The following is a 72,089-nucleotide window of genomic DNA, read 5'->3' on the forward strand; positions in this document are numbered from 1 at the left end:
TGAGAAACTTGGGAACCATGTGTACTTCTTTCTTCCTAATATCCCATACAAATTCCATTTATCACCAAATCCTGTTGACTTTACCTCATAAAGATTGCCCACTGTTTTTGTTGTGATCTTCACCCCAACCCTTAGCATATCCTAATAAAACTTTTAGGAGTGCCTTGTTGTATGTAGGCCTTCCTACCTTTAGTAAACCTTTCCCTCAAATTTATTTTCCTCATTCCAGCCAGGCTGAGGCTTTACTCTTTCTAAAGCACAAACACGAGAACCTCTCTTTACTGTTTAAATCTCTTTAATTTTGGTCTCTGATTGAACTTTGAGAAGGGCAGTGGTTCTCAAAGTTGGTTGCCATTTCAGTCAACTAGGAAGCTTTGAAATACTGATGCCTGAGATCCAATCCCAAGGCTGACTTAATTAGACTGGGGAACTAGGCATTGTAATATTGTTTACTGTGTACATCCAGAATTGAAAATCTACAAAAAGATATACAGCATACAGCTTAAGAGAGTAATTTCCAGAAGCAGGTAAAATGAGGTCCTACTCTTTGCTTTACCACTTACTTTCTTTGTGATTTGAGGCATGTTATTTTGAGCTATAGGTTTCATCATCTGTGAAATGAGAATAAAATAGTAGGTCTCTCATCAAGGTTTTTTGAGGGTAAATGTAACCATGCCTATCTAGTGCTTTGCAGAGGGTCTCAGACGCAGAAAAGGTTATACTGTTATGGCTGTTATCACCATTATAGTCATTATCATTACCAAAGTTATTATAAACATTAGTCCCTCATTTTCTCATGCAGTTTTTCAACATGGGTACTATTGGCATTTTGGGTAGAATAATTATTTATTGTATGTCACTGTGCCTTACACAGATGGATGTTTAGCATCTTTTTTTTTTTTTAAAAGATTTTATTTATTTATTTGTTTGTCAGAGAGAGAGGGAGAGAGAGCGAGCACAAGCAGGCAGAGAGGCAGGCAGAGGCAGAGGGAGAAGCAGGCTCCCTGCCGAGCAAGGAGCCCGATGTGGGACTCGATCCCAGGATGCTGGGATCATGACCTGAGCCGAAGGCAGCTGCTTAACCAACTGAGCCACCCAGGCGTCCCGATGTTTAGCATCTTGATCCCCTGTCTACTATCTGCCATCAGTAATCACCTTCCAAAATGTCCATCCCCTGTGGAGTAGAACGCTCCTTGTTCTACTGAGGCCTGGCTACTCTATCTCCCCTACTGTCTCCATTCCCTCTCCCTTCTTTTCAGCAAAACCGAACTATATGCAGGCTTAGTCATAGTTGCCATGCTGTTGCCCCTGCCGGAAATACCCAAGGGCCCTTTCCATCTGGCCACTTGGTGTTTGTTTACTCCTCTTTGGAACACTTTCTCATACTTTATTTTACTAACCAGTATTTACTAGTCACTCATTTCACTTGTGAACTTTGCACATTCCTTTACTGAGACATATGTACTCTGAATTTTATTTTTATTCTCTATAAAAGATTCTTTACATGTTTTTGCCTAATAATAAAACATCTCAAACCAGTAGAAGGAAGGAAATAATAAAGACCAGAGCAGAAATAAATAGAAACTAAAAAACAATTGGGCATATCAGTGAAATCAGGAGCTGATTCTTTGAAAGGATCAACAAAATTGATAAACCTTTAGCCATACACACACACACACACACACACACCACAGAAGTTAAGTAAAATCAGAGAGGGAGAGATAAAACCAACATGACAGAAATACAAAGGATTATAATACTATGAAAAATTATATGTGAACATTGATCAACGTAGAAGAAATGGATATACTCCTAAAAACATATACCCTCCCAAAACTAAACCAGGAATAAACAGAATATTTGAACAGACCAATTACTAACAGTAATACTGACTCAGTTATCAAAAAATTTCCAACAAATAGAAGTTCAGGATCAGTAACAAAAAGTCCAAATGGCTTAAAGGTGAATTCTACCAAAAATACTTAAAGAGTTAGTACTTATTCCTGTCAAACTATTTCAAAAAATAGAAGAGGAGGAATGCTTCCAAATCCATTCTGAAGTCAGTGTAACCTTGATACCAAGATCAGATAAGAGCACTACAAAAACAAAAAGTACTGGCCAAATTCTCTTATGAATATAGTCATAAAAATCCCCAATAAAATGTTAATAAATGGAATGCAACTATACATCAAAAAGATTTTTTTCTAGGAACGGTATGGTGGTTTAAAACTCATAAATCAATATGATACATCACATCAAGAGAAAGAATAAAAACCATATAACCTCAAAAAATGCATTAATTAAATGCCATTCCGATCAAAATTCCACCGGTATTCTTCAAAGAGCTGGAGCAAATAATCCAAAAATTTGTATGGAATCAGAAGAGACCCCGAATCGCTAAGGAAACGTTGAAAAACAAAAATAAAACTGGGGGCATCATGTTACCTGATTTCAAGCTTTACTACAAAGCTGTGATCACCAAGACAGCATGGTACTGGCATAAAAACAGACACATAGACCAGTGGAACAGAGTAGAGAGCCCAGATATGGACCCTCAACTCTATGGTCAAATAATCTTCGACAAAACAGGAAAAAATAAACAGTGGAAAAAAGACAGTCTCTTCAATAAATGGTGCTGGGAAAACTGGACAGCTATAAGTAGAAGAATGAAACTCAGCCATTCTCTTACACCGTACATAAAGATAAACTCAAAATGGATAAAAGAACTCAACATGAGACAGGAATCCATCAGAATCCTAGAGGAGAACATAGGCAGTAATCTCTTCGATATCAGCCACAGCAACTTCTTTCAAGATATGTCTCCAAAGGCAAAGGAAACAAAAGCGAAAATAAACTTTTGGGACTTCATCAAAATCAAAAGCTTCTGCACAGCAAAGGAAATAGTCAAAAAAACAAAGAGGCAACCCACGGAATGGGAGAAGATATTTGCAAATGACAGTACAGACAAAAGGTTGATATCCAGGATCTATAAAGAACTCCTCAAACTCAACACACACGAAACAGGCAAACATATCAAAAAATGGGCAGAAGATATGAACAGACACTTCTCCAATGAAGACATACAAATGGCTCTCAGACACATGAAAAAATGTTCATCATCACTAGCCATCAGGGAGATTCAAATTAAAACCACTTTGAGATATCACCTTACACCAGTTAGAATGGCCAAAATGAACAAAACAGGAAACAACATGTGTTGGAGAGGATGTGGAGAAAGGGGAACCCTCTTCTACTGTTGGTGGGAATGCAAGTTGGTGCAGCCTCTTTGGAGAACAGTGTGGAGATTCCTCAAGAAATTAAAAATAGAACTTCCTTATGACCCTGCAATTGCACTCCTGGGTATTTACCGCAAAGATACAGATGTCGTGAAAAGAAGGGCCATCTGTACCCCAATGTTTATAGCAGCAATGGCCACGGTTGCCAAACTATGGAAAGAACCAAGATGCCCTTTTAACGGACAAATGGATAAGGAAGATGTGGTCCATATACACTATGGAGTATTATGCTTCCATCAGAAAGGATGAATACCCAACTTTTGTAGCAACATGGAAGGGACTGGAAGAGATTATGCTGAGTGAAATAAGTCAAGCAGAGAGATTCAACTATCATATGGTTTCACTTATTTGTGGAGCATAACAAATAGCATGGAGGACAAGGGGTGTTAGAGAGGAGAAGGGAGTTGGGGTAAATTGGAAGGGGAGGTGAATCACGAGAGACTATGGACTCTGAAAAACAATCTAAGGGGTTTGAAGTGGCAGGGGGGTGGGAGGTTGGGGTACCAGGTGGTGGGTATTATAGAGGGCACAGATTGCATGGAGCACTGGGTGTAGTGAAAAAAAAATAATACTGTTTTTCTGAAAATAAATAAATTAATTTAATTAAAAAAAAGAAAAAAAAAAGCATTTGACAAAATACAACATCCATTCATGATAAAAGCCCTCAACAAAGTAGGTTTAGAGGGAACATACTTCAACATTGTAAGGACCATATATGAAAAACCCATAGCTAACATTTTTCTCAATGGTGAAAAAGAGAGCTTTTCTCTTAAGACCAGGAACAAAACAAAAATGTCTACACTTTTATTCAACATAGTACTTATAAGAACCAGTAATCAGACAAGAAAAAGAAATAAAAGTCATCCAAATTAGTAAGGAAGAAGTAAAATTTTCACTATTTGCTGATAAAATGATACTATATATAGAAAACTCTGGAGATTCTACAAAAAAAAAAACTACTAGAAATGACAAAGGAATTCAGTGAAGTCACAGTATTCAAAACTAAAATGCAGAAATCTGTTGTATTTCCATGCACTAATAATGAAGTAGGATAAAGAGAAATTAAGAAAATAATCCCATTTACTTCTGCACCAAAAATAATAAGATACCTAGATATAAACTGAACTAAGGAGGTGAAAGACCTATACTATGAAAACTGCAGGACACTGATGAAAGAGACTGAAGATGACACAAATGGAAGGATAGTCAATGCTCATGGATTGGGAAAATATTGTTAATATGTTCATATTATCCAAAGTAATCTAAAGATTTAAAGCAATTCCTATCAAAATACCAACAACCTTTTTTTTTTTTTTTTAAAGATTTTATTTATTTGACAGAGATCACAAGTAGGCAGAGAGGCAGTCAGAGAGAGGAGGAAGCAGGCTCCCTGCTGAGCAGAGAGTCCAATGCGGGGCTCGATCCCAGGACCCTGGGATCATGACCTGAGCTAAAGGCAGAGGCTTTAACCCACTGAACCACCCAGGTGCCCCACCAACAACAGTTTTCACAGAACAAGATATGAAAGCAACCCAACTATCCACTGATAGTTGAATGGATAAAAGTTGTGATGTGTATATACAATGCAGTATTACTCAACCACAGAAAGGAATGAAATCTTGCTATCTGCAAGAAAATGGTTACGTCTAGAGGGAATAATGCATAGTGAAATGAGTCAGTTAGAGAAGGATAAATACCATAGGATTTCACTCATGTGTGGAATTTAAGAAACAAACCAAAAAAAAAAAAAGATGAAAAGAGCAGGCTCTTAAATACAGAGAACTTGTGGTTGCCAGAGGAGGGGGAGTGGGGTGACAGGTGAAACAGACAAAGGGGAGTAAGAGTATAAACCCATGAAGATCACTGAGTCATGTATAGAATTGTTGAATCATTATAGAGTATACCCCAAACTAATTTAACGTTGTGTTAATTATACTTGAATAAAAAATACTCTTGCACAAATTGTCTTCTTTGAGGTAGACTGATATTTTCATTTTAGAGAAAGTAAGAATCAGTCAGTTTAGGTATCTTGCCTAAGATCATTCAAATGCAAGCTTTAGGATTTGAATCTGAACACAGAATTCTTTATACTTCCAGAAATACTACCAACTCTTTCTGTAGACAGTCACAATTAAAACAGACATACTAGCATAGATTATTAGTTCTTCATGGAGAGTTTTCTTTAGTTCTCCCAGGAGAGGGATGGACTGTAAAGTAGGAAGAGGCTGGACAGGGCTGCAAGGATGCTGGTGAATGGACGAGGGGACAACTCTGAAGATCATCTTTGCTTACCTCACTACTGGGCTTCCCTCTTGAGCACCAATTCTGGAACCCAGAACATTTACAAGGGTTAAAAATGAAGTACCATGCTGCCTTTAGACTCCCAGGAAGGAGTTAGAACTAACAGGTTTAGAGAAAATCTCTGCAATATGTTAGGCACATTGGACCATGTAGCTGGCCAAGGAATTCTGGAGTTCTTTAAGATAAAATTCCAGGGCCATTTTTGGGCCCCTTGGAAGAATACATGCATTCCTCCGCATCAGGCTTCCAGCTGACTGTATCACATGCAATGTATTTTCATGTAAATGCTTTGTAAATATTTGTTGACTGATTTACAAAGTCTTCCCCCTCCCTTTTTTTTTTTTAAGATTTTATTTATTTATTTGAAAGAGAATGAGAGAGAGAGAGAGAAGGGGGAGGGTCAGAGGGAGAAGCTGACTCCCCACTGAGCTGGGAGCCTGGTGTGGGACTTGATCCCAGGATTTCAGGATCATAACCTGAGTGGAACGTAGTTGCTAACAAACTGAAGTACCCAGATCCCTTGCTAAGTCTTCTTTAATCTAAGCTGAATACTAAGTAGAAGTCAGGCGAGAATCTTTATTTATTATGTCACTATTTCTACATATTTCCCCTTAAGATCTAGGGCTGGTTTTCCCCATGGAGTCAGATTGTACAACACAGAAGGCTGTTTTTTTCCATCAGAATACATCTTATCTCTGGATTCTCAGATTCAGCACAATGAATCTTCAGTTTTGTAATTGTTTGACAATTGATGTAAATTCTGAGTAGTGAGGAACAGAGAAGAAAACGTTCTTGTGATTTCCTTTTCTTTGAGCATGAAACACTGGGTAATGTCCAACATATGTAAACATAGAATGTGATCACCTGCCCCACCATCCCCATACATACACATGCACATTACCTATACTATGAATGACTTAGGTGGAATAAACTTGCCCTTGAGCAGGAGTGCTATAAAAATTCTACAGTATAGAGAAAAAGTACAATTTGCTTTAGTTAGTCACTAAGACTTGCTAAGCAATGTTCGTGTTAGTGACTAAACAATTATGTGTGATTGCATATACTGAGAGCTTGAGTTTGCTTTTTAAGCCAAGGATGCTGACCAGAGTCATCCTGACACTAGCCCACACAGGCACAGTGGATGGGCACTGATAGAAGAAATAAAAAGGATGCACTAACTTACAGTTATGTGCAAGAGAACCTTCTGGAAATTCCAGAAAGGAAACCTAAACTTTGCTGATATCTTCATAACATTTAAAGAGTTCATTGTTCCGTTCATTTGGGAGAAAAAATTGTAAGTGCTTGCAGGATGATATGAATCTACAGCAGCTAAAGAGAATTTTTTTTTCCCTGTCTCAAATCTTTTCAATTTGGAGGTAATGGGGAAGACCCCACCTGCACTGAAGGGAAAGCAGGTAAAAATCAGCGCAGGTGCAGGCAACACTGTTTTGGGCTGAACCCCGGAGAGCTGCAGTTTTTTGCTTTCTGAAAGAAAGGCTAAATGCAACTTTATTTATCTTACTTAATAGGAAATTGGATGAGATAAAAACCTGAGGCTTTGCAGAGTCCCAGGGTGGGATTTCCCCAAACACTGCTTAACAAAGTCTATAGCAAAGCAAAGACTCTTATTCCAGCCAGGCACGGCCTGAGGGTCCATGAGCAAAACTCAAGCACGAAGAACAGCATGGATTTGGAAACCCTACAAATTTGCTAGCCTGCCATAAAGTCTCTTAACTGAAGAAAATTTATTTTACCTTAATTTACCTTTTAAAAAATGCGTGTTCTTTCTTTGCAGAAAAACATCCAACATTTTTACATTTTAGACTTGGTCTTCTTCAACACAATGTGCTATTTCTCTCTCTTATATAAATGACAGTAGGTTTCAACAGGACTACTTTCTTCTTAATCACATTATTTCTAATGCCAGTATTTAAGACGAATATCCATCTCCCTTAGACAAATAATTCAACTGTTTTTGTTCTGAATAAATTATGAGGTTTTGGTTTCTGATGTTTTCTGTCTTCAAAAGGTTGTAATCCACAGATTCTCATCTATTTCAAGATGAAGTAGCTAACATGACAATGTGTTAAACAGTGAAGGGAAATCATCTTAAGATTTAAAATTTAATGCAAATAAATCTTACAGGATACCCCTTGGTCTAATCAAATGCTGACACGGGATAAGGATACTTGATAACTAGTGCACCCAACTACTATCCTTGCTATCCTTATGTGAATAATCTATAAATGTCTGTAAGATATGTCAAATCTCTTTTAGTTATAAGGATTAGAAAACCGACTTTTGTTTGTTTAGCCATTATTCCACTGGACTTTGGAGATAAAAATATTAAGAATTTCAAGATGGTGCCCTTAGAGAGTTAAACCACAAAGGCAGGTTTACAATTTACAATTTGTAAATTGACGAGTAATGGGTGGTAATGTGGTTGAGGAGAAAATGTCTTGATCTGAGAGGTAGAAACCTAGGGTCCCATTTCCATTCTGATATCAATTACTAGCATGGTATTGGGGAAGCCTCTTTAATTGCTTTCTCACTGAGAAACCAGGCCTTTTGCATCAGACCAACTTTTCACATAATGCAACAAGGGACTGCCTCTGAAGTAATTTAAGACTTTGCTCTTAAAGAGACAGAAGACTCGGGGCGCTTGGGTGGCTCTGTTGGTTAAGCATCTGCCTTTGTCTCAGGTCATGATGTCGGGGTCCTAGGATTGAATTACGCATTGGGCTCCCTGCTCAGCAGGGAGTCTGCTTCTCCCTCTGCCTATTGCTCTCCCTGCGTGTGTGCACACTCTATGACAAATAAATAAAATCTTTAAAAAAAGAGGCAGAAGACTTGATGCAACTTAAAAGCAATAGTTTTCAATCTCATCAAATGGCATAAAAAATTCTTAGTCTTTAGTCTCACCCACCATGTTAAAGTCAAACACACACATACACAGACATATGTGCACACAAACACACACAATTGTAACGTATTCAAAGAAATTCTAAATTAAACACGTTCAGATGATTCATGGACTCTGAAGCTCACGCAAGTCTACCCAAATTCAATATAATACTTAACCCCCTATTTATCAGATTTGAGACCAGAAATTTTGATAGATCATCTACAAGCTTTAACTCTTTCTTTTCAGAAACGTAAACATGTCTGAAGAGTGAGCAACAAAGAAGGCTCAATGCAAGAAGGCAAGAAGTGACACAATGTCAAGCATAATGAACTCTCTGCACTGTGGAAAACATGCCCTTGCAAGGGATCGTGGATCTCACTCTCCTGCTTCTACCCAGGAGGCCATCACCTCCCTCCTGACTTTGGATTAGCCTCTGGAAAGCAATGAGGGTATGACACCAACTTCAGAGGCAGTGAGGTGGTAAGGAGGAAAACAGAAGAGGAGTTCCCAGCAGTCAAGGAAGAGTAGGCAGAGGGACAAGTACTAGGTGATGTTCTTCAAGGGCCTCCTTGCCTGCTGATGGGATTATCTGGGGGTCCCCTGCAAGGTAGAAACTAAAGCAAAGACTTGGAGCCAGTTAGAGCCAAAGAACACCAGCTTATCTCCTGAGTCAGGAAGGACTCCAGAAGAAACACATGCCAGTGCAGGATGGTTTGAAAACTAATTTTTAGTCTACATCTCTATGTGGAAGTTTATTGACCTTTTTCATTTGAATTCATTAACCTTGGATATACCTAGGTGTCTGCCTGAAACATCTAGTCACAAAAAGGGTTTATATTCACAGGTTAAATTCTCATCTCAAAATAATTTCTATAATTTCTTTCTGGTTTTAGGTAGTATTCCAAAGACCATCATGGTTTGTGTCAGCTTGAATTTATTTTTCTTGCTTCATAAATCTGTAACCTTATTAAGCATGGTGAGGTTTTTTTCCCTTCTCACTCACTTTATGAATCTCAGACCCCAAACTCCAGATATTATCTTCAAATATGTAACAGAAATAATATTGGGCTTCTTAGTTTCTTATTTTTCCTCCCTGTCAGATTTGTGGGCAATTGTCCAGTTACCTAAACAAACAAAGAAGAAAATAAAACTGTCATCACCAACAGAAAACCTTTCATAAGAAACTAACTCGCAAACATTGAAGGATAGTGTGGGATTTAAAGAATCTTTTTTCTTTTAAAAAATGTAACACAGGGGCGCCTGGGTGGCTCAGTGGGTTAAGCTGCTGCCTTTGGCTCAGGTCATGATCTCAGGGTCCTGGGATCAAGCCCCACATCGGACTCTCTGCTCAGCAGGGAGCCTGCTTCCTCCCCTCTCTCTCTCTGCCTGCCTCTCAGCCTTCTTGTGATCTCTGTCAAATAAATAAATAAAATCTTAAAAAAAATGTAACACAAAAGACGTTTTCATTTTAATATAGACAATTCAAAAACACATCAAAACAAAGATGCTCCAAGAAAATTACAGACCAATATCCCTGATAAACATAGATGCAAAAAATCCTCAACAAACTATTATCAAACAACTTAATAATATATTAACAAGACCATACACCACAATCAAATGGTATTTATTCCAGCGATGCAAGGATGGTTCAATATTCACAAATTCATCAATGCTATACTACATTAACAAAATGAAGGGTAAAAATCATTGATCATCTCAATAAATGCAGAAAAGATATTTGACAAAATTCAACATCCATTTAGGATAAAGACTCTCAACAAAGTCGGTATAAAGGGAACATAGCTCAACATAGTAAAGACCCTGTATGACAACAGCTAACATCATACTTTATGATGAAAGGCTGAAAACTTTTAAGATCAGAAACAAGATAAGGGTGCTTAACTCTAGTCAGTTTTATTCAACATAGTACTAGAAGTCCTAGACAGAACACTCAAGAAAAAAAAAAAAAAAAAAAAAAAAGAAGTTATGGGGCATCCAAATTGAAAGGAAGAAGTAAAACTGTCACTATTTATAGATGAAATTATATATAGAAAACCCTAAAGGCTCCACAAAAAACCTATTAGAAATAATAGGGGAACAAATCAGACCACCCTGCCCTAGGCCTCTGGGGTGAATGTCTTTATGATGATAACCTGTGACCAACAAAGAATAACCACCCTAAAAAGGAAGTAAGCCATTGAAGGTGTTATCAATAGAGATATTAAAAGGATTTGAGTTCCCTGGTTAGCTTTCCATAAAAGACTAACCCTAAAGGCCCTCATTGGTGACACTGTCAGGACCCCTCTCACTCTTAATAGCTTTTTCTGTATCTTCACTCAATAAACTTCTATCACTTTACTCACAAAAAAGAAAAAAGGAAAAAAAAAAAAACCCCTAATAAGCAAATTCAGTAAAGTTGCGGGAAACAAAATCAATATATAAAAATCTCTTTGGGACGCCTGCATGGCTCAGTTGGTTAAGCAGCTGCCTTCGGCTCAGGTCATGATCCCAGCGTCCTGGGATCGAGTCCCACATCGGGCTCCTTGCTCCGCGGGGAGCCTGCTTCTCCCTCTGACTCTGCCTGCCACTCTGTCTGCCTGTGCTCGCTCTTGCTCTCTCTCTCTCTGACAAATAAATAAATAAAATCTTAAAAAAAAAATCTCTTACACTATACAGTAACAATAAACTATTAGGAAGGGAAATTAAGAAAACAACCCCAGTTACAACTGCAATGGAAAGAATAAAATACCTAGGAATAAATTTAACCAAGGGAGTGAAAGACCTATATACTAAAAACTATAGCATGTTAATAAAGTAAACTGAAAACACAAATAAATGGAAGATATTCTGTGTTCATATATTGGAATAATTAATACTGTTGAAATTTCCATATTCCCCAAAGCAATCCATAGTTTCAGTGCAATTTCTATCAAAACTCCAAAGACATTTTTTTAATAGAAAAAGAACAAACAATTTAAAAAATTTTATGGAGCCGCCTCAGACCCCAAACAGCCAAAGCAATCGAGAATGAACAGAATTGGAGACATCACATTTCCTGATTTCAAACTATATTAGTTACAGTAACCAAAACTGTATGATTTTGGCATAAAAAATAAACACATGCATCGACAGAACAAAACAGAGTCCAGAAATAAACCAATGACTAGATGGTCAATTAATTTAGAGCAAAAAAGACACAAATATATAATGGAGAATGAACGGTCTTTTCAGTAAATGGTGTTGGGAAAACTGGACAGCCATATGCAAAAGAATGAAATTGAACACTATCTTACACCATACACAAAAATTAACTCGAAATTCATTAACGACTTGAATTTAAGACCTGAAACCATAAAACTCCTAGAAGAAACTATAGGTGGTAAGCTCTTTAACATAGGTCTTGGCTATATTTAGGATCAAAAGCAAAAATAGCAAAACAAACCAATGGGACTACATCAAACTGGACACCCTTGGCATAGCAGAGGAAACAATGAACAAAACAAAAAAGGCAACTTACTGAACGGGAGAAAATATGTGCTAATCATGTATCTGATAAGGGGTTAATATCCAAAATAAAGAACTCCTGGTGGCCTACATCATAATTCAAAGCACTCTAGAGGGGGTGTGTGTGTGTGTGTGTGGGTATGTGTGTGTTGCTCCATTTCCTCCCCAGCTTCCTTTGTAAAAGCTGCTTGTAGGAAGTATGACTGACTGACAAGTTACACTTTTTTCATTCTTCATCTCATTTTTCACTGGGCCTGTACCATAGATACGATACTGAGCTTCAGCAGTCACCTGTTATCATGAGTGGCCTTAAAGAGTTCGTACTTCAGAGATACAGGGAATCTGTGATCATGCGAGTTTGGAATCAGCAGTATCTGTATCAGACTGCCTATCTCTGCTGTTATTCTGGGTTTTTGTGTTTGTTTGTTTGTTTTTTAATGCATTTATCCAATGATTAACTCACTTTCAGGTTTTCCGTCATATGAAGCCAAACTTAATCCAAATATACCATGCTGTCTTTTATTTCTTTTCCTTTTCCTTTTTTCTTTGTTGGATTAAGGCTGTTATTTTAATTGTGGAGTGATGCATTTTCTTCTCCATAATTATTTTGATGTTATATATCCTATATCTATCCCTTTTTTTTAAAAAAAGATTTTATTATTTATATGACACAGAGAGAGAAAGCACAAGTAGGCAGAGAGGCAGGCGCGGAGTGGGGTGGGGAGCAGACTCCCCGCTGAGCAGAGAGCCTAGGATTTGATCCTAAGACTGAGATCAGGACCTGAGCCAAAGGCAGAGGCCTAACTCACTGAGACACCCAGGTGCCCAACACTTTATCTAAACTTAAGGGCCCACCACTAATATTTTGAAGCACATGTTGAAGCTATGTTTTTAATCTTCCTGTTGAGAATGAATTCTTGTCCTTATCTTTTCACTGAACCAGTCAAGAACCTAAACATTTGCTTGTTCCCCACCTCATGGAGTTTGTACCCCATATTAACATCATTTATCACTTTTAATTGTTTTACACCTCTTTACTGAGGTATGATTGGCTTGTAAAATCCTGGACATATATAATGCACACAACTCAGTCTGGGGATACATGTATATATGCTCATATTTTAAGTTCTTGAATATTATTCAGATTCTCCCAGTGTAACTAAGAGGTATGATTTTAAACATATACTTTATCATCTTCTAAGGAGTATATAATAGGAAGATTGGTAAATACACATGCTCAGCCTACCTGCTTGATCTAATCTATAATCACATAATAAAATATTAAGAATGTATTACTCATATGTGGAATTTAAGAAACAAACAGGCAAAGAAAAAATAAGAGGGAAACCAAGAAATGGACTTGTAACTACAGAGAACAAACTGATGGTTACCAGAGGAGAGGGGGTAGGGAGCTAAGGGAAACAAGTGATAAGCTCAGGGTGTTGTATTTAAGTGTTGAATCACTAAATTCTACTGAAACTGAAACTAATATAACACTGTATGTTAACTAACTGCAATTGAAATAAAAACTAAAAAAAAGGGATGCCTGGGTGGCTCAGTCAGTTACACATCTGCTCTCGGCTCAGCTCATGATCCCAGAGTCCTGGGATTAAGCCCCGCATCGGTCTCCCTGCTCGTGGGGGAGTCTGCTTCTCCCTCTGCCCCTCCCACTCTCTTGTTAAATAAAAACAATAAAATCCTAAAAACACACACACACACACACAAAAACCCTTTAAAAAATGCATTAAGTAAGGGAGAGGGATCAGACCATATCTCAAAAAAGAAAAAGAAGTTGCTCCCAATCTTTTCTTATTCAACTCATCAAAACTTCTTCGGCGGTTGTGCACATGTATGAACCTTCAACTGTTCATCACTGTAAAAGCTCCATGGCCAAGAGATCCATGTGAAGACTTCTTCCACCTCAGAAAATATGCAGGAGGTTATTGTGATTGCCTAAGACTTAAAGTATTTTAAGGTCACACATACTATAAACACAGTGAACAAAAGAAACCATTGCTTAATAGTGGTATATAATCAATTCCCATTAAAGAATTCAATTCCAATTGAAGAATTAAATCCCAATTTTTCTCTTTGTTATAAATCTCTATTTTATGATTTGTTTTTCCTTTAATATACCTATATTAGGGGCGCCTGGGTGTACCTCAGTGGGCACGTCCTACTCTTGATTTCAACTCAGGTCATGATCTTCAGGGCTGTGAGATGGAGCCCCATGTTGGGCTCTGTGCTCAGCGGGGGGTCTGCTTGAGATTTTCTCCCTCTGCTGCCTTCCCCTGCTCCTGTACTCTAAAATAACTAAATCAATCTTAAAAAAAAATAATATTCCTGTATCCAATAAATTATTAAAATAAAGGGCAGTTTGCAGAGACTCTGCAATCTGTAAATACACAGATGGAATAATTTAGCATAAGAAAGCAAGGCAAATATATACCTATACACTCGCCATACCAAGTCCATGTTAATCAAGTCCAACCAGTATAAACATCAAAGGTAACAGGGTTTACAACTCACAAAAGTTGCTATTTTAAATCAATATTGTAGGGGCGCCTGGGTGGCTCAGTAGGTTAAGCCGCTGCCTTCGGCTCAGGTCATGATCTCAGGGTCCTGGAATCGAGTCCCGCATCGGGCTCTCTGCTGGGCGGGGAGCCTGCTTCCCTCTCTCTCTCTGCCTGCCTCTGCCTACTTGTGATCTCTGTCTGTCAAATAAATAAGTAAAATCTTTAAAAAAAATAAAATAAATCAATATTGTATATATACAGCACAGAAAGCATGAACAAGCCACAAGATAAACTACCAAAGGGAACAAATCAGTTAAACATAATTACAAACATACACATAGATGTCATCTCAAAAAAGAAAAAAAGAACTTGTAGTATGCCAGGAAATAGCTTCTCAAAGATAGAAATAGAATTGAATGTTATGACAAAAAATTTCAGAGTTTAAACATGTAAGGTGTGGCTCCCTGAAATATAAAAATTGACATCAGGACCATTCTATGGATTTTATCTGAGGTAGGCACCCTGAAATGGAGAAGATGCCAGGGACAGGGTCATTTCTGTGTAATGAGTATTAAGAGTGAATGGAGAGAAAACAAAGACTTTCTTAGAACTAAAGGTGAAAGTTATATATGCGTGTCCTTCCATACACAATTAGATACATTTTGCTTTTCTATTTAATTAGTGCCAGCCATAGGGCTCCAATCAGGTTCTGGTGTGTCAAAATTAATTATGAGCACCTTGAGGGCAGTAATTGTGCTTTATTCATGCCTGCACACAATAGATGCCAAATGTTTGATATTCAAGAAAAGAGATAAGAAGACCAACAGACTGATTGTGATTTACTCAGGGTCAGTCTAGTATGACTAATTATTCAAATTAGCTAATAAATATTAGCTATCTTTAAGAAAAAATAGTTCACTTTTAAATCCAATTTTAGAAGTGGGGAAGAATAGGTTTAATGATTGCATTTATAATTTGTTCCTGTGATGGTGGTATAAAAAGAATGTACAAATTCTTTCTTGTGTGTATACTTATGTGTTTTCATGTTAGTATACTATCAAGGCCGAAATTTGGTTTAAAATGAGGCTTCGGTGGAAATCTAATTTCACTCCAAATACATGCCACTAACCTGGCTGTTGTGTTTGCTGCACCAGAAAAGGCCTTAGTTTACTAGGAGTAAACTAAGAAAATTTCATTCCTTATTCATAGCAGGGCTGTGATGGAAGACCATCTTCCTTGTAAGAGCTTTTCCTTGTTTTAGAAGTAGGATAAATGAGACAAAAAGGGGGAAATAAACTAGAAGATAAAATTCTACAAGGAAAATAGATAAAACAGTAAAAGTAAACTGCTATAGTCAAATTCATCAAGCCAATAACCCAAAACCAAAACAAACCTACAAACTCAAGGGGCAGATGAAAATCCAAATGGCTGGAAGTAGTGGATAAATTCCTAGTGCAAATACCAAGGACAGGACAGGGAAATCTTACAGGACATGTTTCAAGACAGAAGTTCTCAAAGATTAAGAGCCCCTTAACCCTCTTTATAGCATTGGCCCTTTGATGATCTGAATTCCTCAAAAAGCATGCATATGTTTATCCTGCTTGTACATTTAGGGAGCCCCTGATTCTCCCAAAGCTCATCTGTGAACTGGCAAAGGCCCTGGACCTTGCTTTTTGGCAAATTGCCCTACTCCTCTTTCCTCTACTCTGTAGCAGACTGAGTGGGGGTGTCTTTTTGGTGCACCTCTCCCCAAGTGGTACCAGGAGGTATCTGGCACTTCTGAGTAAATCCTTTGCTTTATTTCATCTCTGCTTACAAAGAAGGGGGCAGACAACAACAGAGTATCACAAATACGATAAATTTGTGAAATAAACACCACCTCAACCCCCCAAGTTCACGGATAACATTTCCCAGGAAGGAAAAATGCTGCCACTGCCGCAGCTTTCTGTGGCCACACCAGCATTACTGTGAAGGCCTGATTGGTTTCAGGGTTTCACTAAAGTTGATACAAATTACATCTGATCACCTAAACTCAGGGGCACAAATTCGGAATGTGGTTCTTTCATATTTATCTTACACATGCAAGCTGCTACAGGTTGGGTTCCCAGGGAAGTGGATGCAGAAAGGAGTTTTTAGTGGGCAGACCATTCATGAGGGAATGTTTTAAGATCAACACCTGTGGGTAGTAGAGAAGGCAGCAGATGTGGATTGGGAGAAGTGGCCTGGTGAGGCAGGCCTGAAGAGAGCCTCTGCTGACTCCACAGATGGATCTGAAGCTAAGATGGCCCTTCAGAGTTGGCTTGTTTTGAGGTGAAATGGCTGTGTCTCTATATCCCCCCTCCACCCAGTCATTGGATATGGGCTACCCCGGGAAGTATTGGACTCTGGGTCAGGTGATACTGTGCAGTTACAGTAATCCTTCAAGTGATGGGCCGACATCACTCTCAGTAGCTGGTGCCACCACCTTTTTGGGAAGGGATTTTGGGTGAGGCATCTCCATATCTATCTCACAAGCCAGTCCACTTCAAATAAGCTTCAGGTGATGTCAACTTGACTGGCTTTCAGCAGAGCCCATTTCAGAAAAGTATCTACTGTCAGAACTGATGGACTCAAATAATACTCACTAAATGCCTATGGCATGTCAGGCACTGCTTCAGGTCCTGAAGGTATTATGGTGATGAAAATGTCTACCCTCATTCTAGGGAGGGATTTAGATAATAAAAAGGCAATCCAATAAATAACATATACAGGCATACTCCATTTTACTGCACTTTTGCTTTGCTGTGTTTTGCAGATATTACATTTTTTTACAGATTCAAGGTTTGTGGTAACCCTGAGTTGAGCAGCTATATTGACACTATTTGCCAACCACATTTGCTCACTTTGTGTCTCTGTCACATTTTGGTAATTCTTGCAGTACCTCAAAAGTTTTTCATTATTACTCTATTTGTTACAGTGATCTGATTAGTAATCTTTGGTGTTAGTATTGTAATTGTTTTGGGGCACCATGAACCGTGTGTCCATAAGATAGCAAACTTCATCAATAAATGGACATGTTTTGACTGTTAAACTATCTGGTTATTCCCATCTCTCTGCCTTTCCTCAGGCTTTTCTAGTCTTGGAGACAACAATGTGGAAATTAGGCCAATTCATAACCCTACAAGATCCTCTGAGTGTTCAAATGAAAACAAGAGTCACACATCTCTCAATTTAAGTCAAAAGCTAGAGATGATTAAGGTTAGGAAGGAAGGCAGGTTTAAAGCCAAGATATGCCAAAAGCTAGACCTCTAGCCCCAAATATCCGGTTGTGAATGCAAAGGAAAAGACTAAGAAGGAAATTAAAAGTACTTCTCCAGTGAACTCATGAATAAGAAAATGAAATAGTCTTATTGCTAATAAGGAGAATCCTTAGTGGTCTGGATAGAAGATCAACCACCCACGATGTTCCCTTAAGCCAAAGCCTAATTCAGAACAAGGACCTAACTCTTTTCAATTATATGAAGGCTGAGAGAGAGATGAAGATACTACAAAAGAAAGTTTAAAGTTGGCAGCATTTGGTTCCTGTGGTTTAAGGAAATAAGTCCTCTCCACAGCATAAAAATGTAAGGTAAAGCAACAAGTGTCGAAGATGTCGAAGATGCAGCAAGTTATCTAGATCATCCAGCTAAGCTAATTAATGAAGGTGGCTAGACTAAGCAGATTGGGAAGAATATGCTATCTAGGGCTTTCATAGCTAGAAAGGAGAAGTCATGGCCTGGCTTCAAAAGACAACTTGACTCTTATTAGGGGCTAATGCAGCTGGTGACTAAATTGAAGCCAATGATCATTCACTCTTCTGAAAATCCTGTAGCCTTTAAAAATGGTGCTAAATTTACTCTGCCTATGATCTAGAAAGGAAAGAGAAAAGCCTGGGTGTTGACATATATGTTTACAACATGATTTAATGAATATTTTAAGACATCTGTTGGTACATGCTCAGAAAAAAATTTTAAAAATTCTTTACAAAAATATTATGGCTCATTGACAACACACCTGGTTATCCAAAAGCTCGGATGGAGATGGATGAGATTAATGTTGTTTTCATGCCTGCTAACACAACATACATTCTGTAGCCCATGGATCAAGGAGTTAGTATGACTTTCACATCTTATTATTCAAGAAGTAACATTTTATAAGGCTATGGCTGCTATAGATAGTGATTTCTTTGATGGATCTGAGCAAAGTAAACCAAAAACCTTCTGGAAAGGATTTACCATTCTAAAATGTCATGAAATCACATGGGATTCATGGGATTCATGTGATTCATGGGAAGAGGTGAAAATATCAACATGAACTGGAGTTTAGAAGAAGTTGATTCTAACCCTCAAGGATGACTTTGAGGGGCTCCAGACTTCGGTGAAGGAAATAACTACAGATGTGGTAGAAATAGCAACTAAACTAGAATTAGAAATGGAGCCTGAAGATGTGGCTGAATTGCTCCCATCTCATGATAAAACTTGAACAGATGAGGAGTTGCTTCTTATGGATGAAAAAAGAAGGTAGGTTTTTTGAGATGGAATCTTCTGGTCAAGACACTATGAAAACTGTTGAAATCACAGCAAAGATTTTAGAATCTTATGTAAACTTAGCTGATAAAGCAGCAGCAGAATTTGAAAGGACTGACTCCAATTTCTGAAACTTCTACTACGGGCAAAAGGCTATCAAACAGCATCACATGCTGCAGAGAAATTATTTGTGAAAAGAGTCCATCATGGCAGCAAACTTCACTGTTGTCTTATTTTAAGAAATCGCCACAGCCACTCCAACCCTTAGCAACCACCACTCTGATCAATCAGCAGCCATCAACATTGAGGCAAGACTCTCCACAAGCAAAAGATTATGACTCACTGAAAACTCAGATGATGGCAGACATTTTTTAGCCATGAAATATTTTTAAATTAAAGTATGTATTTTTTAGACATGGTATTGCCTTATTGTATTTATACTTATTATATTTATATTATACCTATTAATAGACCACAGTATAGTGAAAACATAACTTTCATATGCACTGGGGAAATCAAAAATTTAATTTGACTAGCTTTATTGCTATACTCACTTTATTGCAGTAGTTTGGATCTGATCCTTCAATATCACCAAGGTATGCCTATAATGTTAGACAATGGCAAAAAGACTTGAAGAAGAAGTGGGTTGAGAGGATAGAAATGACTGAGCAGGGAGAGGGAGGTACTAGCTTAGATTGTGGTCAAGGATGTCCTCTCTGACAAGGTGACATTTCAGTAAAGACTTAATTAATAGGCAAGGGAAAAGGGTAGACATCTTGAGGGTAAGGATAGTTGAGGCAGAAGAATGGAGGTGTCAAGACCTTCAGCAGGACCGAGCTTTGCATTTTTACAGTGTATGGGTGGATCAGAGTGAGTGAGGGGAAAGGATAGTGACAGGGAACCAGTATCTATAGGGCCAGAGGCCCTGAAAAGGGGTCTGGATTCCATGTGAAGTACAATGGAAAATTCCTGAAGAGCTTTCAAGGGGAGAGAGACCTGATCTACTTCACATTCTAAAAGTGTTGGCTCTGAGAGAATGGGCTAAGAGAAAATAGACCACAGATCCAAAACTTAAAAAAAAAAAAAAAATCTGGTAAAATACGCATAACGTAAAATTTGCCATTTTAATACTTGGTGAGTATAAAATTGCATGACATAATTAATTAAAATACAATAATCCTCTTAACAGAGCTCAATATCCTTCTTACAATATATTTTCCACACAGACGGGAATGCTGAGGTGTCCCAAAGACACCAAAGACCAAAAATGGAGTCTGGCCTGTAGGAGATGCTCAGTGACTATTTGTTGAATGTGAAGTTGAATGAATGTGTGCAGACACTGTCCGCATGTGGCACTGTAGGAAACCTCAGCATATCCAGTGACAAATGATCATGCGACATGTGGTCAGAGCAAGGGAACCAGTGTCAGCCAATACATTAACGTGTCTGGGGTAATTTCTTTCTCATTATTTTAGAATAAAAGGAATTATTTTTGGAACTTCTAATACTTTCTTCCTATATCCCAAAGGGTCATCTTATATGTCCTTCTTGGAGACTAGTGATTTCTGACTCCAGGGAAAAATTATTATTTATTGAATCCCCTTTGCAGGCGGGGAACTCCGTTTTTCTCTCAATTTCTAAGTGTTTACCTCAGGGAAATGTTGACTTAGCTTAATCTCTTATTATGAGGTACAAATTTTGTGAAATACAACCACTTAATTATTGATTGATTCTAATGACTTTAATGAAGGCAGAGTATCTCATTAAACATGACTAAATGATTATCTTTGACAACAGAACTGAAAACACACCATTGCTCAGTCAATAAATTAATTGCTTGCCTCTGCCAGTATTCAAAGAGACAAAGACTGAATTTCTATTTAAGCTAAAAACACTTATAGGCCTGCTGGTGGGTAGCATACCAAGACATTCCACATGGGCTGTGAGATGCTGCTAATGACCCTGGCTCAAGGGATTCTGGCATTCTCTCCCATGTTCTCTCAGCGACTGCTGCTTTTATTTGGCTGTGACTGACAACAAAGTACTTTTCAGGACCTACTACAGCTATTGCCTCAATTATGACTCAGATGTGATCTGCAGTAACAAAAGGCAAGTGCAAACGTTTCACTGGACACATTTCAGCACAAATTTCTAGATTCTTTCTTCAAAGAAATGGTAGAAACTCCAAATCCTTGGTACTACTTGTAACAAGTGTAAATCATATTTTGTTCCTTAGCTAAATCATATATTTGATAGGAATTTTCAAGTGATTAGGTCCTGGGAAAACAGGTGGCCTATCTGTGTTAGCCCATTGCTTCTAGATTTGATTCTCTACACAGAGAACGCAAAGGTCTCCTAATTCTGTGGTTGGTGTGTGAACAGAAAAGCATTAGGTTTGGTTTCTAGACATAGAAGTTACTGCAGTAGCCTGCTATGTGAAATCCAGGTAAATGAGGGGACTTCTGAGTTCCAGTTTCCTCAGTGGTTAAGTCAATATAATCACACTAGAATACTGGGAGAACTCATTAGTCTTTGATTCTTTTGAGAAAAAAAGACTCTTCCAATGCAAAGGGAGGCAACTTACTTATTTGAGAGAAAGACAGGGAGAGTGAGCATGAGAGCGAGTAAGCACCAGCGGGAGGGAGTAGAGGCAGAGGGAGAGGGAGAAGCAGATTCAGCAGGAAGGTGGGTGCGGGGCTCCATCCCAGGACCCTGAGATCATGACAGAAGCCCAAGGCAGATGCTTAAATAACTGAGCCACCTTAGCGCTTCAAGGGAGACTCTTAAAGAGAGAAGAAACAAATATGAGGTACTCTGATGTAGGATTTAATAATTAATTTTTGCCTTTTCTTTTCCAAAAATGTTTCAGGTACACAATATCATTTGACCTTCATAAAAGTTACGTGAGTTAAGAGGAGCAAAGACTATTACTCAGAGTTTGTAAATAAAGACACTGAAGTTCAGAGAAGTTAAAAGATGAACACAGTGAGCTAAGTTAAGGTAGACTGAGATCCCGGGCTGGGATTATGTAGCTGCTAATTAACATTCAGCTGCTAGCTGAAGGTCTCCTTGCAGAAACTTCTACTGTCTTGGGCCAGATCACTCAAGCCAAACCTCAGTTATCTCAGTTCCGAAAAATGAGACCACATTTTCTCTGTCAGGCACAAGAATGTTGTGAAACTATAGCTCCAGGGTATGAGGCTCCGATCATGGCTCTGGGCTATAAACTGTAAGTTTCATTTGTGATAGGACAGCATCTAGTTCTGTCACCTCCTAGAGAGGATTTGGGGAGTTGGGGGTGAAGGGACTGTACAATGACCACACGAACAGTCAGGACAGCTAAATGAACAGCTAGAGTTTACTGGAATCAGCTCATGGTTGTTGGCATCAATTACAGACCCTTGATGGGGGCTAATTCCATCTTCCATACCTGTTTCGTGGACAAGGAGCCAGACATACAAAGCTTTTTATTATTCCATCAGCCTTTCTTTCATGGAACTGCAGACCTTAAAGACTGATAAACATTCAACAAATATAGAGGAAGAATGAATCTTATAGGCCTTACTATAAGATTTGCGGATATTTAAGTAGGGACTTATTCATGCCTGGTACTGTGCCAAGGAGCTCATTTCATTGCCTGTCTTGTCTGGTTGACCCATCACAAACCCCATTTGACAGGTGATAAAACTGATGAACAAAAGATGTAATTTGTCCCAGCTCCCCCAGCTCCTGTGTGGCATATGGGGGGTCCCCACTTGAGTCCATTTGATGTCAGTCTTGGTTCTTTCTTACTTACTAGGTTATACCAAGACCTTGCTGGTCAGGAATTGTAGCATGCACTGAGAGTAGAGGGAGTACAGGCATGAGTCCACCTTCTGGGTACAGTCAACTTTATTTCTGTAATTGACTCTTCATTCATCCAGTGTGTACTAAGCAACTACTGTGTGCAGATTCTTTTCCAGGTGCTAGAGAGACAACTATGGGTATGTAGAGATGGTCCCTTAAGAAACCCAAGTTTCTGAAAAAGGTGGCCAAAGGAACCAGCAACAACCCAGTGTAATGTGTGCTCCACCTGAGGCATGAGCAAAATCCTATGGGCACACAAAGGCACGAGTAATTCTCCCTGGAGAATAATTGTGACCCATCTGAAAGGACTGATGGATAGGTTGGGGGTTTAATTTTGAAAGGCTCCTCTCTCCAAAGTCTTCCTGTTTTTCTCTAAGATTCTTCTTTCTATCACTTTCTCTTTCCCATTTATGTTCTCCTAATATGGCGAGACCACAGGAACTCATCTTTCATCACCAGCTGAGCTAGGACTCAAATAAACCACAAGAGCAGGCAATGTGACTTTAACAGCAGAAGACTTGGCCACCCATGCTGAACAAGATATCATCCATGATCTTCTCTTTGTCAAGAAAGACTTCAGCCCAACCAAACTGGGATGAAATTTTAGACAGTAAAGATGCCACAGCCTCAGAAGAGAAAATAGAACACTTCATTGTATCTTGCTCCAAGTTTCTAACAATTTCTTCTGGGTTTCTGTTCAATCATCTAGCTCCCCACAAAACCCCCACTCTGTTTATAGCCACTTCTTTCCTTTGGCATCCATTCCTGGTAGCACGCTCAACACGTGGGTCTTCTTTAACTTACACTTATTTTAAAGAAATTCTATTTCACACACCAGTGAAAACTTCAGCATTACCCAACTCACTCCCACATGCTAAAAAGTACATTTAAAAAAAAAAATCTCAAGAAATCTCTCAAATGTATAATCTTCAAATTTGGCCTTTAATGGAGTGAGATTATAATGTGTTTGCTCCAAGAAAAAGTAAACTCTGTTTTCATCTTTGGCAGCAGGGGAAAAAAATGATGTTGAGTGTTACAATGGAATGTATAATTTTTTTCTCCCCACAGAGACATTCTGCAAATGAGATAAATATTTTAAATGTCTGAAAGGATTGATAAATGATAATCTAGGTTTATTTTGGGAATAATTTTACAGTCTACATTATATTTTAGGGAAAAAATAAAAAAATCACCTCCATGATATGTCTCTGTTGTATCAACACTATTCATTTCTCAGAAACCAGACAGAATTTCCTGTTTGTGCTTTTCTTGTTATCCATTCTTAAGACCTGTACATATCTAGAGCAATGATATTATGAAGAAAGGTTAGAATTTACTCATTCCAGTTACTTAAGAAATTTTGCTCCATTAAGCCTGGGGAAGAATGCAACTATCGTTAAAATTAAATAAACTTGACAATGTACCTGCGGTTTTGAGTGTGCTTTCTGAAAAGAACGTAATGCTGGCTAAGCTGAGAGAGCTTGAAGCAAGGACCTGAAATCCAACTTTGACACATGAACCCCAACATGTCTGAGCCATGCAGCTTTCTCAGGCATGGTACGACAACTTACAATGCCCAACTAATTTATGATGATTTCACAGAGACAACTGGAAGTAGCCCTCAAGGCACATATAATTAAGTATTGCTACAATGGAAAAAAATCAACTATTTCTTTAGAACCAAACACTTGGACAGGTGCCTGGGTGGCTTGGTTAGTTAATCTGCCAACTCTTGGTTTCGACTCAGGTCATGATCTCAGGGTGGTGGAATCGAGCCCCACATTGGGCTCCATGCTCAGTGGGGACTCTGCTTGAGGATTCTCTCTCTTTCTTGCTCTCCCTCTGCCCTTTCCCCTGCTCTTGCAAATAAAGAAGTCTTTAAAACCAAACAGTTGGAACAAAACCCCAACACCCAAAAACAGATGCATAGGCAAGCTGTGTTGTGCTTACTCAAAACCACCTCTGTGTTGTTGAAAGTGATGCTCTGAACTTCATCTTCCATTAGATTTGAAATCATTGGGCCACTTATCTTCCCTAGATTGAAAGCTTTTTATTTCATAACACCTGAGATGTTCTTTTTGGGAAAAGGCAAAAACAAACAAACAAAACCCAAAACACCAAAACCCCAAAAAACCAACAAACCCAAAATAAACCTATAATATTTTTCTATTGACCTTAAAATTTCTAACTGTAAGAGGGACTTAGAGCATGCACATTAAATACGGTGGAATCATGGGAAGAAGGAGGGAAGGACGCTTACTGGAAATGGCACAAGAATGTTTTGGTTCTTTATATGTACTTATCTTAGGTGTGTATTGGAACTTCCAATGACTGCACTTCCAGATGACTGGATTCCGTTCTTGGCAAAGATGTTTTAGGCATCGTCACAAAAACAACAGGAACAAAGGGACATGAGAAAAATATCTCTCAATTTATGAAGCTAAACTTGCAAGTTTTGTTTTCTTTGGAGAAAATGAATCCTCTTGGTCAGTTTACCCAGTGCTAACTTTCCTGAGGTAGGTGAAAATTTCCACATCTGGCAGCTGAAATAGGCAATTACCCCATAGAGATAACATTTTAAAACTATACAAATGATAAATTACTATCTGAATGCTCTAAGTTGTTCAGAGATCTTTGAAGCCAAACTGCTATGTGAGTAATAGCCTTATTTCTGACCGATTTGGGATGGTGGAGTCCATGATATTTCAGGGTGATAAAAATCAGGAAATGGGCTTTCCTCAGTTTTCTAACTCTTCTCTTCCCCCCGACCCCATCCTTTATCTGAGAGTGGGATAGGAGGTGGGTACACTTGCCTGGTCAGTTAAGATGTGTGTATTTTCCCACTATAAAATTCATGTCTTTTCCAAGGTTTAGGTTCCAAGTTACTTCTTTCTCTAAGAAATCTGCTCTGGAGTCTGGGGCTGACCCATGCCCCCTTACACTTAATGAGTTGGCAGGGTGGCCCTTTTTAAATTTATTTTTTTATTTGTATTTATTTGAGAGAGAGAGCATGCTCAATTGAGCACTGAGCAAGGGGAGGAGAAGGGAGAGAGGGAAACAAAGTCCTAAAATTCTATGCTGAGCTCAGAGCCCAACCGGGCCTCATCTCATGACCCTGAGATCATGAACTGAGCCAAAACCAGGAGTCAGATGCTTAACCGACGACATCGCCCAGCAACACCCCTGCCCCGGAAAGAAGCCTTTAAAAGTTTTCTGGCATGGGCAAGAACTGGGAGTTACTTATACTTACTATTTGTCTGCAGTTGCATTCAGGGTTGATTTAGCTGCAGGACTCCTGCATACCCATTAGAACCTTGCACTGCTCTGGCCAACTCAACCTTAATGTGAGTATAATATATTATTCATTTTTTATCAATTCTTTCTTACAGTTCTTTATTATCCTCCACTTTTTTAAAAACAGTGAAAAAGAATTTCAATTTCATCCTGAAAACCAAATTTTTTTCCCCTCCATGAATATAGTCCTTTATGGTTGAATAACATCAGAAACCAACAGTTTCTGCTTTCCTTTCTTCCACTTAGATGATTTATATATCATGGGAGAATAGAGGGTAGAGGTTTTCCCCATCCCAGCCCACCTCCCTCTGTGATAAAGACATCAACATGACTAGAAATAAAACCTGCCTGAGCTTCAGTCTTAGTTTAACAGACTTCTCTGGGAGTTAAAAGACACATTTTCTTCTGATATGTTTTATTTAAAGGCAAAACTAATGGTAAACTGAAATTCATTACATATTCATGAAAACTAACTTGAGCTTACAGAAAATTTTAATGGAAAAAATCCTAAAACTCAAACTTTAAAAATGATAGCTGGGATATAATCATTCCTTAGCAATTGCTTGATATCAGAAATTTTACTTTGATCTCTGAACCTGTCATTCCCTCACTAATGCCCAATCTTTCTTAGAAAATGAAAATTTCCAGGTTGTTGAAAGCCTCTAGTATAATCAATCCAAGGTCTGTAACTTATTGATGTGACAGAAGGATGGAAAAAAAATGCTATGAATGTGTTTCTCTGAAGACAAAAGTTTGAAATTTCTTTAAGAGATGAATGTTTCCTTAGTTTGAGTTAGTATATGATGACATCTATAAGTATGAAAGATTTCCACTTAGTTGCAGTGAAGTAAACGTTTCCAGATTGATAGAGAACAGATGGCTATGGACTAGAAACCACTGAAAGAAAAGAAATTCAAACTCAGACACAGCAGTAAATTAAGGACTTAATTTCATCAAGGGTCAAGGAAATGTGTGGGTGTGTCCAACTGTAGACCCAGGAATGGCTCACAACAGATGGAGGGCCACGGAGATCCCTTAACTCTGCTGTGGCTGTCCTGATGGACAGTCCAACTGTCAGAGGGGTACAGTACTGTCAACAGCAAGCTAATGCCTCACCAGGAGCTAAGAGGAAGTAGTACAAGAGGCACCATCCCTGGCAACCCTGGTATTAGGGAGATGTAGCATTCTAATTCCTTACCTTTCAAATCTAGGCTTCATATTGGAAATGAGCAGCATTCCTTTTAGAAACACATCCCAGGGGTTGGTTTTCTAGAGGACCTAAATCACGTGGGGGTTCTGTTAACCAGTCTATGACCATAACAACACAGGGGAGGAAAGAAGAGCAGTCAAAAGTACAGTGTCTCAGAAATGCACTCAATAGGCAGAACAATAGCTGCAAATCCAGCATGTGAGTCTTATGAATCAATTTCATTATTTTCAATTCAGGCTCTGTTTGCAGTCCCCCCCCCTTTTTTTTTTGGCCTACAGGATGTGTTGGCAAGAGGAATGACAGGGAGGGGGAATTAAATGAGGAGCAGTTATCAATAGGGTTCTCTACCTTTCCTCCATTTAAGTGCTTACTAAGATCCAAATTTGATGACACTCTATTACTTGATTTGTATAATATCCTAGAAAGTAAAACACTTCAGAGAGGTTAAGAAACTTGCTCATGGTCACACTGCTGTTTAGTCATGGAGCATGATTTAAGCAGTTTGAATGGTAGAGACACCAACTTTCCTGACATGTCCTGCCCAGGAAGATGGTAGCTCAGGGTTTCCGCCTTGATGGTTGACATGTAGGTAATAGCTCTTCCAGATGCATGTATCATTATAATTTTAGAGGCAATCCTGCCCAAGCCTTTTCTAAACAAAAAGACATTAAGGGTTGTCTCCATTTTTGCTACCTTCTCACTTTCTAGAACACTTTTTCTACTAGCAGAGTCTATTCTTTGTAGTGATGGAAAGACAAAGTATATAAAGAAAGACCTTTTATGGAGTTATTGTTAGTGATCCATAAATTTATTTATTTGTATTCTTCTTTTTGCTTCTCATATGCTAAAGTAAGGGGTACTTCCTCTTACAGATTATAACGGTTACAGATTATAATGAGGATAGAGAAGGGAGCGTGTTTTCTTTTTGTTGTTTAATAGCTGGAGAGAAAAGAGAAGTTTTGAGAAAGAAATAAGGACAAACACTCTTTTTCAGAAATCCAAGTTCTTTTCAACTTGCAAAAGTGCTCAGCTAATGAATTTTTAGTTTATTATCACAGTTGCTAACACAAAGAATTTGAGGCTAATATTTTATAAATAAAGAAGGCAGAAGATAGTGGAGTAAGAGAGAGGACTTGGAATTCACCATGTCTGATGTTTACAACTAGACATCACCCACATCCAGGTCAATAAAATGTAGAGCAGTCTGAAGACTGGCAGAAAAACCTCCACAACTAAATACAGAGAAAAAGCAGCATCTGAAAGGTGAGGAAGGTCAGAAAGGCAGAGGGAGGCTGCCCACGGAAGGAAGCTGTGCACATGGAGAAGGGAGAGTAATGGCCCCCACACAGGGAGCTCACATGGGGAAGACTAATCCCCATAGTGTTATGCTTTAAAAACCAAAGTGGCTGACTTCTGTGAGTTTGTAGAACCAGTGGAAATTGGAGCCTGGAGCTGCAAATGTCAGCTGAATCACCCCTGGGTAACCCAGGAGGGCAAGAGGGAGCTGAATTGCTTTCCCTAAACAGACAGCACTGTTTGTAGAGAGACAACATAGAAATAACAGCTTATACAACACAGGGGGCAAACAGGAGACACCTTTATTAATACTGATTTTGGAGGGTGTTGGGAACTGCTCTGAAAATGAGGGAGCTGGTGGGTGCTGGTTTCCTCCTCACCCCCAGCATAAATACAGAGCCACCCATGAGAGTGTGGCTGCACAGACATTTGCTACCTAACCTGCTAGCAGTTTGCCATGCCCATGAATTCTCCTGAGGACCTACGCAATCCAAGCATCTTAGCCTTGGCCCTGGGCCCAGTGCAAATTTTGCTAACACTGCCACCCTGTTCCTATGTTCCCCAGTGGGTAGACTCCTCAGAGCTGACCTGCCTGGTCTCATTAACACCATAGAGACCAAGCACAGCATATAACAGGCAGAGTCAGTACAGATGGCTTCATTGAAAGGAAAAGGGACTCAGACACAACATCATGGCATAAGCTATAAACACTCTCCTGAAATACCAGGTTCTGGTGAACGGGGGCATTGTACTACTGGGGGAAACCCTTCTTCATAAAGTTACGAGTTTTAAGAACAGAAGACACAGGTAACATGGAGAGGCAGATAAAATGAGGAGACAGAAATTTATTCCAAATGAAAGAATAGTAGAAGTCCACAACTTTGAGAGAATTAAGTGAAACAGATGTAAGTATCATGCCTGATAGAGAATTTAAAACCATGATCATAAATATACTCACTGGACTTGAGAAAACAGTCAGAGACCTGAGTGACACTCTTAACACAGAGATAAAGAATAACAGAGCAAAGATAAAGGGCTCATACATGAGAAACACGTTGATGGAATGAACAGCAGGATGGAAAAAGCAAAGGAACAAACTAGCAACTTAGAAGACAGAGTAATATAAAGTAATCAAACTGAACAGAAGAGCAAAAATAATTATGTAAGATGAGAATAGATTTATGGAAATCAATGATGCCATCAAACATAAAAACATCCATATTACAGGAGTCCCAGAAGAATAAGAGAGAAAAAAAAAGGAGCAGAAAAAGTTTTTAAAAAATAATAGCTGAAAACTTCCCTAATCTGGAGCAGGAAACAGATCCAGATCCAGGACACAGAGAACTTTCATGAAATCCAAAGCAATACACACTAAGACATATTGTAATTAAATTGGCAAAATATAGTGATAAGAAATTTTAAAAACAGCAAGACAAAACAAGTCAGTAACTTACAAGGAAAACCCATAAGGATGGCAGGGTATTTTAACAGAAACTTTGCAAGCCAGAAATAAGTGGCATGATATATTTAAAGTGCTGAATGGCAAAAAATCTGCATCCAAGGATATTCTATCCATCAAGGCTATTATTAGAATAGAAGGGGATAACAGAGCTTCCCACACTAAAAAAATCTAGAGTTCATGACCACTAAACAAGCCAGGCAAGAATTATTAAAGGGGACTCTTGAGGGGAAAAGAGAAACCAAAAGTGACATATAAACGTAGGAAACATAAAAGTAGTAAAAATGAATATTTCTGTTAAGAGTCAGTCAAGGAAATCACAAAAAAAGTAAATAAAATATAACAACATATACCTTAAACGGAGAAAAAGAACAGGTTCAAACTTAAATGACCACCAACTTAATATAGGCTGGAATATGCAGAAGAGGTTATATATAAACCAATGGTAACCATATATCAAAAAACTAATAAATATGCACAGAATAAAGAGAAAGCCAAATTTACTAAAGAAAATCAGCAAACTATAAAAGAAGGAACAGAAAGGATCAAAGGAAATCTTCAGAAACAACCAGAAAACAGGTAATAAAATGGTTATAAATATCCTATCTATAGGCAGTATATACCTTATTTGATAAATACCATCTATCAATAGTTACTTTTAATATAAAGGGACTAAATGCTCCAATCCAAAAACACAGGGTGACAAAATGGGTAAAAAACCAAGACCCATCTGTGTGTTGTTTATGAGACTCATTTTAAACATAAAGATACCTACAGACTGAAAGTGAGGGAATGGAGGAACATCATGCAAGTGGATGTCAATGAAAGCCCGAGTATCAATACCTTTATCAGATAAAATAGACTTTAAAACAAAGACTGCAACAAGATACAAAGAAGGACACTATAAATGAAGAGTACAATCCCAGAAGAAGATATTACAACTGTAAATATTGATGTACCCAACAGAGGGGCACCAAATACATAAGACAGTTGATAGTGAGCATAAAGGAACTAATAGAAAAGAATACTATAATAGTAGGGGACTTTAACACCCCACTTACATCAATGGACAGATCTAAACAGAAAATCAACAAGGAAAAAATGGCTTTGAATGACACACTGAAACAGATGGGATTTAATGGATCTATTCAGAACATTCCATGTTAAAGAAGTGAAATACACACTGTTTAGGTGCACATGGAGCATTCTTCAGAATAGATCACACATAAGCCCACAAAACAAGGCTCAACACATTCAAGAAGACTGAAATCATACTGCACATATTTTCTGACCACAACACTTTGAAACTAGAAGTCAACCCCATGAAAAAATCTAGGAAGAACATGAATACATGGAGGCTAAACAACATGCAATTGACAATGAGTCGGTGAATCAGGAACTAAAACAAGAAATAATAAAGTACATGAAAACAAAAGCAAATGAGAACATAATGATCCCAAACCTCTGGGCTGCAGCAAAAGTGGCCATAAGAGGGAAGTACAGAGCAATACAGGCCTACCTCAAGAAGCAAGAAAAATCTCAAACAACATAAACTTATACCTGAAGGAACTAGAAAAAGAACAAACAGAACCTAGTATCAGCAGAAGGAAGGAAATAATAAAGAATAGAGCATAAATATATGATATAGAAACTAAAAAAAATAGTGTAGATCAATGAACCTAAGAGCAGGTTCTTTGGGAGAAAAAAAAATCAATAAAATTGGTAAACTTATAGCTAGATTAATCAAGAACACAAGAGAAGGGACTCAAATAAATTAAATCACAAATGACAGAGGAGAAATAAGAACCAACACCACAGAAATACAATCATAAGAGAGTATTAGGAAAAACTACCTGCCAACAAATCTGGAAGAAATGGGTAAATTCCCAGAAACATATAAACTACCAAAACTGAAAAAGGAAGAAACATAAAAGTTGAGCAGATAGGTAACTAGCAAAGGAATTCAACCATTAAACAAAAAATTCCCCTGGCTGGCTCAGTTGGTAGAGTTTGCTGCTCTCGATCTCAAGGTTGTGAGTGTAGGCCACACTGGGTGTGGAGCCTACTTTAAAAAAAGAATAAAGGCTGAAAACAAGCCCCCAGAACTCCCAGCAAGCAAAAGTCCAGGACCAGATGGCTTCACAGGCAAATTCTACCAAACATTTAAAGATGAGTTAATACCTGTTCTTCTCAAACTATTCAAAAAATAAATAAATAAATACAAATACAAATTAAAAAGGAAGGAAAACTTCCAAACTCATTCTATGAGTCCAGCATTATCCTGATACCAAAACCAGATAAAGACACCACAAAACAAGAATACAGGCCAATATATTTGGTGAACATAAATGCAAAACTCCTCAGTAAAACGCTAGCAAACCAAATCCAACAATACATTTAAAAAATCATTCACCACGATCAACTGGGAGTAATTCCTGTGTTGCAAATGTGGTTTAGTATTCAGAAATCAATCAATGTGATACATCACATGAATAAGAGAAAGGATAAGAACTGTATGGTTATTTTAACAGATGCAGAAAAAGCATTTGACAAAGTACAACATCCATCCATGATCAAAATCCTCAACAAAGTAGGTTTAGAGGGAACACACCTCAACATAATAAAGGCCATGCATGAAAAACCCACAGCTGGGACGCCTGGGTGGCTCAGTTGGTTAAGCAGCTGCCTTCAGCTCAGGTCATGATCCCAGGGTCCTAGGATCGAATCCCACATCGGGCTCCTTGCTCGGCAGGGAGCCTGCTTCTCCCTCTGCCTCTGCCTGCCTCTTTGTCTGCCTGTGCTCACTCGCTCTCTCTCTCTCCCTCTGTCTCTGGCAAATAAATAAATAAAATCTTAAAAAAAAAAAAAAAGAAGGAAAGAAAAACCCACAGCTAACATCATCCTTTCTGGGGAAAAATTCTGTTTTTCTGAGAGTTTTTTCCCCAAGATCAAGACAATGCTGCCCACTCTCACCATTTTTATTATTCCCATTATTATTCAACATGGGAATAGAAGAAGTAACAACAGCAATCCTATAATAAAAAGAAATTAAAGGCATCCAAATTGGTAATAATTAAGTGAAACTTTTACTATTTGCAGAGGACATGATACTATATATAAAGCCTTATAGTTTCCACCAAAAAACTACTAGAACTGATAAATGAATCCAGTCAATTACAGCATACAAAATTAATGTACAGAAATCTGTTGCATTTATACACACCAATAATGAAGAAGAAATTTTTTAAAAAACCATTTACAGTTGTACCCAAAATAATAAGATACCTAGGAATAAACCTAACCAAAAAAGTGAAAGACCTATACTCCAAAAACTATAAAACACTGATGAAAGAAATTAAAGATGACACAAAGAAATGGAAAGAATTCCATCTCATGGATTTGAAGAAAAAAAAATACTGTTAAAATGTCTATCCTAGGGGCACCTGGGTGGCTCAGTGGGTTAAGCCACTGCCTTCGGCTCGGGTCATGATCTCAGGGTCCTGGAATCGAGTCCCGCATCGGGCTCTCTGCTCGACAGGGAGCCTGCTTCCCTCTCTCTCTCTCTGCCTGCCTCTCTGCCTACTTGTGATCTATCTCTGTCAAATGAATAAATAAAATCTTAAAAAAAAAAAAAGTCTATCCTACCCAAAGCAATATACACTTTCAAAGCAACCCCTATTGAAAGACCAACATCATTTTTCACAGTGCTAGAACAAATAATCCTAGAATTTGTATGGAACCACAAAATGAATAGCCAAAGCAATCTTGAAAAAGAAATGCAAAGCTGGAGGTATCATAGTTCCAGATTTCCAGTTATATTACAAGGCTGTAGCTATCAAAACAGTATGGTACTGGCACAAAAACAGATAGATCAGTAGGACAGAATAGAAAATCCAGAATTAAACCCACAATTATTAGGTCAATTAATCTTTGACAAAGCAGGAATGAATATTCAATGGGGAAAGGTCTCTGCAACAAATAGTATTGGGCAAACTGGACAGTACATGCAAGGGAAGGAAACTCAACCACTTCCTTACACCATACACAAAAACTCAAAAGGGATTGAAAAACTAAATGTGAGACCTGAAACCATAAAAATCCTAGAGGAGAACCCAGGCATCAACTTCTTGGATATCGGCCACAGCAACTTCATGCTAGATATATCTCCTGAGGCAAGGGAAACAAAAGTAAACATGAACTGCTGGGACTTCATCAAAATTAAAAGCTTCCGCACAACAAAGAAACAATCAATAAAACTTAAAGGCAACTACAGAATGGGGAAAGATATTTGCAAATGACATATCTGGTAAAGGGTTAGTATCCAAAATATTGAAAAAATTTATACAACTCAACACCAAAAAAAAGAAATAATCCAATTAAAAAATAGGTAGAAGATATGAACAAACATTTAACCCAAGAAGACAGACAGATGGCCAAGAGACACTTGAAAAGATGCTCATCACTTATCAGAGAAATACAAATCAAAACTACAATGAGATACCACCTGACACCTGTCAGAATGGCTAAAATCAACACCACAAAAAACAATAGGTATTGGTGAAGATGTGAAGAAAAAGGAACTATGCACCATTGGTGGGAATGCAAACTGGTGCAGCCACTCTGGAGAACAATATAGAGGTTCCTCAAAAAGTTAGAAAACTTTATGATCCAGCAATCACACTACTGGGCATTTACCTAAAGAATAAAGAACACTAATTCAAAGGAATACAAACATCCTATGTTTATTGCAGCATTATTTATAATAACCAAGATATGGAAACAGCCCAAGTGTCCGGTAATTGATGAATAAACTGATACACACACACACACACACACACACACAATGGATTTTTCAGCTACTGAAAAGAATGAACTCTTGCCATTTGTAACAACATGGATGGAATTAGAGTATAATGCTAACTAAATAAGTCAGATAAAAACAAATACCATATGATTTCATTCATATGTGAAATTCAGACAACAAAACAAACAAGTAAAGGGAAAAAGATAAGAGACACAAATCAAGAAACAACTCTTGGAGCACCTGGGTGGGTAAGTGGTAAAGCCTTGGTCTTCAGCTCAGGTCATGATCCCAGGGTCCTGGGATTGAGCCCCGCATCGGGCTCTCTCTCTGCTCGAGAAGGAGCCTGCTTCCCTTCCTCTCTCTCTGCCTGCCTCTCTGCCTACTTGTGATCTCTGTCTGTCAAATAAATAAATAAATGAAATCTTAAAAAAAGAAAGAAAGAAAGAAAGAAAGAAAGAAAGAAAGAAAGAAAGAAAGAAAATAAACAGACTCTTAATTACAGAGAACTGATGGTTACCAGAGGGGAGGTGGGTAGGGGGATGAGGGAAATAGATGACAAAGATTAAGGTATGTCTCATGATGAGTGGAGGGTGATATATGGAATTTTTGGATCAGTATATTATATGCCTAAAAGTAATAGAGCAATGTATGTTAACTGGAATTAAAATGAAAACTTAAAAAAATGGCAAATGATTTTTTCCCACAACTAGCAAATCATAGTATTCTAAAATTGTTCCACACAATCATTTTGAACATGGGCAGCGGAAACAAATGGATGCATTTATGGATGAAAAGCACTAACAAAACTTCTGGATTTAATTGGAAAAAAAATCATCTTGTCCTCTAAGCGTTAAGTCTTAAGTCATTTTGCATACTCATGTATGATGGATTTCAAAATATTAAACTATAAAATGTTAAAGATTTTAAAATAAGTTACAATTATTTATTTATTTATTTCCAGCATAACAGTGTTCATTGTTTTTGCACCACACCCAGTGCTCCATGCAATCTGTGCCCTCTCCAATACCCACCACCTGGCTCCCTCAACCTCCCACCCTCTGCCGCTTCAAACCCCTCAGATTGTTTTTCAGAGTCCACAGCCTCTCATGGTTCACCTCCCCCTCCAATTTCCCCCCAATTCCCTTCTCCTCTCTAACTCCCCTTGTCCTCCATGCTATTTGTTATGCTCCACAAATAAGTGAAACCATATGATAATTGACTCTCTCTGCTTGACTTATTTCACTCAGCATAATCTCTTCCAGTCCCATCCATGTTGCTACAAAAGTTGGGTATTCATCCTTTCTGATGGAGGCATAATACTCCATAGTGTATATGGACCACATCTTCCTTATCCATTTGTCCGTTGAAGGGCATCTTGGTTCTTTCCACAGTTTGGTAACCATAGCCATTCTGCTTTAAACACTGGGGAACAGATGGCCCTTCTTTTAACTACATCTGTATCTTTGGGGTAAATACCCAGGAGTGCAATTGCAGGGTCATAGAGAAGTTCTATTTTTAATTTCTTGAGGAATCTCCACACTGTTCTCCAAAGTGGCTGCACCAACTTGCATTCCCACTAAAAGTGTAAGAGGGTTCCCCTTTCTCCACATCCCCTCCAACACATATTGTTTCCTGTCTTGCTAATTTTGGCCATTCTAAATGGTGTAAGGTGATATCTCAATGTGGTTTTAATTTGAATCTCCCCGATTGGTTGGTGATGATGAACATTTTTTCATGTGTCTGATAGCCATTTGTATGTCTTCATTGGAGAAGTGTCTGTTCATATCTTCTGCCCATTTTTTGATATGATTATCTGTTTTGTGTGTGTTGAGTTTGAGGAGTTCTTTATAGATCCTGGATATCAACCTTTTGTGTGTACTGTCATTTGCAAATATCTTCTCCGATTCCGTGGGTTGCCTCTTTGTTTTCTTGACTGTTTCCTTTGCTGTGCAAAATGGTTCAACATTCGCAAATCAATCAATGTGATAGAACAAATTAATATGAGAAGAGAGAAGAACCACATGGTCCTCTCAATTGATGCAGAAAAAGCATTTGACAAATGGCAAGATTTCGTTTCTTTTGATGGCTGCATAGTATTCCATTGTGTATATATACCACACGCGTATCATGCTTAGCGAAATAAGTCAAGCGGAGAAAGACAAATATCATATGATCTCCCTGATATGAGGAAGTGGTGATGCAACATGGGGGCTTAAGTGGGTAGGAGAAGAATCCATGAAACAAGATGGGATAGGGAGGGAGACAAACCATAAGTGACTCTTAATCTCACGAAACAAACTGTGGGTTGCTGGGGGGAGGGGGGTTGGGAGAAGGGGGGTAGGGTTATGGACATTGGGGAGGGTATGTGCTTTTGGGTAAATTGGAAGGGGAGATGAACCATGAGAGACTATGGACTCTGAAAAACAATCTGAGGGGTTTGAAGTGGCGGGGGGGGGGGTGGGAGGTTGGGGTACCAGGTGGTGGGTATTATAGAGGGCACAGCTTGCATGGAGCACTGGGTGTGGTGAAAAAATAATGAATACTGTTTTTATGAAAATAAATAAATTGGAAAAAAAGAAAAAAGCATTTGACAAAATCCAGCATCTGTTCCTGATTAAAATGTTTCAAAGTATAGGAATAGAGGGAACATTCCTTAACTTCATAAAATCTGTCTATGAAAGACCCACAGCAAATATCATCCTCAATGAGAAAAGCTTGCAGTCTTCCCATTGAGATCAGGAACACGACAAGAATGCCCACTCTCATCACTCTTGTTCAACATAGTATTAGAAGTCCTAGCAACAGCAATCAGACAACAAAGAGAAATAAAAGGTATCCAAATCAGCAATGAAGAAGTCAAACTCTCTCTCTTTGCAGATGACATGATTCTTTATATGGAAAACCCAAAAGACTCCACCCCCAAACTACTAGAACTCATACAGCAATTCAGTAACGTGGCAGGATACAAAGTCAATGTACAGAAATCAGTGCCTTTCTTATACACTAGCAATGAAAATACAGAAAGGGAAATTAGAGAATCAATTCCATTTACTATAGCACCAAGAACCATAAGATACCTGGGAATAAACCTAACCAAAGAGGTAAAGGATCTGTACCCAAGGAACTACAGAACACTTATGAAAGAAATTGAAGAAGACACAAAAAGATGGAAAACCATTCCATGCTCTTGGATCACCAAGAATAAATATTGTTAAAATGTCGATACTGCCTAGAGCAATCTATACTTTTAGTGCCATTCCAATCAAAATTCCACCGGTATTCTTCAAAGAGCTGGAGCAAATAATCCAAAAATTTGTATGGAACCAGAAGAGACCCTGAATCACTAAGGAAATGCTGAAAAACAAAAATAAAACTGGGGGAATCACGTTACCTGATTTCAAGCTTTACTACAAAGCTGTGATCACCAAGACAGCATGGTACTGGCATAAAAACAGACACATAGACCAGTGGAACAGAGTAGAGAGCCCAGATATGGACCCTCAACTCTATGGCCAAATAATCTTCGACAAAACGGGAAAAAATATAGAGTGGAAAAAAGACAATCTCTTCAATAAATCGTGCTGGGAAAACTGGACAGCTAGATGTAGAAGAATGAAACTCGACCATTCTCTTACACCGTACACAAAGATAAACTCAAAATGGATAAAAGACCTCAACGTGAGACAGGAATCCATCAGAATCCTAGAGGAGAACATAAGTAGTAATCTCTTTGATATCAGCCAAAGCAACTTCTTTCAAGATATGTCTCCAAAGGCAAAGGAAACAAAAGCGAAAATAAACTTTTGGGACTTCATCAAAATAAGTTACAATTTTTATAAATTCTTTCACCCTAATGTAAATTAGCTTTTTCAAGATTATTTTTCACCTAAGTTATATGTGCCCTAAAAATAACCTTTAATGATTTTAAAGTATCTTAATTTTTAAAAGATATATGCCTATTCAAGCATGTCCAGTGAAGTTTATTTTTTAATACCAAGTGAAATTTAAATGGTAAAATGTTTTGTTTTGTTTTGTTTTGTTTTTTTAAAGATTTTATTTATTTATTTGACAGAGATTACAAGTAGGCAGAGAGGCAGGCAGGGAGAGAGAGGAGGATGCAGGCTCCCTGCTGAGCAGAGAGCCCAATGCGGGACTCGATCCCAGGACCCTGAGATCATGACCTGAGCCGAAGGCAGCAGCTTAACCCACTGAGCCACCCAGGCGCCCTAAATGGTAAAATGTCTTATCCAGTTGACAAAGTTGACTCAATTTTTAAAAAAAGAAACATGATTTATTTAGACTTATTTAATTATTTATTTGAGAGAGAGAGTGTGTGCACAGTTTGGAGGGGAAGAGGGAGAGAGAGAATCTGAAGCATATTCCACCCCGAGGGCAGAGCCGGATGCTGGGGCTGGATCTCCTGACCCTGAGATCACAACCTGAGCCTACACCAAGGGTCAGATGCTTAACCTGAGATGCGTAAATTATAACCATTACCGCTATTTCTGCTTTTGTACCTTCACTTGCTAACCCATGAGGAGATGGAAAAATACCAGCAGACTCTCTATGGACACTCTGTAACCACACATCCCTTGCCCAGAATTGAACCTGACAGAATGGCTGCTCCTCGACCCCTCCCCGGCTCTGGGCCAAGAGATAACAGCCATCTGACGCCAGAGAAACCCCCACCCAGAATTGGACGTGACAGAATGACTGCTCCTGGGCCCCCCATCCGGCTCTGGTGCCAACTAGCGGTGCCAACTCAGCAGTTTGAAGAATGACAGCCCTTTGACCTAACAATAATCTGTTCCCAGCCTTTTCCAGCTCTGTAGCGTGCCAGTCATATTATAGAGTTCCTTTTTGATTTTCCCGCGGTATGTGGTGATTTGTTACAAGATACTATGATGTATGCTAAGTCCCTGCCTCCCCCAAAATAGTGTATAAAAGGTGTTGTGATCCCGAGCTCAGGACCTCTTAGCGTCACCTGCAACGAATGCACGGAGGTCCGGGTTCGAACTCGTAATAAACAACTCTTGCTGTTTGGCTTTGACTCTGGACTCTGGTGGTCGTCTTTGGGGGGGGGTCTCGAAATTTGGGCACAACAAACCAACTGCACCATCCAGGCACCCCAAGATGATTCACTTCTTACCATGGATTCTTGACAATGGAATTATAAAATGTAGATTATTTCCTATGCTCAGACAAAAGATCCCCAAAGTAACTATTTCACATAAATGTTTACTATTTTTTAAGATTTTACTTATTTGAGTGAGTTGGGAGTGTGAGAGAGTGAGTGAGAGCATGAGCAAGGGGAGAGATAGAGGAGAAGGAGGAGCAGACTCCCTGTTGAGCAGAGAGCCTGACAGAGGGCTCGATCCCAGGACCCCAGGATCACAACCTGAGCCAAAGGCAGCTGTTTAACTAACTGAGCTACACAGGCACCCCAACATTTATTATTCTTTAAAGAAGGTAGGGAAGGGAAGAAAAAAAGAGAGCTATGAATACCTAATCCACTATATTAAACGAAAAATGTTCCCAAATTTGTTTTATCTTCCCATGCCAAGTTAGACTTTTAGATACTTAAGTGCAAAGTTTTAATTGAGTTAAAAATGAACAAGGTATGTGTTCATGGCAATGTTTTAAATAGAAATCCTCAACCCAGAATTTGTAAGTTGTCCAAGGCACACTAGCTGAATTGAGAGCAAGCAAACCTTTCTAAGCTATATTGTCCTTTTCTGTGCTCTCCAGTCTATATATGGACTGGTACCCAAAAGAATGACCCTGTCTTATTTGAAAATGGACTTTGTGAGTAAGAGAAGAAACACCTTTCAAGATAACATTTCATAAGCCTCAATGGGAGGACACTGACCTTTGACTACCACTGGGATGTAGACACTGGTTTCCTTTGGTTTATCCCATGAGAGGACCAAGCTGTGCTAGGAGAGGAGTTTCATCTTATTCACTAAGACACAAAAAGATCCTAAAAGTATTTCTTGCCTATCTTGACACTTTCCTCACGAACCCAGGCTCTGACAAAAGAAGCTATCAAGATGTAGATTGTTCCAAACTCTCTCAATTGGGAGCAACTTGGTTTTCCAAGAGGCATTTAGCAATGTCTGGAAAAAAACTAAGGAGGTTGCTCCTGGTGTCTAGGGAGGGAAACCAAGGACACCACTACTTACCTTAACAAAGCACAGGCTGGCCCCCCACAACAAAAATTATTAGGCTGCAAGTGTCACTAGTGCAGAGGTTGGAGAAACCTTAAAGCAAACGGAATGGAGGAAAAAAAGTTAACAGAAGACCACTTCACCTCAAATACCCCAAGGACAATAATTTAAGGCAAAATCCAACAGTCCAGTCAAACACAATGAATTCTCCTCCCTGCCTTGTCAGGTGACTCTTTGGAAGGATGTTGAGCACTTACTACTGTGATAACCTCTTAATGGCCTCATATCTCTCAGAGAAACAGCCCAACTGTGGGTACAATTTAAAAAATGCATTAGCAATTTTCTTGTAAATGACTTCAGCACCACGCCCTACGGAGGAGGAATACTGGTTTGAGAGGGTTTTAAAAAGCAGTTGCTGCTTTAAGAGAAACCACCACCACACTGAAAACAATGTCTTATTTTGATACCACGACTTGACAATGATTTCTTATACTCTGTGGCTGAATATTTTCTCTAAAACATTCAAAGCACAGACCATAATTTATAAGTATGAAATATCTCTGCCAGCTCTCAAATTCAGCTTCTGAAGTTGCCTTGTTTTAAATATTTTTTATTGTGGCCTTTCACACCAAATGAGAAGGGAGTGGCCCACTGATGATCTCGAAGCTGATGATAACCTTGATTCTGTCATGCAGACAGGTAAAGAAAGTATTATTCCCATATGGGCATTTGTCCAAATGATTTCTTCAGCTTTTATTTTTAAGCGGTAAACACAGAGTGTGGATGATTTATCAGAAAACATTCTAACAATGCAGAAATACATAGCATAAAAAGTGAAAAATCACCCCCAATCACATTCTTTGCCACATACACAGTGTATTAGGCAGTTTGACAGGCTTATAATTTTTCATTTTAAAAAGATTTTCGAAGAGGAATATAGGGAAATCTTTCAAAATTCACAAGTTATCTAAGGGTTTATTGGAAAAACTATGTCTCCTCCCTAGTCTGTTTCCAGCAAGTCAGTTCCCCTTCCTAAAGGCAAATTCTATTATCATTCTGTATATTTGTATACATGTATACAGTCTGTATACTTGTATACATTCTGCATACTTGTATACATTCTGTATATTTGTATATATGTATTCTTCCTGTAATAGTTCATGCTTCTATGGATATGTATGTGTTGAATTTAAGCTACCATTTATTGTTCACTTGATGTCTAAAGTGCCAAGTTTACATGATCCTGTTTGTTCTCCATATCAGTTCTGAGAGTTAGAAAGTAAGTTTTTAAGAAACATGATATTATAGAATATATAAAATTTTATAGCTCAAAAATGGTTATGTATCAGTAAGTTATATGGTTGGTTCTAACATAAGTGGGGGATTTCTATTTTCTAAAGGAAGAATAGAGAGTCTTCTATCTACAGAACATCTTAAACAGCATAGCTGAGATGGCAAGAAAGTAAAGGAAATCCCCAGAGGGGCAAATTGGGAAATGAAATCAGCACTAAACCCTTGAGGGTTAGAGTTAGAACATTCATAAGAGACTGAGAGACGAAGCCTTGGGACTCATAAACAAAATGGAGGGCTCACAGGAAATGGAATTGAAACTAGTAAAAAACCAGATCTTCGAATAACTATATCCTCAGTAAAAGGGAAATTTAGGACAAAAAAATCTTTCTTTTAGCACACATAGGCAATAAAATAACTTATCTTTCTCTTGTCCTTAGCTCCCCATAGAGAAAAGAGCTTCCCTGAGAATTGACTCCCTGGGGCATTTTTTCCCCCCTGGAGTTTGAGATTCAAATCCAGGCTTCCTGATTAGAATGAAAAATTCCAACTAAGAAAGTGGTATAAAATGGTTTTAGTCTGGCAAAATGTCTGATTGGTCTGACAGAAAAAAACACAAAATCACTTTAGAGAGAAACTCTTCAACCCAGATCAGAAAATAGTCCCACAGGTAAAGAAAGCCCCACTTCCCACAAAATAAAAACACAAGAAAATAAGACGCAATGGAAAAAAGATGTAAAACAAATAGAACTTCAAATGGACTTGAAATACATGATCACTGTCTCAATGGGAATTTAAAGAGCAGACTAGACACCACTGACTAGAAAATCCTGGAAATCAAAGATGGAGCTGAGGAAAGGTAAAGAGGGAAAATACTAGAGTATAAGACAAATGGAGAATAGAAAGAGAAGGTTCATTGTGTGCCTAAAATAAATTTTAGATTGTATCAAAATTTAATGAAATAATGACCGAGAATTTCCAGAACTAATGAAAGAAAAGAAACTTCATGCTCAGAAAAATAGGAGACCCAGTAGGATAGAAACCTACATGTATAATAGTGAAATTGCTAAAAATCAAAGACAAAGATCTTACAAATAGAAATTTTCTTAAAAGTTCTGTAATTTGGTTGAGATTATAAATCGAGCAGCCAGAATAACTCCTGAATTATTCTCAGCCTACATGGAATTCCCTATGTACTCTATTTATTTATTCTATTCCAAACCCAGCTTTTAGTTTTTATTCTTTTTAAATTCTAAACATATTATTCATTCATTCAAATGTTTATTGAACAACGACTGTGTGCAAGGCAGTAGCTCTAGGATAAAGACAGAAGAAACCTTCCATAAAATAAAATAATGAGAAAGAAGAATCCTATTATTTAGATACAAACACTGATATAGCCCAGGGGTCTGCATGGTTTCTGCCTGGTCATGCACAGACTTCGATTGTTAAACACACTATAACTTCTTCCTGAAATCATCACCTGAACTCTTCTACACCCAGCCTAACAAATCATATTTTTGGCAGAAATGGGGAGGTAGTGGATATTAAGGTGGATGAACATTTGACCTTCTAGCTTAGTGAGATGTGCTTTAATGATTTAGTTTCTTTTGGTTGAAAATGGTTTCTCTCCTCTTCCAAGTTTATTTCACATTGTCAGGAACCCCTAGGTTATTCCAGTCCTATCTTCTCCTCCTGTTTTGGCCTTGGTAGTGTCAAAACAAAACAAGCAAAAAAAAAAAAAAAAGATTTACTGGAGACTTCAGTAAAGAACCATATAATTTGTCTCTGAGCCACATTCAACTTAGTCTAAAAACAGTGATTCTACCTCTTTCATAACATGCATCAGGTAAAAATTACCCTGCATTTGTATAGGTATACATGTTTTTAAATGTTCATATATATCTTAAAATTCAAATATGTCTATATATACACATTTGTAAAAATTAACAGTTTAATAAAAAATACTTAAATTAGGCTTTGTAAAGTGGGGTATGGCCCAAAATTTTTAATTTTAGAGTGTAAGGAGGCAGTGAAAATTAGACGATGACAACAAAAATATTAAATTAACAGTTCCTTTGTAAAAGCCAAACCAGTCACCTAGAAGTAAATTATTGTTTTTAATTTATGTTTATAAACTATTTTATTGTGAATATATCACAGAGAGTAAAGGTATATAACTGTATAAATAACATAAAAATCTTAACAACCTTATGTTCATCATCCAGCTTAAGAAAGTAAACATTACTAATATTTAATTTTTTTTTTTTTGACAGACAGAGATCACAAGTAGGCAGAGAGGCAGAGAGAGAGAGAGAGGAAGGGAAGCAGGCTCCCTGCCGAGCAGAGAGCCCGATGCGGGGCTCCATCCCAGGACCCTGGGATCATGACCCAAGCCGAAGGCAGAGGCTTCAACCCACTGAGCCACCCAGGCGCCCCAACATTACCAATATTTAAGTCCACTGAGCATCCCTTTGTGATAGCATGCCCTATTCTCCTCTCTAGAGGGGATCACTATCCTGGATTTTTTGATAATCTTTCCGTCTTTTTTTTCTTTTCTTTTTTTTTTTTTTAAAAGATTTTATTTGAGACAGAGAGAGAGAGAGAAAGAGCGTGCACAAGCAAGGAGGAGGGTCAGAGGGAGAAGCAGACTCTTTGCTGAGCAGGTCCAGGGCTTGATCCCAGGACCCTGAGCTGAAGGCAGATGCTTAAAACTACTGAGCCACCCAGGCACCCTGATCTCTCCATTCTTTTTTTTTTTCGTATTTTAATCATACATGTGTCCATGAATACTAGATTTGTTTATTTTTGAGCTTTATAGGAATAGAACTACATTTCTGTATTATTCTGCATTATTCTGTGTTATTTGTTATTTGAACTCAAAATTGTTTTCCAGAAATTAATTTCTGTCAGTCTATATATGGCTGTAGTTCATTTTTACTACATCATAATATTTCACTGTATGATTATATTACAATTTATTCTTTCAGTGGACAATTGAGCTCTTTCTAGGATTTGCTGATATTACGAACAATGCTATCACAGACCCTCTTGGACCTACTTTCTGGGACACGCATGAAGAGATCTGGAGAATTACTCAGGAAGGGGATATGGGCACATTCAATTAGACTGGTAGATAAATTGTTCCTCAGTTTATACACCCATCAGCTTTGGGATTTTCTATAGTTCAGAGTCCTTCTCACTTGGTATTGTCAGACTCCCCCCTGCCTCCATTCTGGGGGCTGTGAAATATTATGTCATTATTTAAATGTTCACTGATAGTAACAAGGTGGAAAATTTTTTGATGATTTGGTAATTCTGTAACTTGTATATCCCTTTGTATTATCTACATCATCATGGATAATTATTTCCTTTCATTCCTATTCTAATGCCATTTTTCCCTTATCACCTTAAGAGCTCCAATGCATTACTGAATACTAGTGATGATAGTGAGTATGCTTATACTGATGAGGGAGTAGGAGGCTGGCTGAGGACGGAGCAGGGGCTGGCGCCTTGCACCCCCTCTCCACCCACTCCCCTTGCTAATATGTGTGACATTCCACAGGCACCCCTGACTGCCCTAAAGAAGAGCAAATGGTTAACTTGCAGAGATCACAATCCTGCAAGTCAGGAGTCTCCCTTGGTTTACAAATGTCCTCGAGATTTACAACAAAGAAGTTACCTTATCAATAGCCCAATTTCCAAAGGCACATAACTCAATTCCTCAAGCCCTAATGTCACCCTCCCCTCCATAAAAACTGAAGGAGGCTGAGGTAGAAGGAAAAGTAAATAAAGTTAAATTTCTTCTAAACCTAAATCTCACTAACAAGGACTTTTTTTTTTTTTTAAAGATTTTATTTTTTATTTGACAGAGAGAGAGATCACAAGTAGGCAGAGAGGCAGGCAGAGAGAGAGGAAGGGAAGCAGGCTCCCTGCTGAGCAGAGAGCCCGATGCAGGACTCGATCCCAGGACCCTGAGATCATGACCTGAGCCGAAGGCAGCGGCTTAACCCACTGAGCCACCCAGGCGCCCCAACAAGGACATTTGATAGCAGGAATGTAACATTCCACCAGGAGACTCCCAATTGTCTTTATGTTAGTGCCTCATTAGAGGGAAAGTGGCCTTGGCTTGATAGTAACCAGGCCTTCAATATCCTGACAGTCTTCTTTGCCCCAATAGCCCTTCTGAACACCCCTTTGTCCTCACCTACCCAACTCCTGTGTATATAACCAGACACTCCTCACAGGCCCGGGGCAGCAGCAGCTCTTCCTGCCCACAGGTCCTGTCCTCGTGCTATAATAAACCACCATTTTGCACCAAAGATGTCTCAAGAATTCTTTCTTGGTCATCGGCTCCGGACCTCAGCCCACCGAACCTCACCTAGGTTCAAGAACTTCATCAATACCATTACCTACTTTAGAGGTAATGTTTTCAGCATTTCACTGCTAAATATGTATTGTCTTTCCACACACATTAATGAATTTGTTTTGTTTATATTGACCCATAGCTTTTGTCTCTTTGTGGTTTTGGTATTAAGTTATACCCTAAAACCAGAAGTGGATTATATCCTTTTAAAATATTCCTCTAAGGAGTTTACATAAAATTTGATCTTTTCTTTGAATTGGAGAAAGCATGTTGAATACAAGTAGAACTATCCTATAATACCACCTTTTGGGGGGAAAATGACTAGAAATTTAATTTCTTCAACGGCTGTACACTATTTACATTTCTTATTGTTGAATCTGTTTTAGTAATTTGACCACTTCGCATGTTTACAAAGCTTTTGGTACTCTCTGCTTGATTTCTGCAGCATCTGTAGTTTCATCTACCTGTCTCTCCCCAAATTCTCTTACTGTGTCTTTTTTTTTTCTTTTTAGTTTCCTTGTCAGCATGTTGATTTTTTTTAAAATTTTTACTTTGCTTGCTCTAGTCAATCTTTTTTATTTCACTATTTTTTACCTTTATTAATTATGCTCATCTAATTTGTTCAGATTTACTCTATTTTTTCTTTTTATAACTTCTCAAGGTTGGATGTTTAGCTCCTGAATGTCTTCTTCTCTCATACAAGTACCCAAGGCTCTTGAACTCTTTTCTCTTAGCTCCAAAATCGCCTTTCTCTACTTTGCTGTGTATACCTGGGACTCTTCAAATAACATTTCCATTCAATCAGGGGACCCATGTGTATTCCAAGAGCTGCTAAAGGGAGACAAGAAGATTGGAGGAAGGAGAAGGAACCTGTTACTTTTTTTGCTTCCTGTTCCTGCTAAGAGCAGTCCAGCAATGTTTCTTCACTTTGGCAGCAGCATTTCCGGTTCCAGTTTGCCAGTTTACTACAGCGCAGTCATCAGCTCACATTGTCTCTCTCCACAGACACCAGCACCAGCTGACTGGTCCCCATCTCACATCTGCAGGGCTGCTTTCTCTGTACCCCTAAAACACAGCATTAGCTTGGTAGCTCTCTCTCTCTCTTTTTTTTTTTAAGATTTTGTTTATTTATTTGACAGACAGAGATCACAAGTAGGCAGAGAGGCAGGCAGAAAGAGAGAGGAGGAAGCAGGCTCCCTGCTGAGCAGAGAGCCCGATGCGGGCTCGATCCCAGGACCCTGAGATCATGACCTGAGCCGAAGGCAGAGGCCTTAACCCACTGAGCCACCCAGGCACCCCTTAGTAGCTCTCTCTTATCAGAGCCCTGGGTCCTAGCTCTGCAGTCTCCAAACTGTTAGATTCCAGAAACCGTAACCTCTTCCTTCTTTTCCCTCAGCGCTAGGAGCAGCAGAGACTACAGTACAGTAGCAGATGCTGCACTTTATCTCTGTTACCTTACCGGTCCCCCTTCGCTTCTTCAGTAGTAGTGTCCAAACAAAAACAAAAAACAGGTTTACCTACTAATAAAAGGTGCAATAACTAGCAGCACTGAATAACCAATACAAAAAAAAAAAAAACAAAAACCAGCCGTCCAGACAATGTGGAAAAGCTATTTCTCTATCTAGGTTTGGTCATTTAAATGAAGCTGGTAATCCTGGAAAAACCTGTCTTAGTTGTGTGTGTTTGTATGTGTGTGTATGTGGTTTTTAAATGAACACCACACAAATTATGTGTATGGTTTCTATGTAAATTTGTGACATAAAATATTTAAAATGTTAAAATATTCTGGCTGATGTTTTATTTATGTTCAATAAACATAAATATTTAATGTAGTAAAATAATAACATTTTAGGCCTGAATATATTCATATTATGGCATGAAAGGTTAAGTTTTTCTCTGAAGAAAATTTAGAGAGAGAATAGGAATGAGTAAAAAAGTGCCTTAACAAACCTGATAGCTATTTCTCATCACATTAACATTAGTTCTTTTATATTCTAATAAAGGACAGTGAGATAATTTGCCCTTTTAAAAAATTTCATTTGGCCTTTGTTTTGCAATTTAATCTATTCAATTCTTCAAACTTAACTCATTGGACGACTATCTTTAAAAAATGTTTTATTAGCTGAATTACTTTTTACCTTCTTTAATAATGTACTGTGAGTGGTTATCTGAAGGCTGAGTTAGGAAAACCTCCAATGCCAAACCCCTTGTATGTAAGAAAAAAAAATGGTTGCAAGTGTCAATAGAAACGATGTGTGAAATGACAAACTATTAAGTTGCAACACTGTGAAAATGGAAACTATGTAATTGAAGAAAGCTCTGCTCTTTCATACCTCTCTCACATTTTGGAGCTTGTCAGGAAAAACTACATTTTCTGAAGATATAGTGGCTTTATGTAGTTTTCAAAATAAAATGAACTTGGCTAGCACTTTTATGGAGAGAACTATGTCTAGGGTCATCTCTGAGAAAAAAATTAAAAATCAGAATGTCCATCCAAAAGACTGATTATTAGTAATGAGACTGAATCAGTAATCAGTAAAAAAAAAAAAAACTTCCAAGAAATAGTAAATCCAAGACTAGATGGCTTCATTGGTGGATTCTATCAAATATTCAAAAAATTAATACCAAGTCTTTTCAAAATTTTCCCCAAAATAGAAGAGGCAGGTATTCTTCCAGACTCATTTTACGAGGCCAACATTACCCTAATACCAAAACCAGATAAAGATGCCAAAAGAAAATTATAGGCCAGTGTCTATGATAAACACAGATGCAAAAGTCCTCAAAAAAAATATTACCAAACCAGTAGTGCGTGTAATAGTTAAACTTTAGTATTTAGTATTCTTAAACTTTAGTGATTGCCCATATATATATTATTTTGGCCAATAGTGTGTATAATAATTATTCTTTTTATTTTTTTTCAGTGTTCTGAAATTCATTATTTATGCACCATACCCAGTGCTCCATGCAATACACATGGGCCAAAATAATATAATAAATAAATAAATAAATAAATAAATAGGCAATCACATATGACTTAATTGAAGTAACCCAGGAAAGTCTCCTTAGCAACTGTCCAGAGCTCCTCTGTATACTGGAAAACACTGGGGCCTCTTCTCTTTTAAAATATTCCAGAATTCAGACTCTTGTACCAGTGCAGACAGATCTTCCCCCAGATCTGTCACTGAAACGTACTCCAGCTTCCCATGATCATTGCTAAGCTGCTTACATCATAACCCTCTAACAGTCAAAAGACCTTGTAGCTTAAAAATTTTGATGGTAAAATTGGGATTCAAGGAGATTATGAGGAAAGGAAATGAACCAGACTGCAACCCTGGGAGGCCGGGAAAGAAAACAAGGATCGAATATGATAGGGACTCGGTTACCTAACAAGGAGAGACTTGGTCATAAGGGACAGGTCTGGAGTCCAGTTATAGGAACAGAGTTAACGACAGGTTGGCAAAGAGTCACTTGATTTAGAGCCTCTGCACACACAAGCTACCCCCGAGGTGACACATAAGCCAAAGTGACATGAAACCTTAATACATTTGAGAACAGTAAGAGGAAGAATCTGTTTAATTTTGCTTTACTGTTTGATTTTGACTTTCCACAAGTGGATGGCTTGTTTAATACTGTATCCTTTCCCTTGTTAATAAAATAATCCCTATGTCTGAAAAAAGAAAATTACAAACCAAATTCAACAATACCTTAAAAGGATCATCCACAATAATCAAGAAGAATTTAGTGTATGGATTAGAGGATGGTCTAAAACCCATAAATCAATGTAATCCCTCACATTAACAAAATGAAGGATAAAAATCATATCATCTCAACAGATGTACAAAATCAGTTGACAATATTCAATATCCATTCTTGATAAAAACTCTCAACCAAGTAGATATAGAGGGAATATGCCTCAACATAATGAAGGCCACATACAACGAATCCACAGCTAACATCATATTCAACATTGAAAAGCTGAAAACTTTTCCTCTGAGAACAAGAGAAGGATGCCCATTCTCACCACTTTTACTAAACATAGTACTCGAAGTCCTAGCCATACCAATTAGGCAAGTCAAAGAACTAAAAGCCACACAAGTTGGGAAAGAAGTTATACTGTCACTGTTCACAGACAACATGATATTATATACAGAAAACCCTTAAGACACTATAAAAAAAAACTATCAAAGCCAAAGTTGGTGGCATCACAATTCCGGACTTCAAGCTTTATTACAAAGCTGTCATCATCAAGACAGCATGGTACTGGCACAAAAACAGACACACAGACCAATGGAACAGAATAGAGAGCCCAGAAATAGACCCTCAACTCTATGGTCAACTAATCTTCGACAAAGCAGGAAAGAATGTCCAATGGAAAAAAGACAGCCTCTTCAATAAATGGTGTTGGGAAAATTGGACAGCCACGTGCAGAAAAATGAAATTGGACCATTTCCTTACACCACACACAAAAATAGATTCAAAATGGATTAAGGACCTCAATGTGAGAAAGGAATCCATCAAAATCCTTAAGGAGAACACAGGCAGCAACCTCTTCGACCTCAGCCACAGCAACATCTTCCTAGGAACATCGCCAAAGGCAAGGGAAGTAAAGGCAAAAATAAACTTTTGGGATTTCATCAAGATCAAAAGCTTTTGCACAGCAAAGGAAACAGTGAACAAAACCAAAAGACAACTGACAGAATGGGAGAAGATATTTGCAAACAACATATCAGATAAAGGACTAGTGTCCAAAATCTATAAAGAACTTAGCAAACTCAACACCCAAAGAACAAATAATCCAATCAAGAAATGGGCAGAGGACATGAACAGACGTTTCTGCAAAGAAGACATCCAGATGGCCAACAGACACATGAAAAAGTGCTCCATATCACTCGGCATCAGGGAAATACAAATCAAAACCACAATGAGATATCACCTCACACCAGTCAGAATGGCTAAAATCAACAGGTCAGGAAATGACAGATGCTGGTGAGGATGCGGAGAAAGGGGAACCCTCCTACACTGTTGGTGGGAATGCAAGCTGGTGCAACCACTCTGGAAAACAGCATGGAGGTTCCTCAAAGTGTTGAAAATAGAACTGCCCTATGACCCAGCAATTGCACTACTGGGAATTTACCCTAAAGATACAAACATAGTGATCCAAAGGGGCACGTGCACCCGAATGTTTATAGCAGCAATGTCCACAATAGCCAAACTATGGAAAGAACCTAGATGTCCATCAACAGCTGAATGGATCAAGAAGATGTGGTATATATACACAATGGAATACTATGAAGCCATCAAAAGAAACGAAATCTTGCCATTTGCGACAACATGGATGGAACTAGAGCATATCATGCTTAGCGAAATAAGTCAAGCGGAGAAAGACAACTATCATATGATCTCCCTGATATGAGGAAGTGGTGATGCAACATGGGGGCTTAAGTGGGTAGGAGAAGAATCCATGAAACAAGATGGGATAGGGAGGGAGACAAACCATAAGTGACTCTTAATCTCATGAAACAAACTGTGGGTTGCTGGGGGGAGGGGGGTTGGGAGAAGGGGGGTAGGGTATGGACATTGGGGAGGGTATGTGCTTTTGGGTAAATTGGAAGGGGAGGTGAACCATGAGAGACTATGGACTCTGAAAAACAATCTGAGGGGTTTGAAGTGGCGGGGGGGTGGGAGGTTGGGGTACCAGGTGGTGGGTATTATAGAGGGCACGGCTTGCATGGAGCACTGGGTGTGGTGAAAAAATAATGAATACTGTTTTTCTGAAAATAAATAAATTGGAAAAAAAAACCAGAATAAATAAATTCAGTCAAATTGCAGGATACAAAATCAATGTATAATATTTCATTGTGTTTCTATCCACTAACATTGAACTATCAGAAAAAATTTTAAAAACAACCCCATTTATATGTTACATCAAAAAGAATAAAAAACAATAACTTTAACCAAGGGGGTGAAAGTTCTGTACACTGAAAACTGTAAGACATTAATTAAAGAAATTGAAGATGATACAAATAAACTGAAAGATATTTTGTACCTCGGGATTAGAAGAATATTGTTAAAATGTCATATTACCCAACACAATCTACAGAATCAAGGTTGATCCCTATCAAAATTCCAATGGCATTTTTCACAGAACTAGAATAATCCTAAAATGTGCATGCAACTGTAAAAGACCTTGAATAAACAAACCAATCTTGAGAAAGAAGAACAAAGCTGGAGGCATCACATTCCCTGACCTTGAACTATATTACAGCTAATAAACTAGTGCCATACTGACATAAAAACAGAGATATAGATCAATGGAACAGAATAGAGAATGCAGAAAAACCCAAGCACATGTGGTCAATTTACAACAAAAGAAGTCACAAATACATGAGGGGGAAAGAACAGCCCCTTCAATAAACAGCACTGGAAAAATTGGACAGGAACATGCAAAAGACGGAATCTGGACCACTTTCTTCCATCATACAAAAAATTAACTCAAAATGGATGAAAAACTTGGATGTAATACTTGAAACCTGAAGCCATAAAGAAAACAGGGGAGGTAAGCTCCTTGATATAGTTCTTGGCAATGATCTTTTGAATCTGACACCAAAAACAAAAGCAACAAAAGCAAAAATATACAAGTGGGATCACAAACTAAAAAGCTTCTACACAGCAGAAGAAACCAGGAACTAAAGGAAAAGGCAATCAACTGAATGGGAGAAAAAATTTGCAGATCATTTATTTATCTCCTAAGGTGCTAATGTTCAAAACATATAAAGAAAACATACAACCCGATAGCTAGAAAAACAAAGCAAAAAACCCCAAAAAACTGATTGAAAATGGGAGGAAGATGTGAATAGACATTTTTCCAAAGACGACATACAGATACCCATAGGTGCATGACAAGATGCTCTACATTAGTCATCTGGCAAATGCAAATTACAACCATAATGAGATACTACCTTACACCTGTTACGATGGCTATCATTGAAAGATAAGAAATAACAAGCATTAGCAAGGATGTGGAGTAAAAGGAAACTTTATGCAATGTTGGTGGGTATGAAAATTGGCACAGCCACTGTAGGAAACAGTATGGAGGTTTCTGAAAAATTGAAAAATACCATATGATCCAGCAATTCCACTTTTGCATGTCTACCAGAAGAAAAGGAAAACCCATGCACCCTCATGTTCACTGCAGCATTATTTACAATGGCCAAGATATGGAAACAACCTAAGTGACCACCAATTGATGAATAGATAAATTATAATATATATAATATAGGTAATAGAATATTCAGCCATAAGAAAGAAAACCTACCATTTGCGACAACATGGATGGACCTTGATGATGTTGTGCAAAGTGAAATAAGTCAGAAAAGGACAACTACTATATACTTTTCTTATATGTAGAATCTAAAACAGAAAAAACTCATATATACTGAGAAGAGATTGGTGGTGGCCAGATGCAGGGGTAGGAAAAATGAGTGAAGCAGGTATTTTTGTTTTTACTATAAATAAATTTTTTTAAAAGGTCTTTTTCTGACACAGAGGAACTCTCAACAGGAGATTTAATAAGCTTTCTTCACAACCATGTAGGAGATTACCTCATCGTGTATATTTCCTTCTAATTATGATTTCCTTCCTTTTTCAAGTCTAGGAGAAAACTTCCCTATTTCCTACCCGATGGCAAACACTCCTTGAAACTTGCTGAAGCTTGGATAGCTGGTAAGGTACATAATGAAGCCCAACCTTCCCAGTACTGTAGTGACACATAATACTTTCTGGTGAAGGTAATATGAAAGCAATGTAGAATTCCAGTATTTGTTCTGTGATCACTATGGTGTTCCTGGATTTTAAAAATTCAAACTGGGACACATAGCTGGAAACACACATACATCCAAACACCATCACAGCCTTGCTTGTAGTTTTGCTTTATTACATATATATATATATATATATATATATATTCATTCCATAAGTAGGCTTAGTATGAGAAATGGGGAGGGGAAATAACTCCTCTATGCGATCCTTTGAACACATAGCTCTATTTGACCCATGTAATGAAGTAATTATGAAGGGGTTTATTTTGTATTTTAAAAGTAGGATCTATGAGGACAAGGAAGAATATGTTACTCTGTATCAACAAGAAAATAAAGCTTCAAAGACATAAACAGCATATGCACAGGGGTAAGCTGTGGGTGTCTGTGGGAAAGCAGAACAGATTTATGTCAACGCGCTATCTCCAGGCCGCTATCTCTAGGCAAAAGCCTTCATTCCATAAGAAACTAGTGTGTACTTTTACTACATTAAAAGCCCTGTTTATCAAAACAAATAAATATCCTATTTCTAAAATGTACATGTTTCCAGATATTTCAACTAACTCACAATGGCTTAGTCACAACTCCTGCTAACAGAAATTCCAATCACTTTACACTCTGATTTTCTGGGTTATTTTGCCAGGAGCTTAGCATTTAAAAAAAAAATGTATTTAAATAATCATATATAGAGTTTATAGAGCTTTAATGTTTAGTTTAAAATATTTTTTTATTGTTTCCCATATTGAAACCTTTGTATCTCATTTTTTTTGTTGTTGCTTTTTACTACAATGCCTAGATTCACATGAAAAGCCTCTAAAACCCACCTGTGGTCTTGAATTTATATTTGGATTCTTACTTGTAAAACTTTGCCCAAGTTATACTGGTATCAACAAGAGGCTTTAGGAGAAACCCTTCAACTGGGATTGTATGCACACTGAAAAAAGATGTCTCTAGAGATCAAATTTAACTTTTTTTCTGAGGTTTATAGCCTATGGTCCTGGCTGTCCTAAATATTAACATTTACCTACTGATTCATGACATGCAAGCAGAAGTTGGAGGGCAACCCATTTTGAACAAAGAAGCTGTAGAGGGCATTGGTTCAGGAGACCCCTTAAAGGCCCTAAAATGAGCCTAAACATACCTCCTGACATTCACTGAACGACCATGGGCTCTTTTGCTCCACTTGTGAATGGCAAATGGGTTTAGCAATTGTGGCTTTATCTGTTTAGAAAGTCATGAACAAAAATATTTGGCATCTTTCCCAGAAGAAAATGTTTGCATGATGCAACAAATGAGCATATAATCCTGGCAAAATTCCTGGGAGAGTTAGTTCTGTCTGAGCATTATGTTGTCTGTGTGTCGTGGGATACATTTCCAGCATGCTCAGCTAAATGAGATTTGGCCCAGACTGTTCTCACAGCCTCCCAGTTTCACTCCAGGGAAGCAGGCTGCCACTTCCTCCCTTCCTTTCCCAGTCTCCAAGTCCAGAGCTCCTCAGAGACTTGAAAAAAAGAAAACCTACATAGAGCTCAATTCAAATGGGGATGCCTAAAATTGTTCAATGTTATTTTTAATAAAAAATAAAGGGTAAGTAGAAGAGGCCTTTGATATCTCTGTTTCTCTAAGTTTGTGCCTATTTTCAAAGGGCCCAAATTCTCTGCAGCGAAGGAAGTCAACAAGGTTTTTGTCAAGTGTCTCAAGCAGGCATGTCAACTTTCCCTGGGAATACTCAACTTCTTGAAGTATTTAATTCCCCTTATCTCTCTACAGTGCCTAGAGCTGTGCTTTGCTCAATAAGCACTTGGAGTTAGGGTGAAGAACAGGGCTGAAGGGTGCAATGCTGTTTCCCTTCATCCACAGAGTGAAAATCTCTATGTGAGGCATCATCTTCAACCCAAAGCAAGGCAGAAAAGCTTTTCTACCCTATTAAGGTAATAAGAAGGTACATTCTGAGTCCTGCAGAAATGTGGAAGGGTATTTATTAATTTCCGAGAGACCGACTAAGGTCCTTTCTTTTAAAAAGTAAATGGTTCTGAGATTCCACAATTCGAATGTCTGTCAGAACACAGCCAGCCGGTTTCAAAGAATGCAGATGTATTTAACTTTTAATCTTAGAAAAAACAAAAATAGATAGATCAAGCAGGAGACTTTTACCGCTAATTCTATTGTAAAATAGTAACTTGACAACAAAGAAAAATGATCCTCTAGCTGGCCCCACCTTATTGAAAGAATGGAGGAATTTATTCATATCATCCTCTTGAGGTAATGAATAGGTGTAAAGAATACATCCTAACAAAGGGAAAGGGCCCAGGTGCTATTTAAATGCTGATAAGCATGCAGCCTCTAAGGGCAGAAAGTGAACAACCTCTCTTCTCATGATGGACAAATAAACAGTTGCATATCAATAAATTTCACCTAATTGGATCTCCTCTTTATTGTAATAGAAGCAGGGGTTATTAGAACTAGTATTTCTTTACTCACACGGTATCTACAGACTGCAGAGAACTGGAGAAGAGCTCAACAGCGAAAACCACACTCCCTGGACAAGAGCACTCTTCGCTGGTATTTCGATCACGAAAACAGATGTATAATTAGGACACTTACACAATGGAACACAACCAACAATGGCACACTCATCAGAGGGGAAGACGCATGAAGTGGATTGTGGGAGGCTGCCACCAATGTTCTGCCTACTTTGAACTCGTCTGAAATATTGGATCAGTCCCTGAACTTGTGTTTTTATTTCTGAAGTTCAGATGATAGGATTTGCTCAGTAGAGAGGTGAGATCCAAACTTTACTTTGATTGCACTCTTTAGTGGTCTGCTGCCAAGTTTTGGTTGTGACACAGAATTAAGTTCACAATTAAGTGTCAAATTCTCCCCCATATTCCCAGAATAAATAAATAAGTAAATAAATTATATATAATATATTATATATTATATATAGATATACAGTCACTCACCCAGTTGTTCTCTTCTACTTGCAGAAGGGGATGGGGCCAAAGCCTATGACCGGCTGAGTGCAGATGCTTCACTTTGGGAGTATAAGCTTCCTGTTAGGGACCCCCAGGTTTTTGCTTTGAACCTACCCCTTCCCTCCAGACTAGTTCTCTAGTTTCTGGATTGTGCTCATGCCAATCTGGGTCCAGTCCTGTTTTCACCTTTTCCATAAAACTTTCTCTTCCCCAGCAATGTTCTCAAAAGCATCCATATTCCAAGAATGGATTTGGCACTCTCAAGGTAGTTCTTACTTCCTTACATCACAGAGAACTACACACATGTATTAGCTTTAAACCCACCAAGGACAAGCCTTTGTTTTCTGAAAATCCTAAAATCCTTGCCACCTAGTCAATCTCTTAAACATGAAAGAACAGAATCTGTGTTGGATAAATACTCAGGGATTTCACTTTACAAAACATTCTCCAAAGTAGTTTAGATTTCATTTAAAATACGTTATAGTAAACAGAACACACATTCTTCTCAAGTGCATGTGGGGTATTCTCTATGACAGATCACATGTTAGGTCATAAAACAAGTCTCAATAAATGTAAGACGACAGGCATATCAGGAAGTCTTCTTAATGCCTGTAAGTAGACTTAAAAGAAGACGGATAGGCCAGTCCTCTTTTCTAACTGCAACTTTATGAAACCAGGAATCAACTACAGGAAGGAAAGTAGAAAAAACTCTAGCAAATGGAGACAAAGCAACATGTTACTTTCCAACCAAATGGCCAAAACAGAAATCAAAGAGGAAATTTTAAGTATCTTAAGACAAATAAGAATGAAAATACAATGTTTTAAAATTTATGGGATGCAGCAAAAGCAGTTCTAAGAGGGAAGTATATAGTGACACAGGTCTACCTCAAAAATCAAGAAACGTTTCAAATAAACAATTTAAACTCACACCTAAAGGAACTAGAGAAAAGAACAAACCCCAAAGTTAGTAGAAGGAAAGTTGGTTCTTTTATTGTTATTTTTTAAAGTAATCTTTAAAAAGTACACCTAACAAGAGGCTCAAACTCACAACCCCGAGATCAAGAGTTACATGCTCTACTGACTGAGCCAGCCAGGTATCCCACAAACCAGTCCTTTAAAAAAATACACACTTTTGGGGCGCCTGGGTGGCTGAGTGGGTTAAGCCGCTGCCTTCGGCTCAGGTCATGATCTCGGGGTCCTGGGATCGAATACCGCATCGGGCTCTCTGCTCAGCAGGGAGCCTGCTTCCCTCTCTCTCTGCCTGCCTCTCTGCCTACTGTGATCTCTCTCTGTCAAATAAATAAATAAAATCTTAAAAAAAAAATACACACTTTTAGAAGAACTATGAAAAAGGAAAAAAAAAAGACAGATGGCCCCAATAAAATCAGAAATGAATGAGAAATTACAATCAATACTACAGAAATACAAAGGATTTATAAAAGACTACTATGAACAATTATACACCAACGAATTGGAGAACCTAGAAGAAATGGATAAATTATTAGAAATATACAATCTTTCAAGACTAAATAAATCAGAAAGAAAAAGAAAATCTAAATACACCAATTAGTAGTAATAAAGGTGAAAAAAAATTAAAAGTCAAAAAGAAAGAAAAACACTCAACAGGCTTGTACCAAAGGCTTCACAGATGAATTCTACCAAACTTTTAAAGAATAATTACTACCTATTTTTCTCAAGCTATTCCAAAAAGTTTAAGAGGAATTAATGCTTCCAAACTCATTCCACAAGGCCAACATTATTCTGATCCTAAAACCAGACAAAAACACTACCAAAAAAAGTTACAGGCCAATATCTCTGATGAGCATAGATGCAAACGTCTTCAACAAAATATTAGCAAATCCAGTTAGAAATACCTTAAATGGATCATGCTTCACAACCACGTGGGGTTTATTTCAAGGACATAAGTGTGGTTCAGTATTTGCAATCAATCAGTAAGATAAACCACATTAAAAATGAAGGGTAAAAATCATATGATTACCTCCAATAGACACAAAGAAAGATTTGACAAAATTCAACATCCATCAATGATTGAAAAAAACAAAACAAAACAAAACACCTCGAATGAGGGAATGAGGGAATGTACCTCAACATAAAAAGGGCCATATATGCCAAACCCATAGGTAATCTCACACAAACAGTGAAAAGTTGAAAAGTTGTCCTTTAAGATTAGGAACAAGACAAGGACACCCGCCTTTGTCACTTTAATTCAACACAGTATTGGAAGTTTTAGCCACAACAATTAGATAAGAAGTAAAAGGCACCTGCATTAAAAGAAGTGGAACTGTCACTATTCACAGATGACATGACACTATATATAGAAAATCCTAAAGCCTCCATCCAAGATCTAGTAGCATAAAGGAGTTTGTGAAGTGGCAGGATGCATCATTGATATACAGAAAGCTGTAGCATTCTTATTTTGTTTCTTTTAAGAACCTGCTATCAGAAAAATAAATAAAACAATCCCACTTCTAATTGCATCCAAAAGAATTAAAGACTTTAGAGTAGGTTTAACCAAAGAGGTGAGAGATCTGTACTCTGAAAACCATAAGATGCTGATGAAAGAAACTGAAGATGATATAAATAGGACACAAGAAAAGATATACTGTGCTCACGGATTGGAAGAATATTGTTAAAAAGTGTCCATACCACCCAAAGCAATCTACAAATTTAATGAAACGCCTATCAAAATACTAATAGCATTTTTCATAGAACTAGAACAAAGAATGCTAAAATTTGTGAAACCACAAAAGACTCTGAACAGCCAAAGCGGTCTATGGAAAGAAGAACAAAACTGAAGGTATGATGCTTCTAGATTTCAAACTATACTGCAAGGTATAGTAATCGAAGCAGCACAGCACGGACACAAAAACAGCCATAGATCAGCGGAATGGAATCGAAAGCCCCGAAATAAACAGATGCTTATACTATCAATTAATCTACGCCAAAGGAGGCAAGATATATAATGGGGGAAAAGACAGTCTCTTCAATAAATGGTTTTGGGGAAACCGGAAAGCCACATGTAAAAGAATGAAACTAGACCACTTACACCATATAAAAAACAATAAATTCAAGATGGATTAAAGGCTTAAATATAGAACCTAAAACTACAAATCTTCTTGATAAAAACATAGGCACCAAGTTCTTTGACATTGATCTTAGCGATGTTTTGTTGCATCTATCTCCTCAGGCAAGGAAAACAAAAACAAAAATAAACAAATGGGACTACATCCAACTACAAAAAGCATTTGCCTAGTGAAGGAAACCATCGACAAAATGAAAAGGCAAGCTACTGAACGGGCTAAGATATTTGTAAGTCATGTATGTGATTAGAGGCTAACATCCAAAATATACAAGAAATTCCTAAGATTTGATATCAACAAAACAATTAAAAAATGGACCTGAATAGACATTTTCCAAAGGCAACAGGCAGATGACCAATAGGCACATGAAAAGGTGCTTAACATCCCTAAGCCTAAGAGAAATGCAAGTGAAAGCCGCAATGATAGATCACCTCACACGGGTTAGCACACTATTATCAAAAAGACAAGGAGCAGAGGAGGACAGAGGGCGGTGCCCGGTACTGCAGGGAGAGCCCGTGGGTTGGCACTGGTGCCCAGCAGCTGCGGTTGCCACACGAGTTCCCTGGGATCCAGCCCCTGCATGTGCGTGTGGCCCGTGGTGCAGGTGGTGCTGCCGGAGTAAGGCGCGGCCTCAACCAGTTCCGGCGGGTGGCATCACGGGCGAGGTGCTCACCAAAGAGCTGGAGCGGTGCATGGAATGGCTGAAGAAGAGTGCCTGCAGCGATCAGAGTCCAGGTCAAGAGCCTCTTCAGAAGGCTAAAGAAACCCTGTCAACAGAATGCTATGTACAAGAGGTTCCATGTCCAGTCACCCTCCGTGGAGATGGGCAGGGACAATTTCACAATCCCAAGGAACTGTAGAGAATTGGTGGCAAATTGCCAGATACAAGTGACTTGCTGACACATAACATAGGGCATGTAGAATGTGCAGCAGCACCCCTGGCTCTGCCCCCTAGATGCCAGGAGACACTTCTATGACTCCCATAGGGACAAAAAATGCCTCCACATATTCACCAGTGTCCCTGGGGAGAAAATTCCATTTCCTTGTGATTTCCAGATCAGCAGCAATGCTATCAACCATGAGCCTTTCCAAAACACAAATTTTCAAGTCTACCTTGACCTGATGAACCAGAATCTCAGGGATGGTACCCAGGAACCTTCCACTTAACAAGCTCTCTAGATGATTTTCATGTGCATTTCAGTTTGAAATCCACAGAGGCCCAGGCCCAGTGATGTAGGCCAGGGCTTGGACTTCTGCATTTTCATCAAGTTCTACAGGACATCCTGACACTGACTAGAGTTTAAGAGCTACTAGAGCAGAGGTTATGACATTTGTTTGTATATTAGAATAACCTAGGGGGTCAGAGGGTGGGGCAGAGATTTTTGAAAATCTGGAAGCTCAGATCACAGGCCAGATGGATTAAATCAGTCTTGGGGGCAGGGACACAGACAGCACTGCATTTGAAACTCAAGTATTCACTGCACATTAGAAGCATCTGGGGGAGCTTTTGAAACTACTTGTAACTGGTCCATTTTCCTTGAATTGAACCACAACTCAAGTATCTGGGTTTTTCTCCTCCCTTGATAACAATGTCTCAGATGATTCTAATGTGCATCCAGGACTAAGAACTACTGCTCCAAATCTGCATAAATATTGAGAGGCAGAATGAAATCATTAGGGTTGCAGACCTTAGATTCCAACTGCTTGGGTCTGAATCCCAGGGTGACCTCTTCCTGTTTGATCTTGGGCAAGTTACTTGACCACATGAAGATCCGATGTCTTCTTCTGTCAAATGGGGAAGATAATAATGACACTTCCCTAGGGCCTTGTTGTAGGGATTAAATGAAATGACCCATTCATAGTACTCAGGTGGCATCACTGGAACAAAAGAAGCACTCAGCAAAATTTCTAATAATTTCTTAAAGCAAACTCTTATGACAAGATTAAACATTAAGAGAGAGATCTCTTTAGAGTTAAATATTTATAGGCAAGTATGGCATTCTTACTCTAAGCAAGACAAACCTGCTGTTATCAGAGTTGTGTTTCTAGGAAATGGGGTTTGGCTAAAAATTCTGGAAGCTGTGGATTTCAAATGTATGTGTAAGGTGCACATTCCCTAAAGTACCCCCATAAACTTCCTATGGCACACTTGCAATTCCCTCTGTCCTACCCCCAGCCGTTCCTTGCCTCTTTTGAGTTTCTCCCATTTTCATGAACTTTTGGATGCAGAGGACAGGGCTGACATTTTGGCAGAGAATCATGACATTCACAGAAGTGTCTCTCCATGGTAAATATAGTTCTGTAGAATCAGCATGTCCTAAGATATTTACAGATCTTGATGCTCTTTCTCACTGTCTGCACAAAAAGTTTTACAGGTCTTAACAACTAATTGAAAATCAGAATTTATTTGTACAATATCCGTAAAAATAGGTTGATGTATGTGTGCAGGTCCTAAAAATCAAATTCAGGTAAAATCAAGGCAAGTTCTGATTAAGAAGATTCTGTGTCACCTTATAATTCTATTTTGGCTTGCTATTATTTTCAACAGATTCTGAATCAGAGAACTTTAAGTCTATGTGTCAGCAAAGCCCAGTCGAGTCTGACAGAAGGATGTATGAATCCTGATCCACAACTTGCTGTTTATGTGTCCTTTGGTGAAGTTCATATCTCAGGACTGTGGTTTCCTTATCATTTTCCTGATAGAGTTATTATGAGTATCAAATGAGATAAAGAGAAGATAACTCTGATGTCACTGTCCCCTCATCAACAAATCTATGTTCGAGACACAAATAATAGCAGGTATAGACAAGTAGCCATCACAATGTTTCAAATTCTGGAGAGTGTTTTCTGCATTTAATTTAAGCATTGAGGGGAAAGGAGTCTCCATGAGCCCAGTGAATCATCAAAGGATATAAAAATAATGACCAATATTGAGACTTTTTTTATTGGACAGATTTTGTGTCTCAGACATTAAATCAAGTAAAATTCGCTACTACCCTTTGCTTCTGAGAAATATCAAGTCCCTCTCTAGGTGATAGAATGGAAATAACCCTAACAATAGCAAATGCATTTGAACACACTTCAACTCCAGAGGACTCATCGGGCCAGCTATGAGAGTCATTTCCATGGTGTCCTGGTGCTTTGCTGGGTGCTTCTGCTAACTCAATGTTTAAAGCAACAAATCCAGTTTTTAGTGTTTAGGAATAACATGGTGGGCTTAATGTTTTCTGTAAGCCCCTGGATATTTGTTATAATTGCAGTTGAAGCTTTTGAGAGGTGGTTCAAAACTTGAGCACGTGCTAGGTTAAGAGAGTTTGGAGTCTTGGTCCGAAGTGTGTGGTCTTTAGATCAGCAGCTCCAGTAACACCTGGGAATTTTAGAAATTCCTGTGGAGTGGAGACTAATGATCTCTGTTTCAGTAAGCTGTCTACATCATTCAGATGTTCATTTAAATTTGAAAACCACTGCTCTGGGGCGCCTGGGTGGCTCAATGGGTTAAAGCCTCTGCCTTCGGCTCAGGTCATGGTCCTAGGGTCCTGGGATCGAGCCCCACATCGGGTTTTCTGCTCAATGGGGAGCCTGCTTCCTCCTCTCTCTCTGCCTATCTCCTCTGCCTACTTGTAATTTCTGTCAAATAAATAAATAAAATCTTTTCTCTAGGGTCATTTTCTTCTCTAAAACAAGGACACTGTCTTCTCTAGCAACGTTTTTTTTGGTCATCAATGAATCTGAATCATGATAGCTTTTTCTGCACAAAGCCAAAAAGATTTTTAACTCTAACTTTCGGCCATTGTATCTCATTTTTTCATTTCCTAGGACATTCTTATTTTCTCCTGCAAAGAATCCAATGAGAACATAATTATCAATCACGTTTCAGAGTATTGACATCTAAATTATACTGAAAATGGAGAGGGGGGTGAAGATAAGAGGATGAATCAGTCTTAGAAAAACGAAGTAAAGCCAGAGATCTAAAATCACATGACAAGTAAGATCAAGAAATAAATGAAAACCAACAGCAGGTTACAAGATGGTGGCCAAGCAAAGTCTAAAACAGATTTTCCTAACAAATTCTGCTTCCAGTGACAAATATTTTTCTCACCTTTTTTTTTCTTAAAGAGAGAAAGAGAAAAGTCAAGAAATAGACTTTTAAAAAAGATTTTTATTTATTTATTTGACAGAGAGAGAGACAGAACATGAGCAGCGGGGAGAGGCAGAGGGAGAGGCAGAAGCAGACTCCCTGATGAGCGGGAAGCCCAGATGTAGGGCTCAAGCCCAGGACCTGGAGATCATGACCCGAGCCAAAAGCAGATGCTTAACAGAGCCACCCAGGCACCCCCTTTTCTGAATTTATTATAGAAAATAAATGCTGGAAATACAGAGTTCATTGTTATTGTTGATTTCAGGTCAGCTCTCATAAATATCTGTACATTTTTCATTGCTAATATTATTGACATCTTCAAACAGTTGCATGATAAACTCTCAAGTACACAGAACATGCTAGTTCTTTTGCATACAAGATTACTGAAGAGTGCACTAGTTTTATAGGCAGAATCACATTTTGGCACTATTTTTTGTGTAAATGCCCTATGTTTTATGAAAGTGATAGAAATCCTCTACTACAATCTCAAATTACAGTTCACAATCCCAAGAATTACATACCAGAGAATAACTAACTATTAACACCTTTAACAGCTTGCATTTCTTTAACTATAGGTATTCACATAGTTATTGATCTTATTGTTAGTGGCAGGGCAAATGACCATGTGGAAAAACATGGTAGGAACTTGGGTTAGGCTCCAGATTGAACAAGTAGCAGGTTAAATGTCCACATTTGTGGTCTGGGATAAATCCTTCATGGCCTGCCTCCCAAATAACTTTTAACTGTGGAGGCCGGATGCTCCAGGGGCCCGGAGATCCGTCAACCGCAGAACTTTGCAAAAAGGCGCCTGGCAATTTGCCAGAAGGTGTGTCTAGAGTGACTGATCGTAAACAGGAAGTACTACCTATTGGCTGTTGAACTTTTGCTATGCTGAGGGTACTTGGTAATAAGCTTAAGATTGGTGGATGCATATAGCTGTCTATGCTGATTGGCTTAGCTCCCCTATATAAGCGATGGCCATAGGAAATAAAGGGCTCCTTTTTGAAACCCAACCGGACGAAGGTTCGTTATTATCGCTGCTGGATGGTGATATTTAGCTAGGGGTAAAGTAGCAGCAATGGTTAAAGGAAAATACCACTTTCATCATTGAAAATAACAGCTAAAATTCGCTGAGAGCTTAAAGTATAAAGCACTATTCAATCCACCAGCACCTGTGGAAGATGGTAGTAGTCTAAACAAGTCGAAAGAAGCAGGGAAGATGTTGCATACCCTAGGCTAGCTCTTTTTCCTCATAGTACTCAGTCAGCTGGGGTGGGGTAGAGTGGGGGCCTGAGCAGAGATGGTCTCTAGGATAGGCCCACAGTGTCTCTAATGTCTATGTTCTCATATCATAGCAAAGGCTAGCAGGATGGCAAAACAGGGGCAAATATTTTTTTGGGTTCTGTGCATTGTTCTCTTTTGAGGCATGAAAACCTTGCATGATGAATTGGTTAACATTGTGGAGACACAGGAGTATCACTTTATGGATTCTCAGCCCAGACTGGGCAGCCAGGCGACATAAATGACAGATTCTCATGTACCGTTTTGTACCTCCTCCCCTAGCCCTTACACACAACAGTTCCAGCTTTAAAGCAATGGAAAACAAAAGAAAAAAGAAAATTCAGAATTGGGCCTTGAGCAATCACTAAAATAGAAAAGGCTAGTTTTAGAGTCCAGAAAAGCTGAAAAGTCTTTGTTTTGTTGTTGGAAGCAAAGCTCCTGAGGGGAGAGAAATAAAACAACCCCTATATGTACCTATTGCTTAAAAAATAAAAAAACTAAACTCATTCTTTGGTATATCCCATGATGACTGATAAAAAGTGAAGTCTTACATTAATTTTAAAAAATTTCTTGGGGGGTTTGAAATTTAATACATATGAGATATACAATATGGGTTACTGTCTTGCTTTATAGATGATGGAAGGAAACAGGTTAGAAGGAAACAGATGTTATAAAATTTTCATTCTCTACCTTTTATTTATGGACAATTTGAAAGACTTCTCTGAGCCAAAATTGGTAAGACCTTCAATATTCCCCAAAAATGGTTTAACACTTGCTTTTGACGAAAATAATACCATGCCCTCGTCATGATATTTGCTAGGAAGTTTCTCTACTTTGTAACACCTCAGAGAAAATCTTACAGTAATTCCAAATAGTGTTTTTTTAAATAATAGAATAATGGAATAATGGAATTGATTTGAAGTAAGCTTCAAATAATCCAAAGTAATGGATTACTTTGAAGTCCAAATAATGGAATAATCCTAAAGGATTTTTTAGACTAATTTTCCTCATGTTTGCCTATGTTGCTGGAAATTCACCAGAAGTAAATCATTACAGTCAGAATCCATGTTGAATATCTTTAGACATCAATAGCCAGATGACATTACTTGATTAGACTAAAGCCCAGTGGAAGGACAGAACAACATTAAGAGTCCTTGGCTTGTCTTCAGGTATCAATTTCTGGCTTTTGCTGTCTTCTTTTAACCATGGTCTATTTTAAAATATTCAATATGTGAGCAATTGCCCCACTATTAAAAGTCATATACTCATGACAGATCTTTTGAATAAAGGAGTTTGTAAATATAATTTACATCCAGTGTTTCTGGGAATTAAATAAGTGGTACCTGAAAGTGTGAACCGATACCAATTAGTTCCTTTCTTTATGAAGCAGAGATCTAACCACTGCAGAGAAAAAACTGTGATAGATCCAAAATACCTCTGGAAGACCAAACAAATCTATGAAATCAAGACAATTAAAAAAAAAACAAAAACAAAAACAAAATGGGAGCATCTAGGTGGCTCAGTGGGTTAAAGCCTCAGCCTTCAGCTTAGGTCATGATCCCAGGGTCCTGGAATTGAGCCCCACATGGGGCTCTCTGCTTAGCGGGGAGGCTGCTTCCTCCCCACCCCCCACCTGCTTCTCTGCCTACTTGTACTCTCTGTCAAATAAATAAATAAAACCTTTAGAAAATAAAAAAAAATAAAACCCCAAAATGTAAAAACTAAAAATGATGTTCCAAGTATTTGTGAAGTTGTATTTGCTAATATTAGTAGTATAAATCCCACTTGAAGATTACAGGCTTTGGCATTTTGTGATTTTATGCAGCCTCATTAAACATAGGACAGTGTGATAGCTTGAATGTACAATGTGGATTCAAGAGTGTGTGGGTCCCAGTATTCCTGCAGTTTAGAATGTTCAAAAACCATTATTATTCATTAACCTTTTAGTCTGTATCACAGCACTATGGAAGAGGCAAGAAGTTTCACTCACCAGATAGAAGGATTCGAGTGAAAGTTAATAGTTTTACCAAGACCACAGAGTGTAAGTATTGGGCCATTATCAGTCAAATCATATTCATACTTTTTTTTTTTTAAAGATTTTATTTATTTATTTGACAGAGATCACAAGTAGGCAGAGAGGCAGGCAGAGAGAGAGAGAGGAGGAAGCAGGCTCCCTGCAGAGCAGAGAGCCCGATGCGGGACTCGATCCCAGGACCCCGAGATCATGACCCGAGCCGAAGGCAGCGGCCCAACCCACTGAGCCACCATATTCATACTTGATTTTATTCCCAAACATTCCTTTTGTATTGTAAGAAAAGCACTGTACCCTCTTAAAAGTCTCTTCTCAAGTTCAAATTTTATGATTCCACATTTCAGTTTTCTTGTGTCTATAATGGAGCTAACACTGTATGTATTTATTGAGTATAGAGGTAAGCTAATCCACTCCAAATGCTCACCTATGTAGCAGGAGTTTTGAGAAAGAAATGAAGATGCCTCCAGGGCTAACTGACCTCAGTTTGCATTAAGGTGGGATGAAACTCAAGAGCCTGAAAGCCTGGGGGGAATTTTTCAGAACTAAATATTCAGGTTACTGGGAAAAAGTGGAGACCTCATCTTCTGAAGCCTAGAAGGGTCTTTCCATGGTGAGAGTGTTAAGGACTTGCATTAGGTGAATAAAATAGTTGGGTAAAGAAGAATATCCTGTAGGGGCTTGTACCAAATTTGGAGGTTGGGATAGAAATGGAAAATGTCATAAGTAAAAACATCTAATCTGATGGAAATTCTACCATGTATGTTTTAATCACATTTATATGCCCATAATAAATAAGAAAGTCTAGACCCATAGTTTGGGTGCTAAAAACAAAACAACAAAAACAAACCAAAAAACCAAAAACAAACAAACAAAAAACAATCCTCCCTTCCTTCTTCCCTTGCTCTCTTTTGGTTTTCTTCTATTCTTCTTTTAATACTGGATGAGGAGAGTCCTTCCCCCAACCTACCTTAATAGTTATTGGAAAAGAGTTAGCACCAAATTATTTGGGAGCATGTCTTGAGACAGTTATGCAGCAGCCACAACCTTTCAAACCAGAGAGTTGTCCTAAACAAGAAGAAGGTTGTGCTCAGAGTGAAGGAAACAACTTGAGCTATAAGCCACCTTGTACTAGAGATGATTGCTTTGAAGTCCAAGCCACAGAAAACTTGATAAATGAAAGAGTTTAAGTATATTGGAGTTTATCTATCTCATTCAGTTAAAACCCAGAAGAGCCTGTCTAGAGCTGGAATACTCAGGGTAAGTGTCCTCAGGGAGCAAGGACCCTCTATCTGCCCCTTATTCTCTGGTGTATTGTTTATTGCTGTGCAACAGTTTTACCACAGACTTGACAGCTTAGAACCACCACCCTTGGTATCTTACAGTTTCTGTGGGTCAGGAGTCTCAGGTTGATTTAGCTGGATCCTCTGCAAGACAGGAATCAGGATGCTGTCTGGGGCTATGTTCTCATCTGAAAGTTTGACTGGGGGAAGGATTTCTTTCAAGCTCATTTAACTGTTGGCAAAAATCAGTTCCTTGTGGAGCATTAGAGTGAGGGCTTCAATTTTTTGCTAGTTGCTTTCATCTGGTTATTGGCCCGAGGCTTCCTCTAGCTCTTTGCCACATGCACTTCCTCCAAATGGCCAGTTGCTTCTTCAAAGCCAGTGAATTTCTCAGAAAGTTGTTCCAATCTTATGTAATGTAATCACAGGAGTGGCAGCCTATCACCTTTTCTGTATTCTATCGGTTAGAGGCAAGTCACAAATTTTTCCCACACTCAAGGGGAAGGAATTACATAAGGGCATGAACATCAGGAACTGGGGATCATGGGAGCCACTTTAAAATCTGTCTACTGAACCTAGCATGGTCATAAGATGGCTATCAGACTTCAAGACACCCTGTCTGTTCCAGGCAGGAAGAAGGAGAAAGGGGATATATGGCCCCAGGAGACTTCCTCTTACATCTTGGTCAGAATTGTGTTGCACAGCCACACCATCTTAAAGACTCGCCAGGACCTCTAGTATTTAGTTTCTCCATCTTTTACAATAGAGGCAGCCAGCGGAGTTCTTTAATGGTAACTGAATACAGGATCAGCCACTTTTTCCCCAAAGTGGCAAAGGAAGGCTAGAATGGTTTGGATGATGAGCTACAGATTTTGAACAGGAAGGTGAAGATTGGTGTTATTGGGGTTTAGTGACTTCCCAAACGAAGGCTTTAAGACCATTACCACAGTTATGAGATAACCATAGTTGTGATGGAATGATTTTCCTACCTCGTAGGCAGATATGGCCCAGGATATAGGGAGGGTATAGATATATGTATATAATGTGATCATAAAACACTAAGTTTCCATAGCACAAAACCGAGCAACCTCTAATTTTCTACTCAAAATTAGTAGTACAAATAGACATTTGTTGTACTTGTACTGTATCAGCCTTACTTTTTGTGAATCTAGCAAGAGCAGATTCTAGCCTTTTTTGATGGTCTGAAAACCTGAAATTTTTTGTTAAAAAAAGTGTCACAAAAATAGAAAAGTTGAATATTTTCAAAATTTTTAATCATCATTTCTTTATGTGAACTTTGTTCTTATATGCATGACCTTCACATTTCACTTTAAAACTAATTACTTCATCTTTAGAATGTATAGTTCTCAGTTTAAATGACCAGCATTGAACAAAATCAACCCTCGCTCTGCTTTATGCCAGAAAGAAATTGGTTGGAACTTTTCACCAATGTAGTAAAACCACCTCAAGACAAAGTATCCTGGGAGATATAGATTTGGTCATCATTAAAGAGAATAAAATTATCTTATTTTGTGCTCCTTGGATGTGAAAATTGTTACACAAAGACTAGGCTTAACATTGCCTGCAATATTTTTCCTCTTCACTGCACGATTTGTTATTTCTTGATGGAATTAAGTCACACTCTAGCCATATCAAGGTACTTTATGAAAAACTAGGATATTCTGTCAGTTTGAGAGATGAGCAGCAACACAAAAGACTCTTACAATTCAGTTCCCTGGCTTCTCTTTATTAACTTTTCCAGAAAGAACGTAACAATTTTACATGAAGTTCTTTTGCTTTTCACTCTATTGAAATATTTCTAGTTTATCATTATTCGGACCATTAGACTGGAATATATTTATATGTTCTCTTTATCTAGCACCTTTCCTCTGAAGATTCAATGCTGATTAAAACCTATTGCTAATGCTCTGGACAGCACCCAGACAGTGTTACTCTGGAGCACTGGATCTGTTAGATCTGCTAACAGCTTTCTTCCCTACAGAAACAATAAAACTTTGAAGTGAATACTAAGACTACCCACCACGAGAAGATAGGGGACTGTAAAATAAAAGGAGAGGACAACTTATTCCCTTTTGTGATACCCTTTTGGGGATTTTAGAGTTGAAGACAGATACACTTATGTATGTGGAGTTCACGTTTTGTATAATATTTAGTTGACAATAGATTTCAACAGCATACCTTGACGGCTTTCCTCAACACCTAATTCTTGAAATTAGCAGATCAAAAGGATTTGGGGTAAGCTGAAATGTGCTCTGCTACTGATCATCAGTGTTCCGTTGGACCCTGATGGACTGTGTTCCTCTAGGTCCTATAGAGGCTGTGTTTAGAGGGACTAAAAATCACATCTCAGATCTCACATCACAAGATGAGCATATTTCAGCTAGTTTAGAAAACATTTTAGGAAGTAGTAGCATCTCTTGGATAATTTTCTTCTTTAAGAGTGTTGTGGGTACAGCCCCAGCTGGGCAGCTCTTCGGGTGACTGGTATTTTAGTAGGCTCCTCCTATCCTTAAACAACTTATACGAACAATGACTTATTACAGTTTGTGCTTTAATAAAGTAATGCAAGCTTAGTGGCTTAAAACAACACAAATTTATCATCTTAGAGTTCTTTATGTCAGAAATCGGATATGGACCTTACTGGGT

Source organism: Neovison vison, chromosome 4 (genome assembly GCF_020171115.1).
Source record: "Neovison vison isolate M4711 chromosome 4, ASM_NN_V1, whole genome shotgun sequence".
Classification (NCBI taxonomy): Eukaryota; Metazoa; Chordata; class Mammalia; order Carnivora; family Mustelidae; genus Neogale; species Neogale vison.